Here is a 69,147-nt window from a genome sequence, read left to right as displayed (position 1 = left end):
TTGACTCAGTGTTGAAGCGTCAACGCTAATTACATTGAATTAATGTTACAAAGGGATGTTGCTTTTGTATCACTTTTGCACCCTCAGTTAATGGTGAAGCAATGTTGAGATTTCAACCAAAAAAAAAAAAACAGTCATACTAATGATTCAGCATTACAAAGTGATATTTTTTCAATATCACTTTTGCACCCTCAGTTATTGTTGAAAATATGTTGAACAAAATAATCAATGTTAATGCTGTTGAATCAACATTACACTATGATTGATTCTACATCACTGATGCTGAATCAATATTGAAATTAACAAAAGTAATCAGTGGTAATATTGTTGAATCAATGTTACACTATGATGTTGAATCTATATCACTGCTGTTGAATTAACACTGAAATTAACAAAAATAATCTTTGGTAATATGGTTTGATCAATGTTACAATGTGATGTTGATTCTAAATACATTTTGTTGAAACACTGAACATAAAAACTGAAAAGGAATGTCAAACAATGTTGCCATCTGATGTACCATAATGTTGAAACAACATTAATATTTCAACTACACTTCAATAGTATGTCAACAAATTCCTGACCATTTCAAAATTTGGCGAAAACCTTTTAAAATATAAATGACACCTTTCCACCAGTTGAATCAATTTATGTTATTCAATCAATCAATGAAAAAATCTTTAAAACTACGATTATAGTATCGTTAAAATTCTGTTTATTTCATTTATTTTTCTAAAATCTATTAATGCTTCAATATCAAAAGAAAGCACTATGGCAGGGGTGTCCGATTTTATCTCCAGCCCTAATTAAACACACCTGAGGCAGCTAATCAAGGTCATTAGGATCAATGAAAACTTCCAGGCAGGTGTGTTGGAGCTAAACTCTTCATGAAGAGGAACAAACACCTCTGAGCTATAGCCATTAACTATATCTCAGTTCGTTTTTTTTCAGTGAAAATTTATTTCAAGGGATAGTTCAGCCTGAAATGAAAATGCTGTCATCATTTACTCACCCTCAAGTCCAAACCTGTATGAGTCTCTTTCTTCTGTTGAACACAAAACAAGATATTTTAAAGAATGTTGGTAACCAGAAAGTTGACGGTGACCATTGATTTTCATAGTAGGAAATAAATACCATGGAAGCCAATGGCTACCATTAACTGTCTGGTTACCAACATTCTTCACTCTATCTTCTTTTGTGTGCAGCAAAATAAATAAATCCATACAGGTTTTGAACAACTTGAGGGTGAATAAATGATGACAGAATTTTCATTTCGGGCTGAACTATCCCTTTGAAGCTGCAGATTCACCTTATGTAGATCTTAATCTCTTCAAATATCACAAAATACTAGCAATGTCAGTCACTTTCTTAATAAACACAAGATGTACGTAAAACAAAGGAACAGAGAAATAAAGTAGATGCACCATTGTTTGAAACTGTGCTAGAGAAGTCATGTATGTCAGGTGCTTCAACAAACAAGACTTCTGTATAGGATACACCTATGGCTGCGTTCCAGTCCAAAATCCGTCTTGTTCACTCGGATGTACGTCATTGCTTACGTTGCACGAGTGCCCACTACTGGCGGAAACTGCAATGGGCTGAATTGGAACGTCCTAAGCCCTTGATCACTTGGAATCAGCTATGGAGTTGATGTATTATTATTATTTTTTTTCCCTTTAAGAATTTGTTTAATGCAGCATCCAAATGTATATAGGTATGTTTGGGTTGTTTTAAATGAAAAAATATATAATTAATATATCATAGAGTTGTTTGTTGTGGTGGTGATTAGACGAGATCTGTGGTGACGTCTCAATTGTACTGCATAGGTGTCTGAAGAGTACATACGAAGTAGACTCGTCTGTCCATATAAACTTTCCTCGTCCACTTCACAAAGTGGAACACACTTCAAAATGGCGGCAGGGATTCCCCCGAGGGGAAGTGCTTAGGGAAGTTCGCAAGTGCGTGTCTTAAAGTCAACTGGAAGGCAGCCTAAGCTTTCTCTCTAATTCAGGAAGCAATAGACTACTTAGAAGTGCACATGCAAACCAAAATGGGTGTTTATCAATCAGTGGCCAATTTCAAACTGCAATAAATGTTTTTCAACCATTTTTCAACAGACTTGCTAAAATCATGAAGGCCCACCCCTAAACCAAGCCCTCAGTGGATTAGAGCAAATCGAGTAAAGTGGTTGAAAATGCCCATTGTCGTTTGAAAACGCCCCACTGATTGAGAAACACCCACTAGTGTTCTGCAGAGATACATCCCTGAATGATCTTGTGCTCATCAACTACTAATCACTGTTAGTGTCACTGTCTCCACCCATGTGTGCTGTTGGCTTTCATCAAAATGTCAATGCTGATCCAACACACTTTAAACATTGAAATGTCAATCTCAACCAAAATTATGGTTTGGATCAAAATTCAACATTGTATCAATGTCACCATGCTATCTGGGAGAGACTCATTAGTGACGCTTTCACGCTGCAAAATGTAGATATCTGGGAGGAGAGCCATGTTCCCTCAGGAGAAAAACACATTTTAAAAGCAAGCTTTGTGTACAGTTTTAATAACTCCTACACATTCAGTGTCGAGCACCTCCTGGTCCTCCTCATTATCTCCTTGCCTTGTAATAAATACTTTTACTTCACATTCAGAGACACTGAACTCTCAGATTCCCTCTTAAATAATGTTAAGATGTTGATACGAGTTTTCTTCAGACACACATTGCCTGACTTTTACCAAACAAAGGCCAAACTGCAACTCTATTAATATGACAAAGCCAACATAAACATTTTCAAACTGTATAAATCCCCGTCTCTTATTCATATGTAACTGGACACCAGCTATTGCCCAATAGGGGTTGTCTCATCTTGTCCATGACTACTGACAGGGTGAGGAAATTGACATTTACTTTTTTACTTTTGATACTTAAGTACTTGTAAAAACAAGTATTTCTGGACTTTTACTTAAGTAAAAATCAGTCTTGATTATCTGAAAAATCAGTCTTGATAAATCTGTTGATACGAGTTTTCTTCAGACACACATTGCCTGACTTTTACCAAACAAAGGCCAAACTGCAACTCTATTAATATGACAAAGCCAACATAAACATTTTCAAACTGTATAAATCCCCGTCTCTTATTCATATGTAACTGGACACCAGCTATTGCCCAATAGGGGTTGTCTCATCTTGTCCATGACTACTGACAGGGTGAGGAAGTATGATCCAGTGACTATAACGCAGCAAAGTTCAAACCCTTTAAAAAACAACACACTTTTTCCTCGTTTCTTCTTTCCAGGATAATAAAAAAAACTTATTGGCTCCAGAGGTGGACTAAGTACACAACTTCCTTACTTGAGTGAAAGTGCAGATACTACTGGTCAAATATTTTTCCGTTACAAGTAAAAGTTGTAAAGACTGATTTTTACTTAAGTAAAAGTCCAGAAATACTTGTTTTTACAAGTACTTAAGTATCAAAAGTAAAAAAGTAAATGTCAATGCATTGTTTTATTATTGTTGCATTCTTGTATGTTGTACTTACAGTACTTTATGCCTCTGAATCTATGCCTGCCTACCTACCCTCATATCAATATCAAATTTATTTCTAGAACACAGTTCCAGTAGTGGGATTGAATGTGAGACTGAATAAGTGCACTCAATAACGTACACAATGGTTTCAGACACCCAAATGGCTGTTCCCTCAAATAGTGCCCTATTTAAAGTTTTTTGGCCTTTAGTATGAATATGTCAGCCTTACTGTTATCTATAAGCTATTGTGCTCCAAAACAATGACGAAATTCGCATTTAGAAGACCAAACCCAACGTTGAAAATGAAAATCAGGTTGATGTCAGAATCCAACGCCAGATTGACATTAACCTCCAACGTTGGACAGACGTTGTATTGTGGTTGAAAATTAAAATCGGGTTGACGTCAGAAACCAACATCAGTCGGATTCTGACATCAACCCGACTTTATTTTCCAACCAAAATCCAACGTCTGTCCGATGTTGGATGTTGACGTCAATCCGGCATCGGGTTCTGACATCAACCTGACTTTCATTTCCAACCAAAATGCAATCCCTGCAACCGAAATCATCCACTTTCTACTCAAGGACCTTGACAGAATTGTAGTGGAGTAAAAAGTATTTATCTTTCAAATGTAGAGAAGTTAAAGTAAAAAGTTTCCAGAAAAAATAAGTACACTTTTTGAGTATCTGTACTTTACTTGAGTATTAAGTACAGTAATCAAGTAAATGTACTTTGTTACTGTCCACCTCTGCTTGGCTCAAAAAGTCTCTGATAAAACAGTAATAAATAAGTGAATGAATAAATGAGCACATTTTAATTTGTAAAACCCTATACTATTTAATTTAACAGCTGTTTATCATGGTTTACACAGCTTACACAGTTGTATCCATTCAGATGGTTTGCTTTCCCGGTTGTATGTGGACATCTCAGACTAGCTGTTGGTCAGTCCACAGCTGCTTATCATACTGTCCTTCAATTGCAGGTCCATGGCCAAACAGCTTTTGCCATCCCTAGAAATCATTAAGCTTAAAGAAAACAGCAGAAACAAGCCCTGCATCAGCAACTCTGTGTTGTTCCTGTTTGTTAGTTTAAATAGCTGTGCAAACACTATCACTATGATTCAACTCTATGGAGCCTTTTCACATTTCTGAGTTTTCAGAGAGGAAGTCATAGTTGGGTAAACTTCTGTAGCGGTGAACGGTAGACGAAAGCTATAATATAATTGTTGTATTTTAATTTGCTCCAATAGCAAAAGAGTAGAGTTTCCAACAACTTTCCAAAAGAAGGAAAACATATAGAGAGATTTGATTATGTTGGTGAGAGGAGAGAAAGATGTCAAATTTGCAGTCACTCCCTCAGCCGTTGCATTAGAAACATCCTTGCAGCAGCGTTGATTCATTTTTTGTCATGACAAAATATAGAACGCATAGTACTGGTGTAACTGACGTTACTGAAGACAATGACATGATGCTAAACAAACTAAGTACAAAACCATGGCTAGAGTTGAGTCACAGATGCAAGGGACCATTTCACAGACCGTGATGATGCGTTTCCACAGTTATCAACATCGCAAATCTTGATAAAACACGTACAAGCAGAACATAATATCAGTTGTTCCCAATTTTCAACACTGCTAATTGTGGACACTATATCTGTCTATCTTTCTATCTACTGTATCCATTTAGATTTCCATTTTTCTATAAAGCAACTTTACCTTAATTTATATACTGTAGCTATGAAGTCATTTGCCTTCCTGTAGCTCAAAACAGTAGCATGGAAAGCAAGAACTGATCAAATGTATAACTTGAATGCCATGCAATGTCTGCCAAATGCGTAAATGTAAAAGTCATTTACCTTTATTTAGAGTTAAATAAAGAAATGATGTGGCAAATGAACTTTTCAGCAACAAAAACGTCTATATAAACAAGATAAACAAGATCAGAATGACATTAAATACCAACTAAATATCGGTCACATTTCAACAGAAATGCTGTGTTTGTTTGCCAAATGTCCAAATTTCAGTCTGTGTCCTGAGTGTTTACATTGAATTCATGCCAAAGTTAGACAGAAGTCTGTTAAACAACTAGATGTGACGTACTTAATAGTTCCACATGAACAGAAAATAACATTTGTATGGACACAAACATGCTAGTTTTATTTCCAACCATATTGTGAATTACTCCGTGCCAAGACATCAACTTCATCAGACGGTGCAGTCACGTCATGTCAGGACCTCTCATTTCAAAACACCACGGCTGTTCAGAAAAAGCTTCCTACTCTCCTGTGGTTTGAGGTATGTGCAAAAGATTTACAAGAAAAGATCGAATTGGGTTTAATGAAATCACATGCAAACATACTCTACCAACTTTCTTTAGTTGTTTATATATATATATATATATATATATATATATATATATATATATATATATATATATATATATATATATATATATATATATATATATATATATATATATATGAATACAGGCATTTTAAATTACTTCTTTATCTGATGGGCACAAAAACTGTTGCTTTTACTCTTATCTCTTAATCTTGTGGGTCTGTCCTGCAGTCTACAGCAAAATTTAGTCACTGCTGTCTCAGAGATTGAGAAAATGGATCACTTCCATTCTTATCACTGTTTAAACCTTTCCATTTGTGCAATAAAGTGCTTCTTTCCTCTTGCCCTCAGTGGGAATGACATTTACCTTCTCTCTGTCAGATCTTTTATTTTAAATCATTGTGACACAAACAATGGCTATTAATGTCAAGCTAATTCATTTTGAGTAAACACTGCACTGCACCCTCAGTGGCCTGTCAGGAACTGCAGCATTGACTAAGCAATAGACGGCTATGAGAGAACCACACAAACCAGACACAGGATGGATGCCAAATGTGCAGATAAGCACTATTTTTATGTTTCTCTCATATTTGATTTACATCTCAACATTTCCCATAGCTCCCTTTGCACAAGCCCTGCCCACATCACAGTGTGGATCAATGTGTGGAGGAAATGTACTGAATATCTTGAGCATGACAATAGAAATAAATATAAGGCCTCACACATTGTTTTGCGGATTGCATTGGCTATAGGTTTAAATGGATATTATATTAAAAGCTACACTCAATTTGCACACGTCTGTCCGGCTTTTATTAATCCCATGAATACGAGGGCTTCATACTGACACCTATTGGTGTGGAGGCCTTTTTTTCACTAGTGGTTACCACTTCAAAGCACCATTCTTTTTCACAGGTGTTATTATTAATATTAGATTTACATCATTTATCATTCAATGATTGTTATTAATTTATGTCATTAATGTTATTTAATTTGACATTACTTATTATTTATTTGCTTTTATTGTTAAATCTTCTGATTGTGTGGTTTAAAGGGATGTTTGTCTTAGGAGATAAGAGAATGTCTCCATTTCAAGGTTTTTTAACGTCACAGGACGATGTTGTGACGCAGTAATTTTCCATTGTTTTTCTCTTGGTGTAATAACACTTGTTGGAATTGTACTGGCCAGATGAAGTCTGAGCATTGAGACACACGCAACTAAGATTATGCAATAAACTATTTTTTATTATCATCACTTCGTCTCCTGCTTCTGCTCTTTTCTTTGGCTCTCTCAGTCAAACTCTCAGGTTGATAGAAGGCTGTTCTTGAGGTACCAAACAAAACTGTCTGTTTACAGGTTATGCTGGTTTGCACACCAGACAAAATGGATATCTTTTCTGAAGATCTGGCGTCTGGGGCTGGATTTGATATTTCTGGCGTGGGGATTCCATCCAATAGATCCCAACAAATTTTCATGTGTTCAGGGCCAGTGTTGGGTGTAATGCATTACTAAGTAGCCTAATTAATTACTGTTATTTCATTACTTTTTCCTTGAAAGGTAAAGTAAAGGATTACACTTAATTTTTCTGTCATTTACTTCTGATGTTATTGCATTATAGACTATAGAATAATTCTATGTAAAATAGTGGATATAACATCAAACTTAAACGGCTAATGTTTAACTTAACCTTCCTTTCAAAATACTTTGGTCAGTTTAAGAATAAGTTATGCAATTTTTATATTATTTATTTGAAATAATTAAAAGATTTGTGTGTATCCTTATATTGATTAACTGGTCATGGTTGAATTAGTTGTTATTAATTAATAATAAGAAATGCAATAGAGAGTAATTAGTATAGTAATGTAATTGAAGATGTAATTATTAGCTAGTAATTAATTGTAGTTATAAAAAACGTCATGGGGTAATGGTAATTCACACCCTGTTATTAATATCAGAAGAATCTCAGTCTATTGCATAAAACAGCTGGTCATGTGATCTCAGCATGGCAGCAACCATGAGGGGGAGACAAGCAGGGGCCCGTTCTTCACATGTGGATTACTCAGTTATCTGGATTTGACTGTTGATGATTTGACATGATCCAGGATTGAAGATCATCTCGGAGTTGCTGTTACAGCAACAGGAGCAGGCCTATTTGTTGTAAACAGGAATATTGCATTATTTAAGCGGAGGTGATACTTAAAGTCTGCCCCAGCCACTGGTACTTTCTTATAGCTTACTGAACCAGGGACAATAATAATTTAAAATAATAATAATAAAAATTAAAAAATAGTTAGAAAATAATATGATAATGTTGTGTAGTCTATCATAATATAGACACAGCCAGTTTTTTGCAGAAAACGTACCATTAAAGGGATAGTTTAGTTCGCCCAGAAATTAAAATTGTGTCATCATATAGCCTACTCACCCTTATGATGTTCCAAACCTGTATGAGTTTCTTTCTTTTGTTGAACAAAAAAAATAAAAAATAAAAAACAACACAAAAAGCACAAAAAAAATATATTTTAAAGAATACAGTTGACATTAGCCATTGACTTCCATATAGGAAAAAAATACTATGAAAGTCAATGGGTGCCGTTAACTGTCTGGTTAGCGACATTGAAATATATTCTTTTGAGTTCGACAGAAGAAAAAAACTCATACAGGTTTGGCACAACTTGAGGGTGAGTAAGTATAGGCTAATGACAAAATTTTCATTTTTGGGTGAACTATCCCATTAAGAAACTTTAATTAATGCTGTCACCTTCACGTAACAAATCTGCTTCACAGGTAAAATTAAAAGAATTGCTAATTACAACATTTAAATAAAATGTAAAGTCTGTACAAATACTAGAAATCGTGAAATAATGGAAATAATTAGGAATCATTTCACAAAGAGTAGCCTACACATGTAGAATACTTATAACTTTTTTGTCGTTTTGGTCGCTTGGCTGCTTAAAGGTCCAGTCGATACATTGCTGATCATGATTTCAAGTATCGATACAGTATCTGCCCTTGCCAGTGAACACAAAATCTCAGACAATTTAATTGAAATATTTTAATCAAATCCACAAATTCGTTTGAAGAACCAAATTAGCCAGAGATCAGTCATGATTAGAAGATCTGGCATCTGTCAAATCATCTCAGATGTCCTATTAAGCATGTACAAAGAACGGACCCCTGATATAGACATCAAACAGCTTTAACATCTCATGCAAACTCTATCCCCTATCCCTCATAACCCTAACTGACTTTATCCCTAAACACAACCCTCACAGCAAAACTTTGTGTTTTTACATTTAAAAAAAAAAAATTCAATTTAGTATGATTTATAAGATGTTTTTCCACAAAAAAACAAAACAAAAAAAAAGTCCCCACAAGGTCAAAAATTACTGGTAGCCTACTACTATCTTTGTAGGGACATTCGGTCCCCACAACGGAGGGTTTACCAGGACCACACACACATACACACATGTACGCACACACACACAGCCACAGCAGACAGGACGTAGAGCTTGACATCATTTCTCCTCAGTCCGTGCAAGAAGTAGTTCTGCGTGTTTGTTTCCCGCATTCGAGCTGAGAACAAGGTGGTAAGTAGCCTAAACTTATCCCGCTTTCTAGACGACATCATGTGACATTATACTAAAACCTATTTAAACTTTATCAAGCCCGATTTGAATATAGGCTATACGTGATAGATTATAATGAGAGAAAGCGGTCTCAGAGTTAACTGAGTTAAGATGAACTGCCATCTCAAAACGTGCTTTTTTTTCGATCTACTTCTTTTTTAACCCACACGTTTAGCCAATGCAATGCTAATCAATCCCATTTTACTACTAAACAACAGGTTACAGTTACAAGATTTATTTCGAGTTGAACACGACTGCACGAGTTTCCACCTCGAAGATTAAACTTGAGCTGAACTTAAAGTGGAAACAGTTCGAACGGTTTGACTCTTTGATAACTTATCCATGTTTGTTAAACTTAAAATGTTACTTTACTATCCTAAATTGTCCGTAAGATTTACGGATAGCTACTTGAAACGTTTTCGTTTGGATGTAGCTAAACCATGGCTCAAAAGAACGCTTCCTACCTTAGTTTTTTGGCATGTAATCGGCGTTCAAGCGTTTGGCTACGCGAGCCATTTGATGGCCAAAATGCTGTCTAAGGCTAGTGACTAAATGCACCAGTTGTTTAGATTATATGGTTTTATTCTTGACCAGTTATTAACTTACTACTCTAGTGTGGAATACCTTTCAGTTTGTGTGTAAATTAATATTGTCAGATTGGATTGTTTCGTACTACAAGACGTTTAGATTTAGGCGACTACGAGAATTCATCCCACACATTTTTGCATAAATTTATTGGGGGGGAAATCGGTTTAATTAACCAGAGATCTAGTAGCAACTGTCACTTAGTTGGTAGCAACTGTCAAAAACTTATCATAATATCAATGACTCCAGCAAATAAGGTTACTAAGGAAAGTGCCGTGTTACGAATATAATGTGAAACTATTACCTGCAGTACAGCAGTGTGGGTAGGCTACACTGTAAATGTTTCCAGGGAAAAAAAACATGTTGGTGACCGTATATTTTAGAGTTCTTAACTGACATTAAATGATATAGTGCAACATAAAACATTCCAATGTACATAAAAGATTAAAAAATAAATAAAAAAAATTAGCCTACAACTGTGATGGTTCATGCAGGGAATTCTGGGAATGTCCATTTCCATTGAACTTAAATTAAATAACATTATTCAAATATATTTTTTTTTTTTCAAAATTAACAAAAAAGTAAATCAGTACATCAATCCATCTTCTAAAAGTCAATTATGAGTGTTTATATTTTAAACCTGTCAGGATGTTTTTTGCTGGAATTTGCATACATACGTACGTCACTAACCCGTGCGTGTCTCGTCATGTTCCTACATTTTATAAACTTTGCTCTGGCTATTTTGATGCGTGTATGGTGTGTGAGTGAGTGGCATAGTTGTCATAATGAGGGAGAAAGGTTGACATGGAGCACGCTAAATATCAAACCTCCGGGGAATCACCTGTTTTATAAAAAACTATGAAGAGAGGAGAGTCTGCTGGCAAAAAGAGAACATGACGGAGCTCGTAATAAAACTGGAATCAACATTGGCTTGGCTTTTCAGAGATTGCGAGAACTGAAGGATTTGTAATGTTTAAGCGCTTTTATTACTCAACAGGCGAGTAAGGTTTTTACTGAACCGATAAATTGCCATATCTTGCTCTCTAATGGAGTCCATTGTTAAGCATTATCGATTGTGAAGGGCCATTTCATTATGGTTGTTTTATCTGTGCTGGATTTTATTTTAAGGAAGAACCTTGTCTATTAATGGGCATAGTTAAAGTAACGTCTTCAGATAGTGCTTCAGATCCTTTCCATCTAAACTGGTTATATCTCTCTTAAAGGGATAGTTCACACAAAAATGAACAAATCTGTTTACCACTCAGACCTGTATTAGGTTCTTTCTTCTAGTGAACACAAAAGAAGATATTTTGAAGAATGTTGGTAACCAGACAGTTAATTGTAGCCTTTGACTTCCATAGTTTTTTTTTTTTTTTTACTACTATAGAAGTCAATGGCTACGGTCAACTGTATGGTTACCAACATTCTTCAAAATACCTTATTTTGTGTTCAACAGAAGAAAGAAACTGATACATATTTGGAATAACTTGAAGGTGAGTAAATGATGATAGAACATTTTTTCTTGGGTGAACTATCCCTTTAAGCCTAGAATGTTTTATGAGCAATAGGGCCAAAAGTAACCATAACTTAATTTTACAATATTTTATGTGAAAGTGTACATATTGGCCTAAGGTATGATAATTCATATTTTTTACTTCTAAAAACAATATTTGATGCTAAAATTACATATATTGTCAATTATAATAGTAATTTGACTATATACAGTAAGGTAAGGATAATAGTACAGTTAAACATGTAACATGTTTTGCTAGTAGCATTTTTGCATTGTTTTCTAGTCAAATGTACATATTTTACAGTGTAGCTGTTTCTAGTTTTAGATGTAACCCATGTGAGTTTAAGGGGAAAGGAAATGAGAGGGCCCCCCCTTGTTTTGCACTTTTAAAGATATTCTAGCTATCAGAGAGGCCGATAAGTAGGCTATGCTCGGAGTTATATAGTGGGGGTGGGGGCTTGTTTTTTTTTTTTAATCTCTCAAGTTGAGAAAATCACACTACACGCATCTTCACAAAAGTGAGGCAGAGATCAGTTAATGTAAAACCCAAAAAATCCTTCCCTTAGCAGACCACTCCACACCTCACTTGAAACTCTCACTGTAGTGTTAACATGGCCTGACTCTTTAACATGCCCTGAGCAAAACAAGCCTCTTACGCCTCTGCAAGTTAAAAAGCTCTGGCTGGCATCCAAGGCTAGTCTATTAGAGCAGGGTTTTTCTCAGCACCTCAGCAGTTTTGATCGCTGTTTCGCCGTTTCATTTTTGCATGAATTTGTTTCTGGTGTTCGTCAGTGAATAGGAAACAAAAATGGAAAATATCAGACACTGTTTATGTTTGGTAACACAGAAGAATATGTTAATTTAAACAGTTTGGGTTAATCAAAGTGGCTGTAATCATTGCTTCCAGTGTTGATTTAAAAAAAAAAAAATTATGTTGGCTGTAACCAACGATAGTGACACATGCGCCACAATATTCAGATTCAAACGCAAGAGTTTGTCAGGAGTTAACATTTGAAATGCCTAGTTCGGTGATGCAAAACACGATCAGATGACTGGCATCTGTTCCTGTGCAGATAGTGATACATAGTGGCTCCATCCACTTTATTTATCTTACGTTTTTTATATATAGAAAAAAGAAAGGTTGCAAACATTATTATTATTATATATTTTTAATTATTATTATACATTATATATTTTATTCATCAACCATGGCAGAAAGTTTTCATATTTTTGCATTAAAAAAAATTACAACATTTAAATAAAATGTAAAGTCTGTACAAATACTAGAAATCGTGAAATAATAGAAATAATTAGGCTTTTCTAAGGCTCTGTTTTGCTCATATTGTATTATATTATGGATTGCTATGAATTTTGCATTAAAAGCAGCTTGTGTTGGGGTAAAGACCGTTAATTAAAATACTTTAATGTTCTCAAAACTCATAAGACTCATTAACAAAGACCGCAATGCATTGTCAGCATTTATTAACTAACATTTGCTTGCTGTATGGTTCTCTTCCGAACCTTACCTCAAGGCTCACACAGAAAGTTTGGACAGGAGTCCTGTGAAAAGGGGGTCCCTTTTGCTGAGTAAAGGGCACATTTCAATGAGCAATCAAATCTGAATAGTTTGGCAGACATTGAGGAGCCTCTTGTTTCAGTAATGTGAGAATCCCACTGGCTCTGGTGTTAAACATATTGGTATGCAAATGAATTAGTGCAGACAGGGTGTTTCCCTTGATGCAGCAGAATAACTGTCCTAATAAAAAAACACACAGGAGAATTTCATAATTGTGCTTTATCTGTTCTTTGACCATGCAAAGCCAGATTAGGCAGCAGTGTGGAGCCATGGTAACTTCATGAGAAACCTTGTTATCTTTAAAAAACACAGGCTGCCCATGTACCAGGCCCAGAGCAAATATTACTTTGGCTTAATACATTTAAATCCACTTGCATGGAAACTAATATGTCTTTCTTACAGCTGTTGTAATTTTGTAGTCTTGATTAGTGTTCTGAATGAACCGCTTGTTTCTCAGCTTAAGCGAATGAGAACGTTCTGGATTCATTAGCCCTGGATTGGCTACTTAAAGCTCCCTTGCGTTGCTTTTGAGATTAGTTCACTTTGAGTAATGAACGGTGGGGGAGACTCACTTTGCTGACTAGGTAGATTTGGCTGTGCTGGCCAGAGATGTAATTCTGTTTGGTCTGTAGTGAGACAGCTGTCTGGCAGGGAGAGACGGTTCTTCTGAATCAGCTGAACGTCAGCTGATCTCACATCCCCCACTCCATTACCAGCGTCTCCCTGCTCCGCCGGACACGGATCCCTAACAGATGAGGAAAGTCCTGGACTTCCTGTTTCTCATATAGGATCGAATGCCAGCTTTGCTCTGCGGTCACATTGGCTGTTGTTTCTGGGATAGCTTTGTTTTTTTAAAGTAAAGCGACTGTTCCAAGGATGTTTATTAAGGACTTCAAGTAGGCTATTTAAGTACCATGCATCAAGTCAAGAGCTCTAGACTGGGAATTGTGGGAGTAGCTGTCTTTGACACTCATCAATCTAAAGATGGATTTGCTGCATTGATGTGATTGGTCCAACGCAGTCAGCGGTGCTTTATTTATGTAGATGTTCAGCGTGGATGTGGTGGGGACTGCATTTTTGCAGTCTCGGGAGGCAACAGTTGTGACCTTTCTTCAACTTCCTCGTTGTATTTTGGAGGGCTCTCCATTATGTTTTAAGTAGACAGACAACGTTCCTTCCTTTCTTCCATTTAGGTCAGTTCATCATGATTGAACATAAAAACATGATTTAAAAAAAAAAAAAAAACAGAGGCAAAATTATTCTTTCTTTTTAGCACTACCTCAAAGAATGAGTTTTCTCAGTGGAGTTTTGGGATAGATCACACAATAATTCTGTCATTGTTTACTCACCCTCAACACAAAACAGGAACACACAAGAAGGAATTAAATGCAATTACATGCATTTACAATAATTGTGTACTGTAGCTTCAGAATGATCCATATGTTCATAGTTCGTATGTCTTCTGTGCTATATTTTAAGTCGTCTGGTGGTTTTATGTGAGGAAGTGACTAAACTTTAAGTTGTTATTCACTGAAAACTCCTTTTGCCATGTTTATTAACAAAATCTGATTTGTGAAGGAATCATTCACACCACGTTGTAAAGTAAATCTGCCAATTCACTGAATTGCATTCATGAATCAGATCATTACATAATGGAAAAATAACTCAAAATGTCGATGTTCTTGTGTGTTTTTCAGGAGCTTTGGCAGCAGTGGGTGTTCGCAGTGGAATGAAACATGAGCAGAGGCGCCTACAGCTGTACAGACAGGAAGTGAAGCTGCCTCATTTCCGACTCATTTCCTTCACTGTACTGATTATTAAGAAACAGTTTGACTCCTTTTAGTGTGTTTCACCATGAGGCCTTGTGCTTTGGTTTTAAAAACTCATGACAGGATGGACAGATAGAACAAGGCCATAATGGACAATCCTGGATGGAAGATCCTGTCATTTTCCACCTCAGAGGCCTTTTTTTTTTTTTTTTTTTGTAAAGCAACTTATCCTACACCATAAAAGCCACAATACATTTGGCAGGAACAACCCAAGCCAGAAGTGAATGCATGTTACAGCGGTGGTCCCTTTAAATCTTTTCCTCTGGAAAATCCACCACAAGGTTTAGTTTTTCTTAGACATGATGTTGAGAAGAAAACTGTACTTAGGTGCTTTGCTAGGTGCTATTTTGTTTTTAATGATAGCTGCTCACACCATTCAGAAGGCCGGCATTGTGCCCATCACAGCTTTGCCCTCTCACCACAATGTCAGGACACCAGCAACGAACCAGACACAGTTACACCCTATCACCGAGCCAAGACGAGGTCATTACTGTAGCTGTACATCCTGTATAGCAGACACGGGTGTATCAAAGTGGTTTGACCAACATTATGATCATAAACAGAAACCTTACCTCACCGGCAGACAAGATGACATAGATCTGCCCTCTCTGAAGTGGTGGCTGGTAAGAAGCTGATTATTTTGATTCAGATGGTTTAAAGAGGCCATATTATGCTCTTTTATAAAGTCTTGATTTTGTTTACGGGGTCTACTATAAAAGCACTTTATTTTAAAAACACATTATTTTTCACATATTTGACATTATTGCAGCACCTCTCTTTCCAGTCTGTCAGTAACAGTGTTTCCCATACAATGACGTAACTGTCTGCGTTTCCCATACAATGGCGTAACTCGCTGCTTAACCTCCATAGAACGATGCAGCGTTGAAGAAATCAACTAGCTAGTCACGACTGTTTCCTGAAACCAATGTTGCAAATTTGTCGTTCAACCATGTTGGTTAGTGATGTCACGCAGGTAGAGTAATAACTTATTTTAATTAATCCTTTTGAGATCGAGTTACTGCCCGATTTTTTGCTATAAATTACAGACATGGTATCTGAGGACTATTTTGCTTTATTTCCAGATTCAATCATAGGCTCTTTCTTTCGTGCTAGAACACGTTAGCACATGCGCACTCTTCAAAAATGGTGCTTTAAATCTCTTGACAAGCTAAAAGACGTGAATGAAATTTGTATAAATTCTAAATGAAAGATATGATTGTACTGAATGCGAGCTTGCTTGTTTTGCTCAAGATAAGGATCCACGTGTCAAGCAAACAAGAAAGTGTGCTTCTAACCACAGGTTGAGATCTGTCGTTTTAACCACACAACTTTGCGATGCTGTTTGCAAATGTTTGTTGGAACTGTGGTTTCAGGAAACAGACTCGTTGAACTTTGCTGATAATGACAGAACTTGCGACTAGTTAGCTAACAATTCTTTTGTGAAACTCACCTTTGTTTAGTTCTGGGCTGCGTTCAGCCCAGACAAAAAGTTGCAAAACGTTTTTTAAACTAAAACGGCGGTGCGTTGAACGCCCTGTTCTGATGACGCAAGAGTTGCAACTATGGCAGCTGAGAAGGCCATTCTATGTGTTCTTTTTGAAGAATTTTCAGAGCCTGATGAAATCGGTATAAATACGTGTTTAATACTGAAATACGCTCAATGTACAGTTACAGTCACTGCCCTTGCCGTCCAGAATAAAAGAGAACATCCCAATCGAGTGAAGGGATTTGTAAAAAAATTTGGTTCCTAATTATTGTGATCCAACATTTGCCTCGCAATTCAGGATGAAAAGACAAACATGTCTTCTAATATCTTCAATTGTTGCGTATACCGAGCTGCACACATTTGTAAACGACTTTACTTGGACTCTTTATGCGAGTTTGTGTGGTTTATATACATGTTGCTGCTGATTGGGCTGACATTTTTGGCACACCCACCAAACAAGAGTAAATTTATCAAACCCCGTTGCACACTGTCTCCAGGAAACATGTCATTCAACCCGGAAACCGTAGCAAAACGTTGAAAATCGGTTTGAGCTTGAAGGTGCCTGTGGTCTCTAAAGTCCCTCCTTCCGAAAAGCTCAATGTGCTCTGATTGGTCAGCTGGACCAGTGTGTTGTGATTGGTCAACTGCTTTGAGCATGTTTAGGAAATGTCACGCCCCTTACCATAACCGCGAGTTTCAGGGACTTCAGAAACAGTGCTTCCTGATATAGATAATAAGGATGTGTTGCACTTGGCATGTTTGGTTTGATTAAAACGAGCCCTGGTGCGATTACTCTGTTAGTGCAGTTCATTTGAATAAGTGTAAATGCTGCAATCTGAACACTAGTGGTGCGTACCAAACAAGCGGTCAGAGACCGCTGAAAAGATTGGTCTCGGTCCGCTTCCAAATTAACTCTGGTGCTCTTTGAACGAAATATGAACGAACATGGACCAAAGACATGTAAACAAACTAAAAACGGGACACAATGTCACAAGATACGACCCTAAAAAAGAACAGAATGCTCAAGTTTTCGCCAAAAAACTCAACTCTCTATATGTAGATTTAGCTCAACAGGATCTGTTTTCCAATTTCTGCAATGAATGGGACAGTTAATGTTGGATTTGTTCCTTGATTCATTTGCTAGTCTCTAGACAGCCATTGGCCATTCTAAGCTAGAGACAGAATAGCTCTTGGGATTCTCAGGCATGCCTCTGAAGTCATAGCTGTAGATATCATTTTCATTTCCCTTTTCTGGCACACGGACACGTCAAGGAAAGACAACAGCTGGTGTGTTCATTCTAGACCATCTCAAGTTCACTTACTACCATCATATCTGTTTGCCAAACATCATTAAAGTGATGGCTGTGGATCTAAGAGTCATTATCTGGTTTCCTTAAACAAAAAAGTAATTTTCCCTTGGGAACAAGGGCACAATAGGCCCTTCGGCCCAGCCATGTGTTTCAGTAAGGTTTAATTTAGCCTAATTAAAGGCTTTCAGACCTTTGCAGGCAATGGCACTAAGAGTGCACTCAGATAAGCCTGAAATTGGTTTGCCTGAAGTGTCTTGAGTTTCCATGGCACATAGAAACGTTCGCAGCATTTTTTAATAATGCATTAAGAAAATATACAATAACACCAAAGACCATTGCTGGGATAGTCATCTTTTCTTATAACATTAAAGATGTAGAGATTGGTAGTGAAAAATAAATATTATTTCAATTTTGAGGTTCAGCTCTATAATTTTTATTAATGATATTGCTTTGCAGTCTTTGCAGTCATCTAATGGAACGATCAAGGATGTCACCCAGAAGATGTTTAAGATAATTTCCCCTCCACCTAAAGACACAAGTCCACGGAAAAACCAGTGCCGGAAATGTGCAGTTGTTGGAAACTCAGGCAATCTGTTGAAGTCCAAAAACGGAGCCTTGATAGATTCCCATTCAACTGTTATTAGGTGTGTTTTCTGCTCTTTATGTGTTTAGTCTAAATACAGTAGTCAACATCTGAAGTGGATCAAAAAAGTTCATCAAAGCTGTCCTAAAATAAGAACGGGTATTGTTAAAAATTCATGTGTAACTTTGATGAAAGGTTTTGATCCACTTCAAATGTTGACTAATGTAGTTGAAATGAAAATTAATCAATACAACACAAAAAAGAATTTGTTTTTGTCCATACTATGATAAGTTAATGGGGCCCACATTTTTTTACCTCCTTAATGTTCATTGTAAAGACAAAACAACATTGAGAAAATTTTCAAAAGATTTTCATTAAAAATCCTTTCACATTTCAACCACATTAAGGAATTAAAATATGTATGCTGGTTCATGTTGACTTTAAAGGTGTCTAAGAGAGAAACCTGAAAAAACTATTTTAAAAATGGATTTTTATTTTAAGTAGCCAATAAGTGCTTTTTTTTTTTTTTTTTTTACTAATGCATTTCCACTGGAACGTTCCACAGAATGAATAAGGCCGTAACTGTGGGTTATGAAGAGGATGTTGGTAACCGAACCACCCACCACTTTCTGTATCCAGAGAGTGCGATCGATCTGAGACCTGGTGTCCATCTCGTCCTACTTCCTTTCAAATTGAAAGACATGCAGTGGTTGTCCAGCGCCCTTTCCACAGGAGAGATCAAAATGTACCTCAAAATATTTCTGAAAATTGTGCAACATGTTTTTAATTTAACTAAAAACATTTTATTACTCTAAAAATGACTAAAATGTTTGTATATCCTAAACAGGACGTACATGAGAGTGAAAAATCGTGTAGAAGCTGACAAAGACAAGGTGAGTGTAAATCATGCTAAAGCTTGTAAATCCATAAACACATTCATCTGTTAAGCCTAACTTTACTGTCTGTGTGTGCCGACCAGGTGATGGTTGTAAATCCAGCCTTCTTTAAGTACATACATGACAAATGGACAGAGCGTCATGGAAGGTATCCGTCCACTGGGATAGTAGCCATTATATTTGCTTTGCATCTTTGTGATGAGGTTTGTATTTCTATTTACAGCCAAGATAATCTTTCCTTCGTCACTAGATGATTTCAGTCATGATGTTCAATCTCAACAGGTGTCAGTGTTTGGATATGGGGCAGACAAGCAAGGAAACTGGCACCACTATTGGGAGAACAACAGATACGCAGGTGCCTTTCGAAAGACTGGCGTCCACAACGCGGATTTCGAGACTGAGATCATTCGTAGGCTCCGCGTAGAGAGCAAAATCAAACTGTACAGATGAGTCTGTAATTATGGCCTTTATTGACTCAGTAGTGCTCAGTGCCATGGTGTACTGCAGCCGTATGGAAGCCAAAGAGACGCAGATCTGTGATCCACCCGACCATTAATTGACCACTGTGAACTGCACTGAACCAAACCCACAGACATCAAGCTGTAGTCCTAAGACCAAATGAACAACTCCTGTTCTCTAACAGCATTTTACTCGATATGTGCCTGAAGAAAAAGACGGATGTTGCCTTCCTCCCCAGTCTGGCATTGAAACATTGAAGAAGATGAACAGTAAGCAAATTGGCTTGATCTAAGCCTCCTTATATACTTCTTTCTTTCTTATTCAAGCTGACTAGCCTCACACAGTGTCTGCACTGCAAATGTGCAATTTGTGACAAAACTAGATGGGTTTCTCGTGTAATCGACAAAGCTGTCTAAACTGCAAGAAAGATGTTGATCATCAGCTCCATTCACTTGCGGATGTTATAAAAAGCCATTTTTCAGGGCATTAAAGCCTTAGTCAACATGAAGCAGCATTCGCAACCCACTTTTCCTAACAAAATATCCAATGACGAAAAAGAGGGCGGGGTTGATTTGAACCATTGGTAATTGATTGGATTGTGAAAAGTGGGTGTTAAAGGGGTCCTATTGTGCCCTTTTATCTACTCGAGCCCGATTCATACCCTGACAATGTTAACAATCAAGAGGATTGTGCAGAACAGATTTCAAGCACGGATTTCACAGGACATTTCAGAGTGGTATGGTTTTTGTGTCATTTTCTTATAGATACGATGTAATCCACCATTTAATCATATTTGTCGGAAATCTATGGTAATGCAAACAGTAATCGATCACAAAATCATGGATAATTTTCCTAAGGGGTGGTGAACAGTCTTACAAAAGCTAAAATAAAAACTACATCAATACTGTAAAGTTAAATAGCAGGCCAGCGGGGGCAAAGCTTTCCCTTCCTTTACATCATAGCTATCATTGCACTTATGATTGGAACTGTTAATAGAAAACACAACTACAAATAATAAGACATACTGACAAGTTGTGATCAATAAACAACAGATGGGAATGGCTACGTCTTTCAGGAGAAGCTTTTGTGCGTATAGCCTGCATTGTACTCTCTTCCGGAAGCTGTTTTCCGTAAAAAACGACAAACGTTAAGGTTATAATGGTCAGAAACAGTGTAAAAATTAATTTTAACCTCTCTAAGTTCGTTAGCCTTAGGCAAACTTTTTCTGGGGTGTAAAAAACAGCGACAACAACTCTTCCTCTTCCTCTTCTCTAAAGCAGCCCAACATGGCTTCACCCCCTTTGATGCGTGTTCCCGGGGACAGGGTTGAGTAAATGATGAGAAAATCAAGAAAATTCATTCTTGGGCTAACTAAAGTACATAAGATATGATTAAATTTCATGTTGACTTTAAACTTTAACATGCAGTACATTAAGCATTTTAGATTGCAAGTTTGTGGATTATAAGGTTTCAAAAGATTGAATAAGCAATAAACACATTTTTAAAAATCAGAAATGATAGCGTATTAAGACATTCACAAATGTTATTTTAGACAATTACAGAGATGCACTGACATTGTTCAAGTCACCACACATTTCCTGCATTGATATTTGAAGGACTCTTCTAACCTTAAAGTTCTCTTCTAATTTAACCATACTGCCAATGAAATCACCTAATTATACCCAAAACACATGCCGGAAGATGTATATCACACAGATCTGTGAAAGTATTCTAGATTGCAGTTGAGAGTGTGGAGTTTCCTATGGTTATGTGTTTAATAGCATTATATACCTTTAGACCAAAGCCGTCCCTAAAGTCGCATCTGGTCGCAGTGGCCTTAAAATGACCCGTTGGCACTCATACAGCCTGCCTTGTGATTTACAGTTCTGGATAAAGCAAATGCTGTACTTTCATACATGTTTGATTCTTTATCTCTTATTCCTGAAATACAATTGATCTCTGTATTTTTGTAGTTGAAATTAATGGTTATAGATGTTCTGTGGTTTTTTTTCCCTTTTCTAGTTTGCATAATTGTGAACTTTAAGGACTGTGACAAGGTTGAAACTTGAGCTGTAATTTCGATGTCCGTTGCCAAGTATTACCACACGTGTGTTTGTTATGTGGTTTTATGTTCTTGAATGTATTTTGGCTTTGCATTGCTTCATGTCAGTCAGTGGCTATCAAAGTTTACAGAGTTTTCATGGAAAGGAGAGTCACAGAAAATCTGAAAATACACAAACACTCAAATCGGGACATTGAAGATTTAAGAGTTTGGACAAAGTTCAGTTTTATTCTAATTAGAAACAAAACCAAAGCATAAACAATAAAAATATTTGAATTAAAAAGTCACAGTTTAGGGCATCCAGCACAGTATTAAAAAAATATTTGATAATTTTGCATAAATAAAAATACAGAAAAACATACAAGCCTTTTTTTTTTTTATGAGATATACACAATACATAAATATCTCACAACACCATAGTTTTCCATTCAGGTTCTTTAACAAATAAAAAGCAAATTCTGAAACAACATTTTCAACTTGTACTGTAATACGTGACTGTGTATATACAAGATCCTATGATCCAAGTAGTGAAATAGTTCAATTAAAATGGAATATTTATTCCACCTCCCTGCTGGAATAATTATCTAGGAGGAGTCTGAGATATTGAGCAGTACAGTCAAGAAAAGCTGTGGCCAAATTACTTTTTATCGTTTTGTTTACAGCCCATATATTCAAACAACATATGGCTGCAGATGTAATATTCCCTGGGTGTGACATAATTTGAAAAAATGTCTTCTGCCACAAGTAGTTATCTACTCTAAAGCACTTTAAGAAGTTAGTACATGTTCAAAGACTGTCCAGCTGAATGTGATGGTTTGATCCCATTGTAATGGCCAAATTGTGTGGTGTGTGCACATCTTTGTAAGCTTCTGTGTTCATGATGTTTTGTGTGAACCTGTGATTAATCTGTGGTCTGTTTTCAATAAACCACTTACTTAACCATTTTTTTAGTTATTATCTTATCTGAAGTTACAGAAACAATGGTATTTCACCCAAAATCAAAAGAAAGACGTTTTAGGACATTAAGGTTTTATTAAAACATTTTTTTTAATTCTGGGATATATATATATATATATGTATATATATATTGAAATAATTGAAAAAGCACTTTTTATACCAAAAACATTTACTTCATTCATTTTATTGAAACTAGTAGTATTTTTGTGCCATTGATGTAACAAAATACTGTACAGTATTGTAAGAGAATAATGCATGATAATGATAATTCAAAATAACCAAGAATTTGGGGGAAAGTGTGCTAAACTATTGAGAAAATGCACAATACTAATATCCTTGGTATATAGAAAACCTTTTTTCTTTTAAATGTAGGTGAAATAGGACCTGAATGTGTTTTTGTGCTATACACCCAAGCACACGGTTTTCATCATTCATTCATTTGTTCATTCTTTTCTTTTCTAAAATAATTATGTTGTTATCAAGTTACCCAGTCACGGAGAATTGTGCTTTAAAGCCGTTCTTTTTTTGTCTCCATTTCTTAGCAACACAATCTCGACATTACACTTTCTGTGGCCTGACATAAATGATTACTCACATTCAGTTCAGTTCAATGTAACAAATGACATGCGGTTCATGCTGTGTGGAGCAGTTTTAGGATGGTTCATTTTACTCAACGAGCGTTCGGTTAGGATGGATCATGGGGCATGATCCTCATGTCTGAGGGACCTGAACAACCACTAACTATGAGAATTTTTGTCCACAGCACAACTCGTTCCACATGTCCCATCTCTCCTGGCGCTGTGAGTGCTGCTTTGTCATGCTGATTCTTCATTACCGATGGTTCCGTGGGTAGACTTCAAGCCCCTCATTTCCCAGGGTGCTTTGGCAGTAAAGTCAACCGTGCTATGATTTCAGATCCTGGCCGGCTTCATTCGGTGAGCATAGAGACAAATGATGCTGGAAATAAGCCCGTTCTGTCTGGCTGTCCCTCGATGTAGCCATGCTGAAAGGAAGATATTACTGGCTCTGGTTAGAGTCATCAAAAGGAAGGACGAGAAATTCAATTAAATGAAAGGGCGGCGCATGACAACATGTAATGAAGAAATAATATCATAAACAAGGGCTGCGCTTCCTGACTTAATGAAAATGAAAAAAGCAATGCTGCGAACACAGAAGATGCGGGATGTAAAAAAAAAAAAAAATACAATTCACGATCCATTTCACTTTCAAAGCTCTTTCCTGCATGCAAAGAGCCTCTCTATGAATCTATAAGAAATGTATTCTTTTGATGGGCCATCCAGAGGCTATTTTTCCTGTAGAAGCATCTGCAGGATATTAGACAAGCCCGCTGGAGACATGGGCGGCTCTCTGACTCAGAATAAAACATGGACCCTGAGAGCTCTGCTCTGATCAGTTCCATCTGCTCCCATGAGATTGTGGGATAGATCTCCACACACAGCATGACTGTAAAAGGCTAACAAGAACCCTGCCTCTTCCTCGTCAAAACCAAATTTAACCGTAACAAGGCTTTTGAGCCATTTATCACAGCGATACTTCAAAGGGCCGAAAACAACTGAGAATTAAGTAGAAAACTCAAAAACGGAATGTAAAACAAGAAAGCGCAATAGAGCTGTTCATCCAGAAAGAATTTGTATGTCAAAGATTCCCTCAGGATTCTGCCAAGGGTTTTTAAATAACGGTTTTGGATTTTCTGTGGTTACCTGAAGATACTTGACATGTTTGTTCTACAACATAAATTACACATAGTCATTCAAGCATTCATTTTAAAAACCCTATGTTAAACTACATTTTTTTTAAAAAAATGGTAATTGAAATAAAGCTGAAGTAACATACAATGTAAATACTGGGAAAAAAATGTAAACTAGTGAATGAAACGAAAATAACTGAAAAAAAAAATTCAGTATAAGCTAAAGTACTAAAATAACAAACTGAAATAAATAAAGCTATATAAAAATATCAAAAAATAAAATTACAAAAGAACATAAAATATAAAAGCTAATTCAAAATATTAATAAATACTATAATAGTATATAAATAATACTAAAATAACAGTGTAGCGATATATAAGCAACTTACCTTTAAAAAGCACACAACGGTTTCAAAATACACATTTGAGATATGAATGTGTAATTTATGTTGTTGAGCTAAACAGGAAAGTTTCTTATAATAATTTTACTCACAGAGCCTTTTTCTCATATACTAAAAAAATATCAGACATTCCCAAGGGAACCCATGGCAAATTAGCCTTGCGGATTGGCCTTAAAATTGACATTATGACTTAACAGTTCTATTATTAAACAGTTATCTGGAATGCTTGAATCTGATTGGTCGATTGTGACCGTGGACCACAAAACCAGTCACATGGGACAATCTTTTGAAATTGAGATTTATACATCATCTGAAATCTGAATAAATATTTTTTCCATTGATGTATGGTTTGTTATGATAGGACAATATTTGGCCGAGATACAACTATTTGAAAATCTGGAATCTGAGGGTGCAAAAAAATCTAAATATTGAGAAAATCTCCTTTAAAGTTGTTCATTTATGTCCACGATTGTGCAGCATTCACTCACAAAAATAAATGTTTTATATATTTACGGTTGGAAATTTTCAAAATATCTTAATGGAACATGATCTTTACTTAATATCCTAATGATTTTTGGCATAAAAGAAAAATCGATCATTTTGACCCATACAATGTATTGTTGGCTATTGCCACAAATATACCAGTGCGACATGTGACTGGTTTTGTGATCCAGGGTCACTATTCTGCAAATATTTTCGTATAATGACCACTAAACTTTAAAATTGGCTGCAGTCCCACACTTCCTACATAGCTGTGCAAGTGCCATGTCTTTCACGCTCTTTTAAATTGATCTCAAATCAGTTGTTCTTTTGTTCTTATACTCACCCACCAATCAGCATCGTCCTCTCCAAGTACCACCAGAACGTCACCCTCATTGAAGGTGAGCTCATCGTGATGATCTGCCACACAGTCATACATGGCCTTCACACGCCTCAGCTTCGACTTCATCTAAACACAAGTACAAAACAAAAAACTGCATCATGTGGTTTCTCACTAATATTGCTTTCCTTTTAAACTGTCAATTTGTTGAAGCGAAAACCTCAAGTATGAGAAACATTTCAAAAAACGCCTGTGTCTTTCCAACAGCCAAAAACACATGCAATAAAATACCATTCCTCTAGACCTAGCAGAAAAAAACAGCAACATGGAAACAGGCTGGTTTAAGCCGGTTTGATGCTCGGACGGCCAGCAGAGCACAGACATGTAAAACAGCTGGTGAAGCTAGTTTTCTAAAGAAATGAATACTTTTATGTATTATTTAACACAAAGATGCGTTAAATTGATCAAAAGTGATAAATACATAAAGACATTCACAATGTTACAAAAGTTTCTATTTCAAATAAATGCTGTTCTTTTCAACTTTCTATTCATCAAAGAATCCTGAAAATGTTTCCAATATATAGCAATATAACTGTTTTTAACATGTATTAGCACATTTTTACCATACATTATTATTGTATGGTTTTACGTTGCTAGCATGAATTGGCATGTTTTTGCACATTGCTAGCATGAATTAGCACATTGCTAACATGTTTTAACACATTATTAGCATTAATTAGCATGTTTTTGCACATTGCTAACATGTTTTAACACATTGTTAGCATTAATTATGTTTTTGAACATTACTAGCATGAATTAGCACATTGCTAGCATGAATTGGCAAATTGCCAACTAGACTGGAGTAATGATATTGAAAATTCAGCTTTACCATCACAGGAATGAATTACATTTTAACATAGAAACCAACTATTTTAAACTGTAATAATATTTACTGTGTTTTTGACCAAATAAATGCAGCTTGGTGAGCTTAAGAGACTTCTTTCAAAAACATTTAAAATCCGACCCAAATTACATGGTCAAATGAGACTTTTTCTTGAGGGAAAAGACCTGTAAGAAATAAGATTTTCCTCTGAAGACATTTCTCCAGTTTCTCACCAAAGTTTTTCTGGGCAGTGGGTGAGGAGCAGTGTGGCAGGAGGAAGAGGAGCTTCCGTTAGTCTCCAGGCTAAAGGAGCGGGGGGAGGTGGGAGACAGGCCCGGGGTGTGATGTCCAGCACTGCTGATGGGTTGTGGGGTTTGGTACAGGAAGTGAGACGAGCCGCTTTCCCCATCTGCTCGAAAACCTGCTGAGAGAGAGATTACAGCCACGACACATTGTAACAAAAAACATGGGCCGAGATAAGCAAAACAACTTAAATGAGAACAACGTAACGGAGATAACCGGACATTTAAAGCATTACCTCGTTCTGGTAGCTCAGATAAGGAGTTGAGAGTGGATGTCGTGTATTTGGGAGAACCTGAGCTGAAACAAAAAGTCTTACGATCAGTAAATTGTTCAAAAGTGACAGTAAAGAAATTTTAGAGATTTCCAAAGATTTCTGTTCTTTTGATCATTCCATTCCAAAGAATCGTGAAAAAAAATGCATCATGGTCTCATTTTTAAGCAGGACAACCATTAATAACAATTAAATTGATGATGATAATAAAATTCTGCTTTGCCATTACAGGAATACATTTCGAATTATATTAAAATGTAATATAATTTTTTTTTCATTTGTAATACTATTTTATAATATTAATGTTTTACTGTATTTCTGCTCAAGATAAGATACTTCTTTCAAAAATATTTTTTTTAAAACAAAAATCTTACAGACCGCAAACTTTTGAACAGCGGTTTATTCACTTAAAGATTAATAATGATTATTCATGTTTAATATTTGCATTTCTCAGTAAAAGTTACCAGCCAAATTCTGGTCCTTTACTTTCCAAATTTTAATTACATTTGTCACTTTCTTAGGTCACTTAGCATTTGCATAAATACCATTTGTCAGCTTTCAATACAAAACTGTGTGTGTGTGGGGGGGGTAAGCAAATAGCAAATAGCCAAGAGAGGTCAGCATTTGTGGCTCCAAAAAGCACTTACACACACTTCTGGAAAGGTGAGTCTGGACCACCGAAGCTTATCGGACATGAAGGTACTCCATAATCTGGAAATAGGAAGTTACGACAGAAAGAAACATTCATTTTCATTTTTAACCCAACGTCGGGTTCTGACGTCAACCCAACTTTCATTTCCAACCACACTCATCCCCTGACTGATGTTACTACTTTCTACTCAAGGGCCTTGACAGAACTGTAGTGTAGTAAAAAGTACGATATTTGTCTTTCAAGTGTAGGGAAGTTAAAGTAAAAAGTTTCCAGAAAAAATAATACTCAAGTAAAGTATAGATACTCAAAAAGTGTACTTAAGTACAGTACTCAAGTACATTTACTTTGTTACTGTCCACCTCTGCACTTTACAATAAGGTAATAAAACTGTAATAAAAGTATATTCACTAGAAATTCCCTTGACTTTTCCATGATTTTAAAGAATGTTATTAATTTCTATGACTTTTTCAGGCCTGGGAATCATGATTTTAAAAACCCAGATATTTCCATGGTTTCCATGGCAACGGGAATATGCATCTTTCCAGGTCTGGCACATACCTGTAGGTCCCTGCCGTGTAGAGTGGGGGCTGGGGGGCACCTGAGGGGCGGGCTCAGAGTAGGTGCGCTTGTGTCGGATGACAAGAGGGGGAGGAGGGGTTCGTTTCTTACTGCTGATTACTTCATGGGACGTCCAGCCATCAGGTGAGCTCATGGGAGGGGGAGGAGGGGGGACGTTTGGAGCTGGAAAGGACATGAGGAGAGTAAACAAGACTGAAGAGAAGAGAAGAGAAGAGAAGAGAAGAGAAGAGAAGAGAAGAGAAGAGAAGAGAAGAGAAGAGAAGAGAAGAGAAGAGAAGAGAAGAGAAGAGAAGAGAAGAGAAGAGAAGAGAAGAGAAGAGAAGAGAAGAGCGTTTTCTCACCTTTGACCCGGGGTGGGAGTGGCGGTGCGGGTGATGAAGGGGGTGGCGGAGGGGGACTGTCAAGGCTGCGTGTCTGAGAGTTGGGACTGGCATACAGGTCCCTCCGGTTATCCCCTCGGGCCATTGCTAGCCTACGACCCACGTTGAACAACCCCCCTCCGCCACTGTGAGAGGCAGAGTTACTGTGATACAAGCTGAACGGCCGTCCTAAGCGCTCCTTCTTCACTGGGCCCATCTACAAATATGGGCCTTCACTGTTACACATCAGACAATGAATTGCACACTACACAAATACAATCCGTGCATCCGAAATTGCATACTTCTAAGTAGGCACTCCATTTGAATTTACTTCGGTATTGTTAAAAAAAGTACGTTCTACATAGTATGAATATGGGTAATATGAATGAAATTCAGACGTACTACATCTGTCAGTTGCATTGCTTCACTGCCATTCATAAATCCAATCGCGTGGCCTCATGGGATAGTAAAGTGTCCACTGAATACACACTTCAGAATCTCACCGGAAGTAGGTCATCCGGGTACTTTTCGCCTACTGTTTTCAAATACTATGTATTCGGACAAACTACTCTGTTGGCGTAATGTTTTTCGCATACTATATAGTATGGAAGTATTCAATTTCGGATGCAGTGAAGGTCTCATGTATTATGCTCTATTAGCATATATGCAAGTTTGTTCTGTAAGTTATGGGTGGTGTAGTCTTCTTATGTTGTCACCTTGTCATCTAGGTCGTCATCACTCTCGTAAAGGTCATCCTGCCGGAGTCTCCACTCATATTCCACGTGCACGTGCATGTTAAACTGGTTGTTCTGTGACTGGTGGATCTGAACATGACACATCATTAATTTAACATGTAGATCAATCCTTTTTTGACAATTGGATTTCCATGATTTTTCTAGTTTTTGAGATCACTGGGTGAGGATTTTTAAAGATTCAATTTGTAGAGATTGCTGATTGCTTTTGGATGTCAAGTAACAATCCTTGAAATTAATCAGTTTAACAAAGTTTTACAAATGTCTCTATGCAAAAATATGAGTTGTGTAATGGAAATTTTACATTTAGATGTGTTCTTTTACTTTTAGGTGTGTGCAACTTGTGTTAACGTTGAACATTTATTTTTACTCATAAGCATTTAAAGAAATATAATCATATAAGCTAAAGTACATTATTAAAGATATGTAACCAAGTTTTAGAAATGTATAAGTTAAGATAAGCTTGCAGGGACAAAATGTTCTGGGTTAGAAGACTAAGTAACAAAGAGACAATGTGTACTCCAAGTGACCTATTGTGTACTTCAAGTGTGAAAAGTATGTGTGCAGCTTTGATGAAAATAGAGATAAGCAAAATGTGTGAATAAGAGCAGCAGCTAAAAACAGGAAACTTTTGCAGACGTGATATTGTTCTGTCTAGATAGAATTTATGTTAGACGAGATCTTGAACAAAGAAGTTTCCTTTTAAGGTAAACCAAGGCGATCTTTTGAGACAGACCAGGATGTGTTAAGAGTATATAAGCTGGGCAAAAAGGAGAAGTCAGCGCCTTCTCATATCAGATGCTCTCTGTATGTGAATGCCAATTTCTTGCAAGAAATAAACATTTTTTGATACTTTGACTTTTCAAAGGTTTCCACTTGTCTCCTTCCTCCTAGCTCTCCAAATAGAATTATTTCCACAACAGTTGAGATTCAAATGCAGAAAGGCAACTCTGTGTCCCTTAAGAAACCGTTATTAGCTGGTAACATTACAGATCTGTGAATCACACTGGATGTTACATTCAACATACTGATCATGGTGGATTGCTTCCAAGTCTAACTCTACACAAGCACTCACAAAGAGCAATATCTAGCCAATTAAATATTTTAGAGCAGAGTATAACTACATACATTTATATATTTAAATTGTATTAAGGACACATTAAATTCATCAAAATGATTTCCATTTTAAATAAATGCCGTTTTGAAACTTTCTTTTCATCAACAAATCCTGAAGGCATACCTGTTTTCAACATTGATAATAATAAAAATGTTTCTTGAGAACCAAATATAAGAATAATTTCTGAAGTATCATAAAGCACTGAAGACTGCAGTTTTGGCGGCAGAAAATCCATCTTTGCCATCACAGTTGTAAATTACATTTTAAAATATATTAAAATGCAAAACAGTTATTTATTAAATAGTAATACTAGTTAACAATATTACTGTTATACTGTATTTATGACCAAATAAATGCAGCCTTGAAAGTCTTCTTTCAAAAACATTTAAAAAGAAAACTTACCAACACCAAACTTTTGAATGGTAATGTATGGTTTAGAAATAAATTATTCTAGCAATATTCCGCTTTAAATTGTTTTATTTGATTAATATTTTTATAGTAAATACACTTTTTTAGTCATGATATGGCTTTCTAAATGATATTAAAGGTGTGCTAGGGACCCTGCTTAAAGAAAAGACCATGACCATGATGTAGCTGAAGTGTACAGCAAACATTTTGTACAATAAAACAGGTTACACCCATATGAATATGCTAATGATAAATACTTGCTTTAACAGGTTACTACTGGACAGCATTTTGACTTACCAGCTCCTCACACAGTGTGTGCTTCAGTCTGCGAGCCACATCCAGTCCCGTCTCTCCATTATCGTTCTCTATCACAGAACAGCAATTATCATCAGCTCAATGATCATCCTGATCTGTAATTAACTCCTGACAAATGAGCCAACAGCCAATCCAGCCTTTAAAAGAACACGATGAGCCTCCTTGCTTTAACAATGACTGATAAGATGCTGATAAACCCTATGTAGCATCAATTAATATTAAAACTCAAGTGTGTCAAATTTTCAGTGTTAAAATACTGTCTTCTATCACAGCAGAAACAACTAAAAGGAAGACGATGGATGGATGTTAAATGTTGAACAGAAACACATTTTCAATCATGAAATAACTATGTCTTGCTGGTTTTAGGGTTTGAAGGTCTCACTCACTGATATGTGTGTTTGCCTTGGCTCTGAGCAGAAGTTTAAGGCACTCAGTTTTGTTGTGCTGACAGCAGTAATGCAAAGCAGTGTTTCCCTTCATTGTCTGAGCATCCAGATTATTACTGAAACAAATGACAAGGAAAGGCACTTGTTGAATCCATATCTGCATGTACATGCAGATAACCAACAAGTTTAGTTTTATACTGACCTATTGTGGAACAGGAAGTCAGCCACATGAAGTGATGTTCTGTCAGCCAATAGAACGGCTAAGTGTAGTGCAGTTTCCCCCTTTTCCTGTCGTAACATTTTGCTATTAAAAAGGGAAGACCTAACATATACAAAGGTAAAATATGCATGTACTTAAAGGGATACTCCACTTTTTTTGGAAATAGGCTCATTTTACAAGTTTTCGACAAGTTTTTACCGCTTTCGAATCCATTCAGCCGAACTCCAGGTCTGGCAGTACCACTTTTAGCATAGCTTAGCATAGATCATTGAATCAGACAGGACCATTAGCAATCAAGAAACTTTGCTGCTGTACCATGGGTGCAGCAGGCGTAATGATATGACGCAGCGCCTGAAAATAGGTCTAATAGGTTAGACAAACGTCCCGGTCACGTTGGAAGTTGGGACTATTTTCAGGCGCTGCGTCATATCATTACACCTGCTGGACTCATGGTACGGCAGCAAAGTTTCTTGATTATTACGCAGGAATGAGAGTATAGTTCCTAGCCATATCAGCCTAGAAAATCGCAACTTTTCATTTTCTGTCGGTCTTAGTACACTATGTAACTACAGAAGAGTCAAGTTTTAAATAGGAAAAATATCGAAACTCTTTGGTCATTTTTTTTTAGAGAGATGCTAATGGTCCTGTCCGAATCAATGATCTATGCTAAGCTATGCTAAAAGTGGTACCGCCAGACCCGGAGTTCGGCTGAATGAATGGATTCGAAAACAGTAAAACTCAACTGTTTAACTCTGGGGGAGTTGTAAAATGAGCCTATTCCAAAAAAAGTGGGGTAACCCTTTAAGCAGGAAATGAGAAAGCAAGACGTGTTTGCTGACTTGTAGGTGGCATGGCAGTGGCTGGCTGAGTTCCGTTCTCTCAGCGTACAGCTGTAACAGGCTGAAGACGTCTCGACTGCGAACAGCATCCAGCAGATATTTGCGTTTTGTTTCCGGTGAGCTGCTGCTACGCTGTGCAAACTGCCATTCCATATACTTTGAGAGTATGAATTCTTTACGTACGGCCCTGTCAATAACACTCAATATTTTAGTACATCTTTTATTGGGTATCAGAATGGCAGTGATATTCAACAGATGTCCGACACCAATAAATTGTGCAGTGAAATTTAAAAAAATGAGCATCTCTGCAATGCCTACAAGCTCATTGCAAGTCACAGATGGTAAGAAACAGCATAACTGGAGCTCTCATTAGTGCAACTCTCCTCTCTTTTCATGGTACAATGTTGGACAGATGTAGGTTGAAACACTACAGAGACTGCCATTAGAAAAAAATCCAGCCTGAGTCCTGAGACAGGCAACAGCTGTCAGAGCTCTTAAAGGGGCCACTCTTTCAATGCACTTTTTGTGTGTGTCTGAAGTCAACTCAGTTATGCAAGGATTCTTGCATAAAAAAAGCTGGTATTTAGTTATACATGACCATTTACACCTTCTCTCTGACCCTTAAAATTGCACAGTTTTTTTTTTTTTTTTTTGTTACTGTACCTTTAAGACTTAGACCTACAACTACCATTCAAAGGTTTGGGGTCAGTAAGATTTTTTTTTTTAAATATGAATACTTGTATTCCGCTCGTATGTATTGCTCAAAAGTGACAGTAAAATATTTACAGTGTTACAAACTATTTATATTTCAAATAAATTATGCTATTTTGAACTTTCTATTCATAAAAGAATCATTTTGAATCCAAATATTATTTTTTTTACCAAATTCATGGTCTCCACAAAAATATTAAGCAGCACAACTGTTTAAAATTCTGCTGAAAATTCAGGTTTGCGATCAGAGGAACTGATGGCAAAAAAATATTCAAAAAGAAAACCGTAATCTTACATTGTAATAATATTTCACAACATTAACTTAAGTAACAATCCCCCCGACAAAGTCAAATAATGAAGCAGGTGTTGAGATTTAAACATGGAAAGTCTAGAAAGGAAAAGCTGTGTCGAGTGGCAGAATGAGAATCTGGAACAGACAAAAATTTGAGTGAACTAAGCATTTCCTGTGACATATAACATCCCTAAAGTAGTTCCTGGAAATATGCATGTTATTTCAGTGCTCTGTGCAAGAATCTAATAATAGCACTGTTCATTTAGTCCAGCTGGTCTAAAATAGTGTACACAACCATACTTTCCTCCCATTGATCGTGACAGCAGGGTAAATCAATCCGTTCAGTTTGAAGGTTAAAGTAATTTGGATGTTCTTGAGCTTTCAAATTACTTTCAAGACTGATCAATTTAAAAGAAATTTAAAAAGATCTGCACCATCTGCAGACAGGTTAATTGGAAAAATTGAGAGGGAATTGAGTGGTGCGCATGTTATGGGAAATGCTAAAGACATTGGGTGCTATGGGGACACAGAGACTCAAGTGTCAAAACCATTTGGCTGGCGTTTGAAGAGTAATTACAGAGCTGCTCATCACTCACATGTCACTCTCTGCTGACGGCTTCACAGAGGGACTGGGAAGATTGGCTTCCACAATTTCATTAAAACCTGAATTCCCCACGTTTCTCGCCAACTAATGAGCAAAAGAGAGAGAAAGAGCCATAAATCTGTGGGTATTGGTTAAGAACGTGAGAAATCACTAATGTTATCATTCTCTCAACTTTGTCAAACTCTCTTTATACATGAATGCAATAAAGATAACAACCAGCTGCATTAAACAAAGCATGAATTGATTTTACTCATTTGTTCACTGTGAATTCTTACCAGCAATTCTGAAGTGCCTAGTTTGTCCAGAGAAAGTGACTGAATACGTGAATAATGTACACCCATTTCCCGATGGATCCCTGAGCACTCGATGCACGTCAGGATTCCCAGGTTTATAGAGATCCAAGTCGGATCTGAAAGCAAAGAGTGTAAAGAAAACACATTATCAGCTGCTACTAAATTTCTAAATTAAATTCTTAACCTTAAACTGAAATAAAAATACATTCAAGCAAAATATAAATCTAAATAATAATAAACAAATTAGTGCTGGGCAAAGATTGATCGCGATTAATCGCATCGAAAATAAAAATGTGTTTGCATAATATATGTGTGTGTACTGTGTATAATTATTTTGTATATATAAATACACACATATGCATGTATTTATTTAAGAAATATTTGCATGTATATACTGTATATATATATTTATACATAATTTATATTATATATAAATATAAATAATTTATATATAAATTAAAAAAAATCTTAAATATATACATGCATATGTGTGTATTTATATATACAAAATAATTATGCACAGTACACACACATATATTATGCAAACACAAACTTTTATTTTGGATGCGATTAATCGCGATTAATCTTTGCCCAGCACTAAAACAAATACAAAGCACAAAATAAAATGACTAAAACTGGAAATATGAAAATAAAACTAATTACAAATATTTAAAAAAAAAACTATAATAGTAAATACTATAATAGTAAATAAGACTAAAATAAAACTGGCCCAGTGTGAACCTGCTACAGTGATATTCAATGATATTCACATTTGTACTTTTTGCAATGGAGATAGAAGGTGCAGCCAAAGAAAATCTGAACTCAGCACTTTTTATAGGAAACATGTCTATAAATCCTGCATGCTGTCCTCTCATGTACACTCACTGGGTTTTAATTTAATTAAACATGATTTATGGACAGGCATTTAAAGAAACAGCATGAACAGAGGACCAGCATAGTCTCCAAAAGTATCCAGCTGCAGAACCACAGCCACAGAACTGAAAGTGAGGGGCGGGGCTTACACGTACATTTCTTTAGTTAAATATAAGTGTCATAAACTGCTCTGAGACACGAAGGTTGAGGATGCAAATGCAGTATTTATTGAACAGGGTAATCCAAATACATAATCCAAAGTACAGGCAAGCTCAAACACAGGCAGGCAGTCCATACAAACAAACACAACAAGGCAGGGAACACGGACAAAAGAGTAATCCACGGAACAGGCAAGACATCCAAAAACCAAGAGACATGGACCAGGGAGAATGCTCGTAATTGCAGTGTAACACTAAACAAGACTTCTCCAATAATGAATGAGAAAACCAGGCTTAACTGGGGTGAGCTAAACAAGATAATGAGACACAGGTGAATGTGATAATGGATGAAGAGCCCGGACAGTGAGTTATGGGAAATTTAGTTTGTGAGGGAATGACAATAGTCTGATGTGGGTTGCCCTCTGGTGGCTCTATCGGATCTATGTCTGCAATATTTAACTTTTTTTTTACATATTTTACATATGTATTTAACATAAGGATTTTTTAATTACCATGTTAATGGATAATACAAACTATTTTTTGTTCATGCGGCATGAGCTGGCCTAATTTGCATAAACTGAGAACAATTACTTTTAACCGTATAATTTTGAAAATGGATTAATAAATGTATAATCATATAGTAAAATGTCTCCCTAATTGACTGTATTATATGATAATATTATTTCCTCATGTAGCCTATGTTCATGTTGTGAACTTGTGACAAATTAAAGACACGGAGGTATGTAGGTCTACATGTATTTAATAATTTCAAATCCTTGAACAAGTAAAACACACACTTAAGCCAATGAGACATTTGACAACAGAAGCATGATGGAGAATAAGATGAGATGTGTGTGATATTTATGTCATGATGTGGTGAACGAATATTATTAAGTGTTTATCTGCTAAAAATATTGAATCTGTTCACGGCTTTCACATTTTATCAAAAAAGCTTTTTTTTTGCATTTGTAAATAATTATTAGATGTATTCATTTCATTTTCAGGGATGAAAAGACTGAGGTCTTTCTGCAGAAATGCCTTGATATGGATTTAAGAATCAATAGTGTTTGTGTTTTACGATGATTATTTGTTGTTTGCATGTTGTTATTTTTATTATGAGCCATTTAAATACGTTTTAAACCTAGTATAATTTTTTTATATATATATATATATCCTATTTGTTCTCATACAGAGAAACACGCATTTCACTTGTTCAAGGCTGTGTATTAAATAATTTTTATTTGACATTAAATACGTCACATACTCGTGTTATTTGTAACAACATGAACATAAAGGAATACAATCAAATATACAGTCAAATGGGAAACACTTTACAACATGTAACACATTTATTTTTTTTAAAGTTGCAGCCTATAACCTTGAAGTATAAACTACTGTGTTTGTATCCATTCAGTGACATTAAGCATGATAAATAGGCTGTTTTAAAATTTTGCTCATTGTAGGCTACATCATGATATCTTATTCATAATATATGAACAGAAGTGACTTTAGGTATTGTTGTTACATACTGTAGACATAGATCCTATCAAAATCCATGTGAAAACAGCTTATATTCAACACAAGAAAATTACTTGTAAAAGAGTAGCGCATTGATTAAGCCCCGCCCCTCACTTACGGCTCTATGGCTATGGTTATGAAACTGTGGTTCTAGGGTTCCCATTTCCAAAGCCGCTGTTTTCTTAAACTGCTTAGTTTCAATTTCGAACCCCGTTTTAGTCCAATAGCACTGTTAAAATAGATATAAAAGACTCTATCATCTATCATAAGCTTAGTGTCTGTAATAAGGTGAAATACCTTGGTCATTTTATCACTGATAAAATGACAGATGATGAAGATATTTACAGGCAATGTCGCATGATGTATGCACAAGCCAATATTCTCTTAGGTAAATTTAGGGCATGTACGGTTGGTGTGAAGATATCTCTGTTTAAAGCATATTGCACACCGTTCTATACTGCACACTTGTGGTCAAATAATAGAAAGGCAAGTCTTTTAAAGTTGAAAGTAGCATATAATGACGCAATGAGAATGTTACCCACAAGACCAAGATGGTGTAGTGTAAGTGAGATGTTGTTGAAACATGCTGTTTTAAGAAACCTAATGTTTAAATTCATGTGCCGGCTTAATGGGTCACAAAATGAAATAATAATGGGCTTAACTAACATACGGCTAAGTACTATACGCTACCAATCCCTGGTATAATTGTCTCCTGGTAGAACAATGATTTTTTTCTTTGTGTAGGTATGTGTGTATGCATGTGTGTTTATGTATTGTTGTGGGTAAGATTTGGACCTTGAGTCTGTAATAAAACTTTTGATTGATTGATTGATTGATTGATATCATATAAACAATGTCTGTGAGAATTGTTCGAGTCAAGACACTTTGACATCAGTGCACTCCTAAGAGTTGACAAAACTCACATTTAACAGGAAAAAACAGGAATCATAGAGGACACCAGTTTTATTCTTGCCTATGTCTTGGGGTAATCTCCCTGAAAGCACAAGTACATCTCTGAGACGTCTATTTGATGTCTGCATTTACATCTGCAAGATGTATTTTTAGAGTGTTTGCTCATCTGCAATACGCCTCCAGGACGTTTCCTGTTAGATGTCATATAGACATTTAGAAGATGTCTTTAAGATGTTTAAGATTTAGAATGTATGTAAAACTGCTTTTTCTAAGACGTTTATCAGATGTTTTTACACATCAGATGCTTTCCAGATTAACAGATCTTTAGCAGACATCTTACAGATGTACCTGTGGAAATATATTTCATTTTCAATAAAATGTATAACCATATACATTCACCGCAAAGATTGTCCGTTCTAGAATTTTGGTCAATGCTATGTTCGTTGTGTATAAAATATACAATGTGCTTTAAATGGTTATTCACTACTTTAACAACAAGACCAGTCGATGTAGGCCAAGCTGTTGTGGAAAAAACTAATAAAGAAAACCAATCATAGCAGGCAGAAATCGTTCTTCCCTCCACCATGTTCAAAGTTATGGCATGCCCTACTCAGAAACCAGGGTATCAAAATGATCTCCAAGTTATAAGCAAGTTCTGCATACCTCCACTGACGTAACGATAGTTAGATAGTGGTTGTCCTCCTGGACACTAAATGATTAGCATATTCATGTACCATGATATTTTCAGTTCAGAAAACATCATAGCACATGTCCAGAAACATTTGTGCTACTGTAAAGACTTTATGTGTGTACCTGTGGCCCCGCAGTCGCAGCAAACGTTGTTTCCAGGAATGCGACGAATATCCTCAGTGATAGATCGTGTCAGATCCTCCACGCTGTTCTCTCCACTTGTCCTCCTCTCATCCAGAGCCACATTTAGAGCCTCCTGCTTACTGTTTGTCAGCACTGATATCCACCTGATAGTTTAAGGAAGGTGCAATAACAAATACAACCATTAGAGGGCGACAAGAAACTTCAGATCAAATTTCCAGGTGGCACCGTGCATAGGAAAGTCATTTGCGACTAATACTGATCCAGCTCTCTGAGAGGTCCGTTCATTTGCAATCAATGAGAAAATGCTCTTGATTACAGCTCAGGGAATTTTGTAAACAGTGCACAGGCTTTGCGTAGCCTACTTCTAGTCAGTGAATACCCTCTCTAGGATTCATTTCTGAAAAGCTGCGGTATAATGCGACTATCAATTATCTTTTCTCTTGCTCCTCTTCAACTCTGACATTTAGCTGAAGATGGAAGCCTGGGTTGTGATCTGACATGAGAAGCACTTCAATCATCATACATGCAGCCACATCTGAGGAAGAAATGTTACATATTTCTCTTTCTCTCCAAGAAAGGAGGCTCTGTTCCTCTGTCAAGATGGAAAGGTCAAATCGGAAGAGGTGTGTGTGCTGAAAATGATACAAGCTCTTTCCTATCTGACGGCCTCTACACATTCTCATCTGACAGTCACATGAGTGGACTGAGACTCGGGCAGATCAGTGTCTGGAAGAATAAAGGCTTTTCTCTTTAATGAGACCATGAAATCAGAATCAGTTTTTGTGGCTTTTAGTTCATGTCTGTGAGCTTTAAGATCATCTTTATGCTGCATGGTGTACAGTGACAAAATTCACTTTTTAGCAGATATACACTAATGTTCAAGAGTTTGGGGTTGGTAAGATTTTTAGTTATTTTTGAAAGAAGTTTCTTATGCTCACAGGAATATTTTGAAATGTTATTATAATTTTATATACCTGTTTCATATATGAATATATTTCAAAACGTAGTTTATTCCTGTGTTATCAAAGCGGCATTTTCAGCATCATACCTCCCTTCAGTCTCATGATCCTTCAGAAATTATTCTAATATGCTGATTTGATGCTCAAGAAACATTTCATTTTACAAAAAACATTGATTTATTATGCATTTATTCTGGTTTAACTCCAATCAGATGCTTTCAAGAATGAGAATGTCATGCCCCTTAATAACACCTGCAACCAATTAACAAGTATAAAAAAATCGTTCACAACTGTGACGTAAACTAAAGCCTGTTGAGAATTTAAATAAAAAGCCCTTTCAATAGGAAATACATTAATACATAATTTAAAAATATCTATGTATTAATTTAAGATACATTTTGTGCATAGTTATAAAAAAAATTATTATGAATAATAGTTTGCATTGCTTTTTATTGTTTGGATTTATGTGCAATTATGTCAAAATTACTCATTGAGGTACATAAATGCTTGAGTAGGTTGTTTAAGGTTGAAACAAACCAAATTTAAACAGTTTGCATTTCAAGTATTTATTGCTGTGAATAAACAAAAGAAATACTTACGCCACACAATCAGACTCATCATCAGCCAGAAAATGGTAAGTGCGATTATCTATAAAAAATGTTTAAAAAAACACACACACACTCATTAATCCTTGTAAATTCACAATTTATCCTCAGCTGGCACCAGCTAACATGTAATCAGCAAACAATCAGGAGAGATTAAACAGGTTCGAGGTCCTTTGTTAAAATACAAGTGGCAGGAATGAACAAACAATTGTGCTCAAGTGCAAATAGTGAATTTAAATAGTCCCCTGCTTTCAGAACAACCTGCATTTGTTTTCAAGGACTCTAGTATTGTATCACAAAATATTTCATGATTGTTACATAACGTAATAATGACACTAGAGACCTGAGGCCAGAATAATGCATGGACGCATGCAGATACAATTATGCAGTTCACTTCACTAAAAACAGCCTGAGGCTGGTTCGCTTCAGCTTGGTGTGAAGATCCTGAAATCTACCTTTGATATTTTTTTCTCAATTATATATCACATGGGAGAGTGTGTGATGGACCGAACGCTTGGTTGGGGAATGTATGAGAGAGTGCGTGGTTAACTCACGTGAAATGAGGTCAAAGCATTTCTTGTCTTCCAGACTTGGTTTGACTTGGCAGGTGAGGAGGTTCAGTTTAGCTGGTGATTTATTAGGCTGCAATGAAGGGATAGCATATCACTACAGTCTGTCAAGTGCAATTTTGTGTACATCTCAATTGTAATGTGTCTATATCAGGTGCATTGGTTTCAGTCACTGAGAATGCAACTAAACATTATGAAAGTATAAAATATAAAATAATAATATAAATATACATATTTATGTATATTTATATAAATACATTTAAGTAAAAGTAATAAATAAATAAATATACACTACTATTCAAAAAATAATTTCATTTAGCAAGGATGTATTAAATTGTTCAAGAGTTCAAATCGATCGATAAATTGATCGAAAGTGACAATAAAGACATTTATAATGTTACAAAAAATATATTTCAAATAAATGCTGTTCTTTTGAACTTTCTGTTCCTCAAAGAATGATGAAAAAATGTATCAAATGTATCACAAATGTTTCCAAAATGTATCACCAAATCAGCATATTAGAATGATTTCTGATTTTCTGAAGACTGGAGTAATGATGCTGAAAAGACAGATTTGTCATCACAGGAATAAATGATATATAAAATATAGAAATAGTTGTATAATTAATTAATAATTAATTGTAATAATATTTCACTATATTACAGTTTTTACTGTATTTTTGATTAAATAAATGTAGCCTTGGTGATCAGAAGAGACTTTTTAAAAATCTTCCAACTGATATCCCCAAACATTTTGTAGTGTAAATATAATTTCAAAACAAAATATTCACAAAATAAATGACAAAATATATATATATAAAAAAAAAATCATAGAGTCCAATGTGTCATATTTGGAATCAAAAAAAAAAAAAATTAAACAATAATAAAAAAAACACATCCACACAGTTTGATATTTCCAGGTGTAAATGCCATATTAAGGTGCATTTTTTTATATCATGTACGTTTTTCATGACAAAAATTTCAGAAGTGGTCTGCACAGGCCTTATGATAGCTTACAGACATCTCTGAGAAAATCCGGGTAACACTTCATATTAAGTATACAGTAACAAAGCACTTATAAATCATATGCAAACTACTAGTTTACTAGTACCCTGGTAATCCAGAGTTCTCGCGAGAGCACAAGTTGAATTTGCTCAGCGAGTTACAGTACTCTGATGTCGAATAATGGTGCTCATTAAATATGCCCCTCGATCTGAGCTGCACCAATCACATCGGGTTATCTGATATAGGCGGGCCAGAGGCGAGATGACAACAGCGCTGTGATGTCAAAGTCATTAGTAAACATTGCAAGATGGCTATGGATGAACACCAGTTGTTTGAAACGGCTTTGGCCGCTACAATGAACGAGTTAGACTTGGCTTTTTATCTAAAACAGGAACAGAAGACGCCGCTCGAATCGTTTCTTTGCAAGAAGGACGTTTTTGCTGTTTCGCCGACCAGATACGGTAAGAGTCTAATCCGAGAATGTCTAATAAGGTTAGCTCCGCTGGTAGCTGGGGTTTATTGTTGTGATTGGTCGTAGTGTTATCCAATTGCGTGTAGCGAGATTTTCAAATGCATGCTAGGTGCCGCCCCTCGAGCAGGGCGATTTTTATTAGTCGACGCCAGACCATTAAGGCCCGTTCACATCAAGGACGATAACTATAAAGATAACGATAAAGATATAATTCTAAAAATCATTCTCCATATTAAAGAATAACAGAGTTCACACCACAACTATAACGATAAAGATATGAGGAACGATATCGTTGGCATCACTTTCAGAACGATTTTTTTCCAGCTGTCAAATGATAAAACACTGACAGCCAATCAGAATCCATTCTAGCAGGTCATCCATTTTCGCTACTTTGAAACAACAGCGCGGGCGCGCGCGTGCTTAGAATAAAAAGACCGTTATCGGTCGTTGGTGTGGACGCATATATAGTTATCTTTATCGTTATCGTGCTTGGTGTGAACGGGCCTTTAATCTTTTAGATTTAGGTCTGGATTTCCAGGCTAACTGTAATGTCCAATAAAGGTTGGTTTAAAGCACTTAATTAATTAATTAAACAATAACAATAATTACAGTGACAATTGTTTATAGTCTATTAACTATAAACTATTAACTATTTGTAAATGAAAATTTGTTTATATTTACAAAATACAATTATGTTGGTCAGTGAAAACATTGGAAATCTTTTCTTTGTACTTTTGTCAGTTAAAAAAAGGTTCAAGAGAATTAACAAATCACAGATTGTGAATTTTACTACATTTTACAAAATGTCCCAACTTTTCTGGAAATGGGGTTGTACTTCATTACTGTATATTATAAAGTGTTCAGTATATGTTTGGGTGGGTTTCTGTCTTGTCTTTCAGTTCTGTGTCCCAGTTTCATGTATTTCAGTTAGTTTACTGGTTACTCGTGGTTTTATTAGTGTTTGCAACTGTCATTGATTATGTGATTAGTTTAGTCTGTGTATTTAAGCCTGTGTTTCTTTCATTTCATTGTCCGTTCTCGTTACAGCTCTTTGTTCTACTAAAACGTTGTGCTTTCTCTTTGCAACCACACGTGACATTTTGAATGTATTCAATTTTTTCACAGAAACCAGCAGAAGGAAAAAACTGTATGCTGCTGTATTTGCAGAGAGTGATGTGAGTACTCACGGTTCCATGAGCGATGGTAAGATAGCAGTTCTGCACAGAACATTTCCTCTTCTGCCACATCTTCCTCAACCTATCAGAGAAATGAGATTACGGCACAGCATCCACATCACATTTTCCTCAATCATCACAAAGCTATACAGTGAATGCAGTGACAGATCTGTGTGTAACTCCCGGGACAGCGTGTCCTACCACACATGAATAATTTGAAATGAAGGGCTAACAGAGCACTTCCAAAAGCATTTATCAGGGAAATCTAAATGAAAGTGTGGATTATACGTCATGCTTGAAGAATGCATGATCCGGGAACAGAAATTCAATAATATCAGGACCATTTGCTACAACATGAATTCATTTACCCATCACTTCTCTTGTAGAGGTAGCCTGATTTCTCTGTGCCATATTGCTTGTTGCCTTGAAGCTGATGCATGCTGTACACGGTCTGTCTGCTAAGAGAATCCTGAACAACAGAAGCATAAACTGGAAAGTCATGGTTTGTTTATATGTGGCGCCCAAAAAGCTTTTTTGATTTCCATTGCCTCTATGCATGGGCTTTTGCACACAGCAGCTTAAAGGGATAGTTCCTGTATTATTTATTTTATGTATTTATTTTTGTGAGAACAAAATAGAAGACGTTTAGCAGAATGTTCTCACTTCTCTTTTTCATATAATAATAGGAACAGGGGCTTTCAACTAAAAAAATGACAAAAAAACACCATAAATTTAGTCCACATGACATTTCCAGTTTGCTAGGTCACAGTTTAATTCTATGGAAAAGAACAGTGAGAACATTCTGCGAAATACTAACACTGAGGGGAAGTACTGGCTCACACTTATGAAGAAGGTTAATTCATGCAGGACACGCACAATAGATGAATATCACTCATGCCGTGGGTACAAATTTAATAATAAAAAAGGAATATTCTGTGTTAAATTATGTCAACAGAAAATAATGAAATGATGTCAACAGGAAATAGATTCAAATATCCAAATTTTTTAGAATATATAAATGATTTTAACAATAATATAATTACAATGGACATCTATGGGGCAAGAGTACAAAGATGGTGTAGTGTTGAAGTCGACAGCATACTGATGAAAGCTTAACTTGTGTTTAACCTGGAATATATCCAAAATATCAATAGCTTTCAGAAACAAAAACATGAAAATTGGATTTTTATATTCCTCGTGAGAATGTCACACTATATTGCACATGCTAATTTTTTCAACTAAAGTGGGAAACATGAGGTGACAGTTCACATGCATGTGTTTGTGAGTAATTAGGGCCGCTCGATAACATCACATGATAATTTAAAAAAAACATCTCAACTTACTCTCCTGGACTGCTGTTTTGTCAGTGAAGCATTTAGAAAAAACGATTTTGTTAATAGCTGCTCTTCACAGTCATTCCAAGCACTTAAAAAATTGTTGTGGAAGATGATTGACAGTAACAAATATATTGACCACCATTATCCCATTAAATACCTGAGTAAGACTAACAAATTACTCCATAAGACCCTATCTATTTATTACCCAGACAAATAATGTATACCGCCATGCACTGCAACATAACATGCTATTGATTTTTGTGAATCAATAGTGGTGGGTGACCTCTGAAACAGGAAAAACAGAACACGGCGGTGGATTAAACATACCACAGTCCTATGCAATACAAAACTGAACACAGACCCGCAGTGTATTGTATGTACCGCTCACTGTAGACATACTACGTGAAAGAAAAAAGAAAAAGAAAAAAAATATATATATATATTTCTCAGTGTAAGTTTATCTTTGAAAATCAGCTTACTGAGAAATAGCCATTATGCCAATCTGCCCCGGTATCTCCATGCATATAAGCCTTCAATTAAACAATGTGAGATCATATCCAGAGGAAGTGTTAGAAAATCCTAAACTGAACAGCGAGGAGTGTAAGAGGTGAAAATCAGCATGAGAAATTTGTGCAATTGCTGAAGCGGGAAAAATGTGTGTGCAAACGGAGCGGGAATGAAGTGTAAAAAGAGTGGCAATCTTTACCTCTTTGAATTCGGGCTGTAGAGCAGGTCTGAGCTGATCTCTGAGAGAACAGAGCTGTCTCTTCTCCTCATCCTGCTTATGTTTGATCTGTATAAACACACACACACACACTTAAATTCCTCTAAACACATCCTACACTTCCTATCCTCCTTGTACATTCCTCCAGCCGTGTTTCTCTAAGCATGATTACTTAAGCTTTAGGTGAGACAATTGCCCTTTCATTAAGTTGTCTGTCACTCACAACATAACTGCAGCTGAAAGAAGCCGTCTGCTTTACCCTCCACAAATTTGCCCTTAAATGGGATTTACTGTTACCAACTGCTTACAGTGCTGATTTCCTCCCTGATTGTGTCAGCATGAGGTAGATCGGCGGAGGCTGGTAACCTTGATGTGCCGCGATCCAAGCAAACAAAAGCCACACTGTCGTGGTTCTTCAAGGTCTAGAGTGAAATCTATGATGTTAGCTGCCAAGGCAACATTTCTCATTTTCGCTTAGTTTCCATTTTTCATCTAATATTTAAATGTGATTTCAGCTTTATTTCACAAACATACAACATATAATATACATATAACAGTTTTAGTTAACAGTAATAACGCTGTTGCTAGATATTTTAGAGAAAATGTGTATGCTTGTTACCAGGTCAAGCAACTAAATCAGCAGGCTAACCAGCTTAACCTGTTAAACAGCAGTTTGGCCAGGCCCCGTCCACACTACTGCGTTTTCGTTTAAAAACGGAGACTTTTTGCTACGTTTGCACCTCCCGTCCACACTAAAACGGCAAAAACGGAGACCCAAAACGGAGAAGTTTAGAAACGCTGCCGACCCGTTTTTCGTTTTGAATCTCCGGAGGGCGTTTTAGTGTGGACGGGTCAAAACGGAGGACTTTAGAAACGATGACGTAGTAGAGGCTCACGCTCGGCTCTATGATTGGGTGTCATGACATGGCGTATATCTTTGCTAGCAGCTGTTGTGTAAGTAAATTCTGCATTTTACAATGCTATAACTGCCTACATGCGCTGGAGGCAAGCTATTATTCGAGCGATCTGTGACAATTCCCATGTGCAGCGGCGGTATCGACCGTACATGGAGCGTCGGTTTTGGGTTAACCCGGGAAGAACCAGCGCATGGTGGGATAATTTTATCAATGAAGTTGTGTTTACACCGGCACGCGCATGCCCAGTGTTGGTGAATGGTCACGTGATCCGCGTTTTCAGTCGTTTTAATGTGGACGGAGATCAATTCTAATACGCAGCTAAAACGCTGGTGTGGACGGAGATCGTATTCGTTTTAATTCTCCGTTTCTAAACGAAAACGCAGTAGTGTGGACGGGGCCCTAGGAGTCCAGATAGACTAGCTTAATCTTCATCAGGATAGTTTAAGATGGGGTTTTCAGCAGGATGCAGTTTATTATCTTTTGTTTAAATCTCTAACACCTCTAATACTTAGTGTTGGGTATGTCACTCAAGTAATTACATCTTCAAAAGTGTAATTATATTACTTATTAATTACAGTCTTCCTATGTCAACCTCGACCAGTTGAACAATACAAGGATAGACATGAAACTGCTCTTTTCATTCTTTCAGATAAATAATATAAAATTGCATAAATTATTCTTAAACTGACCAAAATATTTAAAGGGAGAGGGTTACATTAAAAACATAAATGTTTATGTTAAATCCACTATTGTTTAATATAGAATTATTTTATAGTCTATAATGCAATTACATCAGAAGTAACTTTAATTAAATGAAAGAAAAATTCAAAGTAATCCCTTGCTTTACTTTTTTTAAATACAGTAATTAATTACTTAGTAATGCATTACATCCCAACACTGCTAACACTTCAATGTGAGTCACTTGGTTATATCGGTGTGGTTGTATTGTATTGAGATGATCGACTTAACTATTTTTAGCCAACAAACTATTGATCTGGGCTGACTTTATAAAGCACAAGGAGATGAAGGAACATTGTAAGCTTGGGGGATGATGGGATACCATAAAGATGCAGAACAACTGCCCTAAAGTCATTCGCTGCTCAGCATGAGCAATCTACTCTCTGAGATTGAGATATATTTGGCTGAGAATGAACAAAGGATGTAAAGGATCCTCAGCACTTTTCAATTTAAAAATAATGACCTTGCTTATGGGATGGTATATGAAGAAATATTAATACACTAGGGGACTGTAGGACAGCATGGACTGAGCGATCAGGGGCAATATCATGCTCATCCTGAGCTTCATTGCTGCAAATTAAGTTGTGCTCTGAATACCGATTAGCCGCTCTGCCACATGAACACACACACTCAGGGCTGATTTTGAGCATACAGGGCCTAAACTATCAAATCACTTGACAGATGATGTACAGGTGATCTGTCTGAATTATTCCACGTCAGTTTGGTTTTCAACGCCTTTCAATGCATTCTGACCTTTTCCACAAGTGAGCCATTACTCCCTAAAGGGTAAATAGTTTTAATTTAAAGGTCAGTTTAATATAATGATGCTATAAAAAGTAGAGCTGACAAGCGCTATTTGGACAATTCTTTACTATTTCACATTAAAGTGTTAATCATGTTACAGCACGATATGAAAGGAAAGGGATGGAATATGGTGGGTAATTAATCATAATAATAATAATGTAATTTAAATTATAATTTTTTATAATATTCAGATTTAGTAATAGTAATTGTAAGGGTTATGTTTGCTTTCATTGTGTTTTAGTTCAGTTTTCCCTGTTCTTGCTTTGCCTGAGTTCTCATTCATTGTTAGTTGCCTTGGTTTCTAATTGAGTTACAGACTTGTTTCCTTTTAGTTCATTAGCTTGTGTGTATATATATATAGTATATATATAGTATTTTGTATAGGAAGCCTTAGGCAGCACAAAAGCATGAATGAAAGCACAGAAAAAAACACTTTAGAGGGCCGTTCACCCTGATTTCTTCCACTTTCGTAAGTGTGTTTGCGGATTTTTGTCATTGTAAGGTGGGATTTGAGCCACAGCATGTCATCTGCCCCATACATTAAGAACATTTGTGTGCAAGCAGCAAGCATGGGCGGAATCACTCACAGCGCTCAGCTGTCCCGTAAAGACCTCAATGTACTGCTTCAGCTTTTCCGTTGCAGTTAGACACTCCTGAAAGAAACTGACAGGAGAAAGCAATTTTAATCACAGATCCCGTAACAAAACAGCATCAATTGTCAAGGCTGCATCCCTTCCCCTCTCGCTATTCTTTCAATGGTTTCTCATCCTCTCAAATTCCAGTCACACTTAAAACAGCGTGACAGACTCGAGCGTGGAGGGATGTGACTATAAAGCATGCATTGAACACTGATGGTGTTGGTGCCAAGCAGGCACAGGTGCACTGCCTGGCCCAGAGATTTCTCCTAACACGGATGACTTTGTTCATTTTGCCATGGTCTGGTTCCTTTCATTGGACGACTCTGTTGTGGGGGACTGATTATATTGCTTTACGAGGACTTTTCATATGAAGGATTGTTATATATCTATAGAAATGCATAATAAACTTCCAAAACCTTTAAAAATCACAGTTTTATCACAGACTTACTTGCACTGAGAGTGGTAGTGTTTAATGAGGTTCTGTAGCAGGTCTACTCCTTTCTTGGTCTTAATTTCATTTACTTTGATGAGGTACTGTTTAAGAGGAAAACAGATGAGAATAGAAAAAAGAAAACAGTTATTTTAGATAGAAATAATACTTCACAATGGTACTATTTTACTGTTTTTTTTTTTTTTTTTTTTTTTTTTAGCAAATAAATGCAGCCTTGGTGAGATTTAGAGACGTTTTTCATAAAATTTGAAAATACCCCAAAATTTTAGTAGTGTAGGTAGGTTGTGTGTAGATATACATACAGTCAGAGACTGTTTAGAGCAGTGGTTCTCAACCAGAGGCCCGGGGCCCACTAGGGGGCCTCAAGATGACTTTAATTATTTCAAATAAGACAAAAAAGCATAAAAAAAGCTAAAACAACTCAAAATCAATTTCTGTTACTGTCTTGTTCTGTTTTGGTTTCATTTTCATTCTGTCCACTCTGCTGCTTTTTCTGGGTTCTGTTTGTTTGAGTTTCTGTTTAGTTTCTATGATTTCTGATTGGATTAAGTTCACCTGTTGTTCATTTAGTTACCTTGTTATCTTTGTGCATTTATACCCTTATAGTTTCCTTTGGTCATTGTTCTGTGTCGTCTCAGTATTGTGTGGTTAAAGATTATGATTAAAAGACTGTATTTTGTATCTGTATCTGTATGTTCTAATTACAGAAAAATAGCATGACAGATTCTTATTATTTGGTCATTTTTAAAATGAATATACATACTTCTAATTAGGCCAAGCTCTAAAATGTTTTATTGGGTTGAAATTGTGAGTGAAAGGGCATTGAAGTAAAAAAGGTTGACATCTACTGGTTTAGAGACTTTCAACTGGGGTTAAAAACATTATTATATGGACAAAAACTCAACAGTTTTAATTCATAATGGAGTTTAGCCTTTATTTACTATTTATTTTTGAGAACAATGTCCCACTTTATAATATCACACTTAATTATTTTTTCCACACAGTTTACTGGTATCATCATATTCGCCCATGCTGGGCATTAAAAAGTTTGAAAACCCCTGGTTTAAAGTATAGTAACCTAGGAAATGTTTTTGCCATTCAAATTTACCGGCAATAACACAGATGAGCTGATCTCAGCATTAATCTAACAGCATCGGTCATGTTCCTCTACAGCAGCTTACACAAACACGAGCGGATCTTACTTCACACATCTGTAGCTGGAACATCCTGCGCTCTTTCTCCATCTCTTCTGCAATCTCTCCTCCGCTCACCTCTGTGCGCACCATACCGTACTGCTTCGCCAGTTCCCTCTTCTCTTTCTCGATCTTAGTGCTGAAGGGGACAGAACGCATATGACAGTGTGGTCATGACTTTTGTATTGTGTAGTACTACATTACAGAAAACTGATGGTATGTGTCTGATTTGTGGTTACAGAAAATTAGAAACACAATACAAAAGTATTGTAAGAGAAGTGAAGCGAGACACTTACGAGAATTACAATTAAATGAAGAACAGAGATTATAAGGAGCAAAATAACGATACAGGAAGTGCTGAAAGGATCTCTGGTAACAATTAAGGATCAGGAAGTTAGATTAGAAGGTCATGGGTTTTCAATATTGCTATGTTAAACCTATAACTTACAGTTTTTAACTTAAACATATTTTTTTGTGCTTACTTATAGATTACAATTACAACTAATTGTGATGAATCTCTTTTTTATACATTTGTGTAGATGGAAATATTCACAATTTTACTTAAAAAAAAAGTGAATTTCATAGTATTAATGTTTTTGCTACATGATATCCATTATAATATGTGCAAAAAGGACTATATTTCTGATTTGGTGTCCATGAAGGAACATGTTGGGAAATATACTGGTTTAAACAACCATGTCTTATAATAAAGGTGTGAAGAAATATGTGAAAAGGAGAACAAGTGAAAGTGACTGTGATCCTGCAGTGAATATGTAACACATGAGCCACAGAAAATATATCCTACACAGTTTCTAAAATTGGTTGTTGTTTGAAACACACACACATACACATACACACAGAGAGAGAGAGAGAGAGAGAGAGAGAGAGAGAGAGAGAGAGAGAGAGAGAGAGAGAGAGAGAGAGAGAGACACTGTCGTGACAGAGACCAGAGATAAAATGTTTTCTTTTTGTCTTTCTTATTTTGAAGCTTTTGCAATAGCTCAACTAATGAATCAAAATAATCCAACACTCAGTGGGTGTCAAAAAACACAGGCACAAATGGCCTAATTTAAAACCAGTGTTATAAAAAGCACTCACAATTTATTTTCATAATCTCTCCATGCTTTGTCAAAGGGCTTTTTCAGGTCCTGACAAGATGAAAAGAAGGAGTTAGAACAGAGTCAGACTTACATCATCTTACAGTAAAAGACGAGAATCGAGACAGAATTAAGAGAAGTCATCATCTGTCTTATTACCATCTGCTCACATTAAACACTGTGCTTATGGTAATGATCTATGTAATGGATTTCTGCTTGTAGAGGCAGAGAACACGTCTTGTTGCCTTCTGGGATATAATATCCAGTGCATCTCATTTGCATCATATACTGAATACTGGAACACTAACAGAGCAACAAAAGTAAGTTACATGGGACTATATTTTTTGGACTTGGTACAATTGTCATTTCCTCTTTTTGTGGTACCATGGTATAAGAATATGGTAATCATTCACTATAATGGTGTAAAAAATGTCCTGGCAAAGGTAATATTTATACAAATATTTTCAATTTGATTTATTCAAATATGCTGATCTTATAAAAAATTTAAAAAGCCATTTACCAAATTGTATAAGTTTATAATTTTATAGTTTTGAATTTATAGTATGTACAATATTTTATTTATTTTACATTTAATAACATTTTTTTTTACCTTTTTGTATTGAAAATTATATTATCAGCTAACTATTTAATCTAACTATCTAACTATTTGAGTACTTGCCTATAAAGGAAGCTAAAATACTAAAATCACAATCTATACATTTACAAAGCAATCACAAGACAGTAATGTATTGTATTGAAGAGTTCAACTTACACCTTTGACCTCTTTCAGATCCCCTTTTACCAGCGAGTCCAGGAAGAAGTTAATGTTGTGCAACATGCTCTTCAACTGATAAAACGGAAATATTAAAACGGAAATTGTGAGCTGGCAAAATCCATTTATTGCCAGTGTATGTCAGTGTATGCTTGCTTACTTGCAAACAAGCACATTAAAACATGTTTTACTAAAATCTATTTAATAGGAACACGTTTGGAAAGGATAAGGAACTGTGGACAGGGAGGTGAGAAAACCTTTGGAGGGAAGCTAAGCTGTTTGCAGATAAGGCCTATCTTGTAAGACCAAACTGTGACTAATATTAAAAAGACTCTTTGGGATTATGCAGAAGCCTAACAGAAAACCTTCCCTGAAGCTCTATGTGTCTCACCAAGTTCTTCATTGGCATCAGCAGTTCTTTGGAGAATTCTGCAAACTTATTAAAGGCAGAGGCCACTTCCTGTTCTCCATTGTTGCGGAAATTTACAGCCAACTTCTCCATGGAATTGATGTATGACTCCAAATGTGATATGTGGTCTGGAGAAAGAACAGCAGCAGCACAAATCAGGAAAATATAACCAAGAAAACAGAAAATTTGACTAAAAGCATATGACAAAAAAAAAACAGATAGAGGTGTTGATGGGTTTGGGTCTCATAGCGGCATTTGCCTTCCACTTCATTCATATTCATACGTAGGAGGAAATACTTTGCATGCCCTGTCGGTCTCTCTAATGAACTATCAAAGAAACAAAAATGAATGTCTGATGTGCATGAAATAAAAACAGATATGGCATAGTGAATACTTGCATTTGTGACAAAATGATGCAAGCACCTAACCAAATCACCTGACTAAACGAGAAATGATACCCTTTCAGGTACTTTCTCAAACATTTAAACACAAATAAACCCAACAGATTCAATATTATTTTATGTTACCTTGACCAGAGAAATGCTTTGCTTTGGCTGCTTTCTTCATTTTCTGCAAGATTGTGCGGTCAGAGTCCAGGGCCTTTTGAAAGAAAAAAGAAGGGTCTCATCAACACTGAGTTAGGAATTCCCATTCGGCAGATCCCAGTTGTTGTTTTATTAAACTGGATAAGTGAATAAGTGTAGTTTGCCAGAACAGGAATAAATTACATTTTAAAATATATATCAAAATTTCATATATATCAAAAAAAAAGTTAGGTATCAAAATGTCTTTCATAATATTACTGTTTTTACTGTATTTTTGATAAATACAGTAAAAGAAATGTAGCCTTGGTGAGCATAAGAGTCTTCTTTCAAAAACATTCAAAGATCTTACAGACCCCAAACTTTTGACCGGTATTGTATCTTAAATGCACTGTAATAAAGGCCCGTTCACACCAAGCACGATAATTATAAAGATAACGATAAAGATAACTATGCGTCCACACCAACGACCGATAACGGTCTTTTTATTCTAAGCACGCGCGCGCCCGGATGATCCAGATCCATTTTAAATGCGCGAGACCTTTAAATTAGAATGGATTCTGATTGGCTGTCAGTGTTTTATCGTTCGACAGCTGGAAAAAAATCGTTCTGAAAGTGATCCCAACGATATCGTTCCTCATATCTTTATCGTTATAGTTGTGGTGTGAACTCTGTTATTCTTTAATATGGAGAACGATTTTTAGAATTATATCTTTATCGTTATCTTTAAGGCCCGTTCACACCAAGCACGATAACTATAAAGATAACGATAAAGATAACTATATATGTGTCCACCACACCAACGACCGATAACGGTCTTTTTATTCTAAGCACGCGCGCGCCCGGATGATCCAGATCCATTTTAAATGCGCGAGACCTTTAAATTAGAATGGATTCTGATTGGCTGTCAGTTAAAAATCGTTCTGAAAGTGATCCCAACGATATCGTTCCTCACATCTTTATCGTTATAGTTGTAACTCTGTTATTCTTTAATATGGAGAACGATTTTTAGAATTATATCTGTATCGTTATCTTTATAGTTATCGTCCTTGGTGTGAACGGGCCTTTATAGTTATCGTCCTTGGTGTGAACGGGCCTTTAAGTTTTAGAGCCAGTTTGGATAAAAGCATCTGCCAAATGCATAAATGTAAATGTATTGTAATTCCAGACCATATATCCATATAACATCACTTCAGTTTTGTTTAAAATATTGTTGAAATTCACACAAACACAAAGAAGCGCACATAAAGGCACGCACATATTGTTTAGCACAAATTCAACACAACTTGAAATGGCTCCTTACCTATTTTTTACAGTCTATGCTCCTTACAGAAACACATTTCCAGTTTCAAAAACAGCAATTATATGCAATCATGAAATAATTATGAAATCATGAAAGGCTGAGAGAGTTTGCCCTCTGAAACCAAACAGCTGAAATTACACCTGCTACACCTTGCTACTTTTCTATACTAAAATCTACTGAATTAAGCGACAATCTGGTTACTATAAAGCAGCAAATGGAGCATGATGTCTGATTGTTGTGTCACTAAAAGCAAGAGCAAACATGGAAAGATTAATTACTGTAACAGCTTCATAGTCGCTTGCCGTCTGAAAGCATGATTCTTTGCTGTGTGTGGTTCAAAATAGTGTGACTGTTGTGTGCTGGGGTGAAATTGTCAACAATCTGGCACGTTTTAAAATGCATTTTTAACTACCACAACAGTGTTTGGCTCATGATGTACAATAAGAAAACATGGGATTCATTATGGGGCCTTATAAACAAGATTCCAGATTTCATTCCATATAGTATTCAAATATGCCTACAGTCTATGAAAGTCTAGTTTCTACACAGATTTGATGGGAAACCGTATATCCTGTCCCAATTATCCCTCCCTTCACTCAGGATAAACAGTTTGTTCCTCAGGGTGTATGAAGCCCTGAAGAGGGTTGCAACACTTCCCTAGCTCATATCCTGAACAGCTCCCATCTTTTTAACCACAGGTGATTTAGCATAATCACATTTTCACAAAGAGAGTCTTATTGAATAAAAAAGTCTTATTGAATAAAAAAAGGGTTGGGTTTAAGACTTGAGGGAGTCCCCAAAGAGCTTTTGACAAAGCAGATTCATTTGTTTGCTCCAGTTCAGAAAAAAAGGAGAGAGATCAGCTGCCATGTTCTGTACGTGCCACTAATGATCAAACTGAGAAGTCTATTATCTACAACAGTACATTTAGACAGCACTGCAAAATGTAAATCAACTCAAAACAGTGCTTTTACTAATACAACCACATTGTTTACCCATTATTTAATGCATGGAAGAACTGCATTGCGCATGAACTCCAGCCCTGTAATACACCTTTTCTCAGATTGCAGTCAATTAAGGGCCATTCACACAGAATGCGTTTTTTTGCAGTAAAAGTCACCATGAAATCAAAAGTGACTTATTTTTTTAAAGAATATTGCAGTATTTAGTGCAAATGAGTTATTCATGCACATTTTTTGTGCCCATATAATCTTTAATCAAAAAAAAACCTCCAGTTTTATTGTAAAGACATATTTTCTCTTCTCTAATGACTTGTTTACTGGGCGGGACAACCTGTCACTCACATAAGATCTCAGCAATACCAAACCACATCCAATTCATTCCAGATGGACAAAATCAAGTCCCGCCCTACATTTTTTCTTGTTCAAGAAGCCGTTTCACGTGGATATACATATCACAATAAAAAAGAAAAGACTATTGCAACTTCTGTGTCATGCTGACTTTAAAAATATGAGGCGCAGGGCAGTGGAATGGAAAAAAGAAACACGTCTTTGTTGAACTTCTTTTAACTTGAGCGAGACCGCAATGGTCAAATATGTGTAACACATATAAAAGCAGCATGTGGAAAAACCCAAAATCGTGTTGGATTTTGTGAACAGTGGAACAGTTTCACGTTTATACAGTGGTGAGTCAAATAAGTAATCTGTTGTGCGAATGGACAGTTTGAGTTACGACTGTTTTAAGATGTGGAAATCGATTCCAAAAATTGACTGCATTCATTACTGGTACATTCATGTCATGTTTATTTTACTGAATGTAAAGTGCACAAGAGGAATTTCAGAACATGATTAAAACTCAGTAACATGACTACGCAGAAAACTGAGTTTAACTAGATTCTTTGTTCTCCTTAGCCTTGATGAAATCAACTTCCTTCAAAAAAAAATCCCAGTTTCTATGGAGACTTCTTCCTGTTTCAAAGCCGGGGACCTCTGTCTCTAAGACTCGTGTCTTATCTTGCTGTTTTTATTCTCTAAGGAAACAGGCCTGTCAAATGCCAGCATAAAGGATTACAATCCATTAATATTCATTGGTGTCACACATGATAGTGTGAAGAGGAAAATGTAATTCACTGTTATTAGTTCAGAGAGCCCGTAATGAACTCCTCATACAGCACAATTGAGAAACATGTTGGGCGTGATGTGAAATCATCTGACACTGAGCAAGAGTCAACTGTCATACAACCAACACTTAAAGGGGTAGCTGATCCCAAAATGAAAATGCTGGCACTATTTACTCACTCTCAAACTTCTATGACCCTTTATCTTCTGTGCGACACAAAAGGAGAAATTGATTAGAATTTCCAAGCTGCTCTTTTCCGAGTGAATGCTGACCATGGAGGCCAACATAAATTTAGTTTGTTTCGCACACAAAACTATGCCTTCAGAAGACTTGTAATATAAGTCGTATGGACTACTTTTATGATGCTTTGTGTTGTTATTTTGGTCTTTGAAAGGTGCTAGTTAGTCACCATCCACTTCTTTCATTGTATTTCCCTTTGTGTTCAACTGAAGAAAGTAATACAGGTTTGGAATGACGTGAAGGTGAATACATACTGACAAAATATATTTTTTTGGCAAACTATCCCTTTAAATTAAGCAACCAGGAACTAAACACATTCAAACGCAGAGCAGCTAGTTTTGCATCAAGGATTTTTGGCTTTCTTATTTTAGCCCTTCCAGTTAGCTCTGTTATGTGTACACTGGGCCAATAACAATTCAACCGTGTGGTATTTTACCTGGAACGGCATTCCATGCTGAAATTCACATTCCCCTGACTAGGCAGAGTGTGAATTCTGTACTCAGCATGACTAACCTCACAGATCTTTTGTTCTATATCGCAGCAATGGTGCCTGGCTTTTTGGATTGGCTTTTGTGTGCATTTAGTGCTTGTGAAATTCCCCACAGCACACATAGTAAGGATAGAACAAAGTAGGACCAGTGATAAACAGCCATAAATACTCATGGTAAACAGGGGCAGTGACTGGCTTCTGAAGGTTGTGACCACAAATGTAGTTGTTGTTCAGTTTACATTTAAAATTTTACACAAAAAGAACCGCCATCTGATTATGCCTATACCATTGTGCTTGGGAGGGAAGCATTGAACTCTTTACATAGTGTGTTTCCTTAAACAATTTTGTTGTGAATGTTTTTCACAACCAATATGAAATACTGTCCTATAATTGGGATATCCCAATTGGATCCTATAATATTGTAATATGGCATATAATATTCAGCATGCGATTCAGTGGACAATCAGTTAAATGAATGGATGGATAAATATAAAATTTAGGGTTCACACAAAAATGTGAAAAAATGCATAATATAGGATAATAGCCTATATAATATTACACTTTTATGGCATATGCCATGTAATATAATACAGCATATAACATTTAGAATTTCATATTAGTGAAAAATATTCATATCCATATTTAAAAAAATATATAGAATATAATATAGAAAATAAAATTTAGAATTAAATTATTTGTTGATTCTGCTCTGGTTTTCACCCAAATATGAAATAATATCTTATTAGTGGATAATACTGTATCTATAATTATAATATAATATGTCATATAACACTTTTTAATTATAGGTATAGTTCTAAAAAAAATCCTAGTTATTGTACAAATTGCTAGTAAATAACAGTGCTGCTTCTCATATTTCTTTTTTCTCATATTGTTTCTATTCCCATGGGAGAGAAAAAAGTCTATATTTACTGAAATAATTCAAGAACTCAAATGTTCATTTAAGTCTAATTTAAAGAACTTCAAATGTTAATCATTCACAACAGAACAGACACAATGCTTCTTGTACTGACACATAAAAGCTCCATGCTTCATGTCACGAATCCACCATAAGACATGCAGTAATAATGTTTTGAGGTCTGAGGCATTTTATAATTGAGGAGCACGACCAGATGTTTATCTCCCTCTTTTGTGCTTAACGAAGCACAGCCCACACAGACACACACAGTTCACTTTCTTCACCACTGGTGGATTTTAGCTCCTTAACCAAGACGGTCAGAAGTGAAACTAAATCTATACCACAATAATACCACGTAACCATGGTAGAGTTCACTTCCTCACAGTCATGAAATGTCAATTATGAGTAAGATAAGGTAAAAAGTAACTAGAAACTACCTGGCATCTGGGGTAGCCCATTAGTTTATACAAAACAAAATGTAGTCCAGATCTACTATGACCGCTTATTTAGACCTGTGTGTCTCATATAAAGTTGTGAAGCAAGCTATTTATATTGTGTCCAAAGTGCTCTAAAGACTAGTTTGAGGTTAACACACATGCACACACATGCACAGAAATAGCATCAAACCCACTCAGATGAAGCTCAGCAACATGAGGAATCCAGAGCAGGTTTATCATGAACTCATCAGATGTTTTATGATATAAAATAACATGCTGATACCACTTCCTTTGCAAGTGCAAGATGTTGCCAAGGGGCTTTATGACATTCTGAAATAAACCTTTTAATGGATGTTCAAAACCTATAAGACTCTTCTAAGGAACTCAGAACAAGATATTTTGAGAAGCCTTGGTTACCATTGACTTCCACTGTATGAAACAAAAGCCCACCGAGACACTTGTCACAATAATAATGATTTGGGTGAGTAAATGATGACTGTACATTTTTGGATGAAATACCCCTTTAAGTCCAAAATAAAATTGGATCAAGGTTTGTGAAATTCCTAGGTAAGTGCATCAAATTGACTTTCAAAGCACTAAGTGCTGCAGTAATTCACAATAGTGCATTTAACTGGGTCCCTGGGGAAACAATGCCGCAGGGTAATTACTTTTACCTACTGAATTAATTTCATTTTATTTTATTTTAAAGGTGCTCTCAGTTGTATTATTTTTCTAAAAGATTAATATAATTAATTTCAATTCGTTTTAAATTTTCTACTAATTTCTTTAGGCCTATGTGTAAAATGTTTTAATGAGGAAAACATGAATGAGTGTACCTTTGTTCATTCTTAAATATTTCAGGAATGAGGATAATAGTTATATCAGGTGTCTCCACTCTGAATGGGTAACCCTGCTTTAAAAACAAGGCATGGCACAACAGGCTGCTCCTGTTGGTGTGGCAGATTATCCAAGTACTCCAATTATCTTTCTTTATTCCTCTCCGGTGCATCTGCTAATCCCAAATCGCCCCCCCAAATTTGAATTAACTTTCAGCAACATACAATGGGAAAACAGGAGCAACATGTTGTGTTGAAGAGAGATAGTTGAGGTGTGTATTGGATCATCATCAGAAATGTCCAGGGAAATCACTACAGTTCCTGCTTTGTCATTAAGTCACATGACCCAAACACAGACTCTATTATAGCATGGAGTTCCTATTATCTCCCTTGAGGTCAGTGCAGATTAAGGCATCTGTGTTGTCTAATATCTGGTTGGTGATTAATCAAACTTCTCACGAGTTCAAACATAAAAAGGCAAATGAGATTCCACTTTAAATGACCTGCACAGGTCTGACTAATATTGTACCGAGAGATTATCGATAGGGTTGAAAACATTCGCTATTTAAAGGGATATTTAACCCAAAAAATTTAAATGTCCAAATATTTTCTTATGTCAATGGGGTCCAATGTAATTTTGAGCTCCATTGACTTATCATATGGAGAAAATCATTCTTCAATATATCTTCTTTTGTGTTCCACCGAAGAAATAGTCATATTAGTTTGGAGCAACATAAGGGTGAGTAAGTGATTTTTCATTTTTGGTTTAATTATCCCTTTAAGTCATTTATTTCATAGATTTGCCCTTCTGTGCTTCTATTGTTGTTTTGAAGGAGCAGGATTTGCTTCAGCGCCTGTAAATCTGCACTAAGGCAGATTAAACTGTGGTGTCCTGGTCTGAGACCAGTCTTGAGGTTTCTGATATCTCAAGGCTGAGGGTTTTGGATAGTGGAGGCTGACTGTAGACAAGTTCTGAAGAAAGACAACTACTCGGTCTCTCTTATGACCCTTTTGTCCTGAACCCCCCTGAGGCTGTGCGTGTGCAAAGCTCACTATATAAGGTTCCTATCCTGTCACAATCAAGCATGTAATGTGATGCACTGTTCAATTTGTATGGCTGTGCATTGCACAGACCAGGTCATCACCATGGTTACTTCACATTCCACTATGCAGTCATCATTCAAGCAGTCATCATTCAATTGTTACTACCCTGACCCCGCTGTATATGCTTCAAATTGGCACAACTGGGGTTCAAATTTAACACCAGCCAAGAGCCAATGTACATAAAAACTGGCTTTGGTTTAGAAATAAAAGTGTTAACCATCTTTTTTAGGAACATGATGACCTGTACTGTGTCAAAAATATGCAGTAGCTAAATAATCACATTGTTCTTGCCGGGACAAATAAATATTGAAAAAAAAATATATGATAAATAACATTTTCATAATACAAATATTTTTATAAATGAAATTACAATATATCAAATCTAAAGTAATAAATACAAATAAAATTATAGATTGTTTGAACAACAAACTGTCATGAAAATTGTTATGACACATATTTAATTATTTACAGCTCATTGTATTCATTTAATTTTTAATGCATATACTCTATATTAGTGCTGTCAGATCGATTAATCGCATAACACAAGTTTTTGTTTATATAACGTATGTATTTGTATATGTGTATATGTGTGTGTGTGTGTGTGTGTGTGTGTGTGTGTGTGTGTGTGTGTGTGTGTGTGTGTGTGTGTGTACATCATATTAAACAATTAAATATATTTATATTTGTATGTGTGTGAGTATATATATACTTACACACACACACACACACACACACACACACACATATATAATCACAAGCTTTTATGTTTAGATACGATTAATCGTGATTAATCGGTTTGACAGGTTATATATATTATATATATATATAGCCTACATATAATAGATTTTGTAATGACAAAATTACACCTCTGTGCTGCATTTTATAGTGGGCTAAGTAAATGCACCTCTGTGGCAACAAACAGCAGTCAAAAAACTTCTCACTACCCATGATTTCTGTAACATGCACAAAATGACATTCACTGACAGGACAAGATCTTGGATCAATATCCTTTGTTGGTCCTGAGTAACATCTCTATAAAGCAATCCTCCCACCCCTAACCCAAAAAATCAGAAGGCAATGATTGGTGGAGCGTTGTTTCAACAACAACAACAATGGATGCGGATCCAGAAACATGACGGTCATATTCATGCTGGTTCCTTAGCTCCAGAAGATTCATGAATCCTAAGCCGGCTTTTGTTTATGCAGCTCAATAAACAGTGGATGAAAGGCACGTGCTCGTGATAATACAGCAGAAGCTCGTATTGACGCACGAGCAGTGATATGAGATAAGAAGCGCGAGATAGCGGCAAAATACGAAGTAAAGAGTAAATTATATTATTACAAAAAAACTTCGGTGCCATTCAATTTACAATAACGAAGAGGAAATGTGGATGTTAACGCATAATGAAATGTGAGATCCTTCCTCTTTCAGTTGCACGATATGATACAGAAACCACAGAAGAGGAGTGTAGGCTATAATATGCATTAATTTTAACAAATTTAAAAGCAACCTGATTAGATGACTACAATAATTTTCTACGCTTTAAATGACTACAATAATTTTCTACGCTTTAACTGACTATTTAGCTTGAAATCACATGGTTTGGGGTTTTGGAAATAGGCTACGCTCAGCCCAATCGATTCAACAAGACAAAGAGCATCTGTATCTGCTGTAGTAATGTTTGAAGCAGTGTTCGTAGGGGAAAATATGAAAGACAACATGTACGTTCATTGGCTTAAGCATTTCTGCAATGCAAACGGCACTGTGAAACAGGATAAAGATCATATTGCCTTCATAAAAAAAAATACATTAAGACCAGCTCCTGATATTGGACAGTAAGCCTAGAGAACACATTCATTTCATTCATCATGCTGTAGCCTACAACTGTCAAAGACCAAATAAGAAGCTATTACAAAAGACGGCAGCACACAAAAGGCACTATCTCATACCTCCTCGATCAGGTTGGCGGAATTTCGGCAACTTGTCATTTTGGTGTAGAAGGAAGAGGTGGTGGGAGAGCTGTAGTCCTCCAAAGTCTCCACGATAAACTCATCCACTGATATGAACTCAGGCATTTTGGAGGAAAAATAGGTAAATGCAAATTCTAAAAGAAATGTTCACAGCAAGCCCATTAAAAAGAATGATATTGTTGGTGAGGAAGTAGCTAGAAAAATGTCAAGCTGTTTGAAAAGTTCGCACAGCGGTGAAGTAAAGTGCAGCAGTGTTATGTTTGGCTATAGCGGCGAACGCGCATAAAGAGGAAACAGGAGGGTTTAGTGTCAGTCTAGTGTTGACTGTTCGATAGTACGCATGCGCAGTTGGCCGACGGACCCCACAAAGCATATCAGGCTGGGATGGTTAATAATGGTGAAACTATTAAAAGCATCTACTGTGGTCAATATGTTAGGGCCATAGATAAAAACAATTAAACTGTAATAATAAAACCAAAATAAACCTGTTACAGGTTTTTTATTCTTGAAAGCTATTCGCATTTATGAATGACCTAACCATATATTTTATCTAAAATATTTATTGTTACTTATCTATTTAATCTCATCTAGTTAGTTGAATTGCTATGCAATAACTGTTTATTAATTTAGTTATTTAATGAATTAATACATTAATCAACAATTTATAATAATTTATAATAAAATAATATGAACATGTAGGATTATTTTATTGTGCAGAAAATAATTGTGTAGAGATTCAGTTTTCTAAATGTTATCATTCACCCAAGCAAATAAAAAATAAATAAACGTGCTTTATCAGAGACAAATGACTTCAACTATATCAAATAGTGGTGGGGATTTTAATTCATCCCAGTGAATCGAATCTTTCAAATCTGTTCATCATCCACTGATTCTGTAATGGTCATCAGCTGAAGTGCCCTTGAGAGCCACCTGAGGGCACTCCACATCAGACTATCATTATTCACTCACAACTGCATTTCCCATAATTCACTGCCCGGACTCATCATCCCTGATTATCACATTCACCTGTGTCTCATTATATTGTTAGTTCACCCCATATAAGCCTGGTTCACCTCATCATTCCCGGCGAAGTCTTGTACGTTATTCCTCTGCATTTCTGCGTTTCCTTTGTTGTCATTGTTCCTGGTTCTTGATCTCTGCCTGTGTCCTGGTTTTCCCGTTCCTGCCTCACCCTTTGGATTTGTCTGTTTGTTTGGATTGCCTGCCTGTGTATGACCTTTGCCTGGATTCTGATTATGATTTTGATTTACTTTAATAAACTGCATTTGGATCCTCAACCTTCGTGTCTCGGAGCAGTTCATAACAGATTCGTTCGGTGACTCTTTCTGCAGGTTACAGTACGTTTAGCCAGTAGGTGGCGACAAGTGTCTTTTTGTGTATTGAGTGAATCACTGAATCTTTTAACTGATTCGTTGCGAACTTTTGAGTTGAAAAGTCCACTAATCGCCTGAGAAACTCGTTTCTAGAAAAACTAGAAAAAGCGTTTTGCCAAAAAAACTACAAAGTACAAATGAATAAGTTATGACAACATATATGTGGCAAGCAGGACGAGGCAGAGGGCCGTGAGAGAACGGCGCGAGGCCGGTGGTGTGATTGCTAATGAGCGTCATCTGGGTGCCACAACGTCTTCTCCTCCGTGAGCTATACGGAAGCATAAAAGGAGGAACAACGACAGTGAAGGACGAGAGAAGTCCAGGCCTGGTCCTGTCTTGTCCTTCCCTGTTGTCGCTCCTCCTTTTAGATACAGGGCCAGTGTGGCGTGCAGGTGACGCTCGTTATGAAATACTACAGACTGAACACAATAAGCATGTGCATGACATCATCGTTTTCAGAGATTCGCGTTTTTGTTGTGTACATGGAGTCCATTTTCAAAAACTTGTGAAACCCGTTTTCAAAAGTTTGCGTTTTCAGGCACCCAAAACACCGTCGTCATGTAAATGAACGGCCAAAACGCATAAAAAGTTTTACTTTTCAGTTGAGTTCCTCCCTGTACACCCTCAGTTGTCAGTCGATGTTTGTGTGTAGTGTGTTTACGTTTGTTTCACGCAGTTTAATGTAATGTTTTTAAGTCAGTTTAATGTAATTTAAGTTGAAATGACTTAAACATCCAAGTTGATTGTACTTAAAAATTCAAGGCAGCAACTTTTTTTTACAGTGCTAAATTCTATTTGCTCGACTTGCATGCCAGACTGACATTCAGTTCAGTGGTCAGCAAATCCGGTTCAACCTGTTGGAGCTTGTGTCGTTCAGATTCAAAACACCACTGACTCATTTGGTGAAGGGTGTAGCATATTCATGCAGTAGCTCCCAGCCTCCCACCAATAAATAGAAATCGAAAACTGCATGGAATAGAAACATGAACGATTCATTCAGTTAAATGGTTAAAGGGATACTTCACCGATTGGCATTAAGCTTTGTATCAGAAGAAACCCGGCAGTATTTTCGAGTAATCGTGCTTCCCTCCCTCATGTCCCCCTGAGACAAGAGATTTCTGCATTGTGTGTCTGGAAAACTCTGATGACGCAAAAATCGTTATTTTGCGTCATCGGAGGCTTTTTTGGCCAGAGGCTAGAGACTACAGCCAGTAGTAGGAGCTAGTTCTGCATGTTTTCAACCCGCCCATAGGGGGTGGGATCTCACGATAAAACGTCGTCTTTTCAGTTTCGAGTCAACTAGTAGCCTAGTTGTATCATTTCTTCCAATACTGCCCTCTGTAACCAGTAGGTGTGGCTTGGGAGTGGCATTGTAGGGCAGCGAAGCAAGTGCATTCTGGGAGTTGTTGTCTTTCATCCACATGAGACAAAAATACATTTTCTGGCTTTTCTCAGTCTAGAAGGCACCAACTCCTAAAATAATTTCACATTTCTACTACATAAATGACCCAATTTAAACACACATTCATCTTTCCAGGGGTGAAATATCCCTTTAATTAAAAATTCAAACACTGATTCAATTGCGAACCAAACACCAATATCTAAGACAGAAAATCCAAAAACTTGTCCAAGGGGACTATAGCCACACACCACCTGCTTTTTGGTCTGAGAGTTTGGAAAGGAGCATAACATAGCACATTATTAATAAAGCCTGGAAATCACCTATCCCAGCTGTCATCTATGATTAGAGTTTCACTCAGTCAGCCACAGGCTTCTTTTACCCAAGACAGCCCAAATGGCCCTGCAGAGAGCCACGTGACCCCTGCTGCACATTCCCAGACTGTTCATTCACAACATAACTGCTATCTTACATTGTGATGACTGGATGCCTATAGCCCATGCACTGTATCTAGATATCTTAAGATGACTACAATAAAAACAATAAAATGTCAAATATTGTCAAAATCAATTGGCAAAAGACCCCAAAATTCGTGTGATCAGGCTGGGTGGTGAGAATAAAGAGGTGGCAATAAAGGCAATCAAAATAACTGAATATCTCACAAAGATTCAGATTAATTACATGTTTTCATAAATTCATTCACTCCTAAAAAATTGCCGTTGGAAGCTGATAGATTGAAAGTGACAGTCCAAGATGAACATAAAATGGATCTCCTTATAAAAAATCCTGCAGTGCATCATGGTAATGATATCAGATAGTACCATATTTAGATGATTACCATAGTCATGTCCCATGGTATTCACATGATACTCCAAGGTATTTTAAAGACTACCTTAAAATCAGCATGGAACGGAAGTTGCGATAGTCTTTTATTGTGATTGTGAAGTATATTAGAGTGAAAAGTCTTCTCGAACAAGAAAAAATGTAGGGCGGAACTTGATTTTGCAGGAATTTATTGGATTATTGTGTTTTGCTATTGCTGTGATCTCATGTGAGTGATAAGTTGTCCCACCCTCGCACTTGTAAAAAAACACGTCATCAGATAAGAGAAGAGCTGTCTCTGTAAGATTGAGGGGAAGTTATTTAGATTAAAGAGTGTATTAAGTGTAATTATACCTTTGTTACAGTGTATTTACAATTTATGTGTAATTACACATATGATTCAGTGTAATCATATTTGTATTACAGTGTAATAATAAATTGTCTAATAATATTTATTACAGTGTAATTATGCCTTTATTACAGTGGAATTACACATTTTTAAAGTGTAACTATACATTTGTTTGTGTAATTATACATTTTTATTTATACGCTTGTAATTTTACATTTAGTGTACATTTTAGTGTACTAAGTGTAATTGTTTGTTACAGTGCACTTATACATGTATTACAGTGTAATTATACATGTATTACAGTGTAATTATACATTTATTACAGTGTAATTACACATTTTTAATGTCCTATCCTTTGATATTGATGGAGTTCATGATCTTTTGGCTCTCATATTTCTTCTCTTGTTAAAAAACAATTTTTTCCATCTTTGTAATATTGCACATCTTCGACCTTCTCTCACCTTCAGACCTCATGCTGAAACCTTAATTCATGCATTAATCACATCACGTCTGATTGCAACGCTCTATGTCTTGTTCTGCCCAAAAAATCTAGTGCAAGATTACAGTATGTTCAAAACTCAGCAGCAAGAGTTCTCACCTCCACCAGGCATTCTGCTCACATTACTCCTCTGCTTAATGACCATCACTGGCTATCCGTGGCATCACGTATTCACTTTAAGGTATTACTTTTATTGTTTATGGCATTAAATGGTCTCGCACCTCCATATCTGTCTGATCTACTTTACTCTTACCACCATGCCCGCTCCCTTAAATCAGTTGAACTTGGTTTATTGTCCATCCCTCGTTTCCGGTTGTCTAATGTAGGTGGATGGTCATTTAGTGTTAATGCTCCTAAATTAAGGAATTCACTACCCCTTACACTTCATAAAATCTCATCTGTGGCTACATTCAAGACACAGCTAAAAACATATTATTTTGGATAATGTGACTAAATGTGTCCTCATGTGATTGTAATGTGTGTGCGGGTGTGTAAATGTATTGTAATGTACAATGTAAAGCGACCTTGAGCTACGGAAAGGTGCTATGTGAATAAAACTTCCTCTTATGATTGAGTGTAATTATACATTTATTACAGTATAATTATACTTTTATTACAGTGTAATAATAAATGTGTAAGTACACCTTTATTATAGTGTAATTATAGTGTAATTATACTTTTATTACAGTGTAATAATACATTGTGTAATTATACCTTTATTACAGTGTAATTATACATTTATTACAGTGTAATAATACATTGTGTAATTTTACCTTTATTAAAGTGTAATTATACATTTATTACAGTGTAATAATAAATTGTGTAATATTTTTATTACAGTGTAATACACATTACATAGTTATTACAGTGTAACTACACATTGTGTAATATATTATTACAGTGCAATTACACATTGTGTAATTATACATGTATTATAGTGTAATAATACATTGTGTAATTATACCTTATTACAGTGTAATTATATATTTATTATTATAATTATATATTATTATAGTGTAATAATACATTTATTACAGTGTAATTATACATTGTGTAATTATACATTTGTTAGTGTAATTACACAATTTACAGTGTAATTTAGTTTGTTAATGTGTAAATATACATTTGATACAATGTAATTATATGTTTGTTAAAGTGTAATTATACATTTATGTTTATTTACACATTTGTTAGTGTAACAGTTTAATTATAAATTTAATTTTTACTGTATAACTAAACATTTGTTAGAGCGTAATTATAAAATTGTGTAGTTATACGTTTATTATAGAGTAATTATACTTGTGTTACAGCGTAATAATACGTTTTTAGTGTAATAAGTGTAATTATACATTTATAATTTGTTATTATTTGATAGTGTAATTATACTTTTATAAAATTGTCATAATAGTTTGTTACTTTTTAATTATACATTTGTTACAGTGTAATTATATTTTTTATAGTGTAAATATAAGTTTGTAAGTGTAATTATAAGTTTTTAAAGTAATAATATATTTTTACAGTGTAGTTATATATTTTTAAAATATAATTATACATTTGTTACAGTGTGTTAAGTTTAATTATATGTTTGTTACAGTGTAAATATTTATTTGTTTAAGTGTAAGTGTTACACTTACACTTACAGTACTTACACTTTTTTTTTACAGTGTAATTACGAGGGCAAATTAATAAATAGTAACAATAATCAGGAGCTCGGATGAGTTAATTATAATAAATACTGCAATATTCCATAAAAAATTATTTCAAGGTGACTTGGTAATTTTTTGTTACATCTTGTTCATTATATTGAGGTATGCTGATGATAGATCCATCACACAGTTCAGTTCAGGAGCATAACCATGGAAACCGTGGTTATTATCAAGTGATCATTTGCATGTCCATTAGCTGCCAGTTTTTAGTTATATTCCCATGTGACAGTCAAGCT

The 69,147-nt window shown here is 36.0% G+C and overlaps 2 protein-coding genes across 8 annotated transcripts; one reads left to right on the top strand and one right to left on the bottom strand.

Moving 5' to 3' along the window:
* The first annotated feature begins 9,358 nt into the window (after positions 1–9,358).
* st3gal8 (ST3 beta-galactoside alpha-2,3-sialyltransferase 8) lies at positions 9,359–30,343 on the top strand. 4 transcript variants are annotated; one of them, XR_014029516.1, is made up of 10 exons: positions 9,363–9,457; positions 14,868–15,622; positions 18,252–18,439; positions 18,944–19,123; positions 19,226–19,271; positions 19,358–19,477; positions 19,557–20,002; positions 23,516–23,687; positions 25,699–25,742; positions 29,457–30,343. XR_014029516.1 is itself a non-coding variant. In XM_081358209.1 (7 exons), exons 2-7 carry the CDS (start codon positions 15,299–15,301, stop codon positions 19,722–19,724), a joined length of 1,026 nt encoding a protein of 341 aa, XP_081214335.1. In that variant the 5' UTR covers positions 9,363–9,457; positions 14,868–15,298; the 3' UTR covers positions 19,725–22,739. The 4 variants fall into 4 exon arrangements, 1 of the variants encoding a protein (XP_081214335.1); XR_014029517.1 differs by lacking the exon at positions 29,457–30,343 and adding an exon at positions 26,816–27,264; XR_014029515.1 differs by lacking the exon at positions 25,699–25,742 and having other exon boundaries at positions 9,359–9,457.
* On the bottom strand, positions 22,911–63,022 carry unm_sa1614 (un-named sa1614). Of its 4 annotated transcripts, none has more exons than XM_081358205.1 (28): positions 62,722–63,022; positions 53,352–53,424; positions 52,807–52,952; positions 52,416–52,490; positions 51,645–51,694; positions 50,556–50,685; positions 49,351–49,436; positions 48,852–48,927; positions 45,788–45,874; positions 44,113–44,213; positions 43,757–43,826; positions 41,079–41,166; positions 40,519–40,567; positions 38,940–39,103; positions 34,648–34,781; positions 34,365–34,456; positions 32,766–32,952; positions 31,909–31,994; positions 31,707–31,822; positions 31,303–31,370; positions 29,445–29,552; positions 28,711–28,945; positions 28,349–28,531; positions 27,786–27,849; positions 27,103–27,164; positions 26,798–26,985; positions 25,688–25,810; positions 22,911–23,755 (listed from the first exon to the last, which is right to left on the bottom strand). In XM_081358205.1, the coding sequence occupies exons 1-28, from the start codon at positions 62,845–62,847 to the stop codon at positions 23,681–23,683; spliced, it is 3,042 nt and encodes a 1,013-aa protein (XP_081214331.1). In that variant the 5' UTR covers positions 62,848–63,022; the 3' UTR covers positions 22,911–23,680. The 4 variants fall into 4 exon arrangements, with proteins under 4 accessions (XP_081214331.1, XP_081214330.1, XP_081214332.1 ...); XM_081358204.1 differs by having other exon boundaries at positions 22,924–23,755; positions 26,798–26,988; XM_081358206.1 differs by having other exon boundaries at positions 23,211–23,778; positions 26,798–26,988.
* Between the last annotated feature and the right edge of the window lie 6,125 nt (positions 63,023–69,147).

The sequence above is a fragment of the Scardinius erythrophthalmus genome (genome assembly GCF_964197995.2).
Source record: "Scardinius erythrophthalmus genome assembly, chromosome: 25".
Classification (NCBI taxonomy): domain Eukaryota; kingdom Metazoa; phylum Chordata; class Actinopteri; order Cypriniformes; family Leuciscidae; genus Scardinius; species Scardinius erythrophthalmus.
Note: the sequence above shows the minus strand (reverse complement) of the source record. Positions and strands in the feature narration are given on the sequence as shown.

Excerpts from the sequence above, each read along its gene's own strand:
- st3gal8 (XM_081358209.1), top strand. The coding sequence starts at position 15,299 with ATGATGTTGAGAAGAAAACTGTACTTAGGTGCTTTGCTAGGTGCTATT. Across the intron at positions 19,272-19,357 it reads TAGAAGCTGACAAAGACAAG|GTGATGGTTGTAAATCCAGC; the intron begins GTGAGTGTAAAT and ends TGTGCCGACCAG. Across the intron at positions 19,478-19,556 it reads CTTTGCATCTTTGTGATGAG|GTGTCAGTGTTTGGATATGG; the intron begins GTTTGTATTTCT and ends CAATCTCAACAG.
- unm_sa1614 (XM_081358204.1), bottom strand. The coding sequence starts at position 62,847 with ATGCCTGAGTTCATATCAGTGGATGAGTTTATCGTGGAGACTTTGGAG. Across the intron at positions 39,104-40,518 it reads GATGAGTCTGATTGTGTGGC|GTGGATATCAGTGCTGACAA; the intron begins GTAAGTATTTCT and ends TTAAACTATCAG. Across the intron at positions 29,553-31,302 it reads ACACACTGTGTGAGGAGCTG|ATCCACCAGTCACAGAACAA; the intron begins GTAAGTCAAAAT and ends TGTCATGTTCAG.